The sequence below is a fragment of the Lepidochelys kempii genome, chromosome 24, assembly GCF_965140265.1.
Source record: "Lepidochelys kempii isolate rLepKem1 chromosome 24, rLepKem1.hap2, whole genome shotgun sequence".
Taxonomy (NCBI): Eukaryota; Metazoa; Chordata; order Testudines; family Cheloniidae; genus Lepidochelys; species Lepidochelys kempii.
In genome coordinates, this window is record NC_133279.1 from 14,374,370 (window position 1) to 14,444,620 (window position 70,251).

Sequence of the window (70,251 nt, forward strand, 5' to 3'; positions counted from 1 at the left end):
ACTCCCATGATGCTCCTCAAACCTTCATCAGAGAGGAGCATCATGGGACATGTATTCTAGCCAGGGAGCTCAGAAAAGGGAAACGTTTTGGCAAAATGCAAACTTTTGCTCCCGGGGAAATTTTCAGTTTTTGAAGGAACAGTGTTTCCACAGAGAAATCCTCTGAGTGGAAAATTCCCGACTGGTGGCAATCAGGATGTCACCCCTTTCTGGGGTGAGAGGCTGGGCGCGGCTGCCCCAATAACGGGAGGGAGTGGGGCTGGGTGGGGGCAAGGCTGGCAAGGGCGCCCCATGACGCGTCCCTTCCTCCCTGCAGGCAGACCAGATGAACAGGATTGTGGAGGTGCTGGGGCTGCCGCCCCCACACATGCTGGAGCAGGCGCCGAAGGCCCGGAAATATTTCGACAAGCTGCCCGAGGGGGGCTGGGCCCTCAAGAAGAACAAGGAGGTCAAAAAGGTAATGGGGGTCCTTGGGGTCCTCACCCCACGCTTCTGATTCCCTGCCCCCGGTCTCCCCCACAGGATCCCTGTTCTCCCCATGCACCTCTTCCCGGCATGCTGGCCCCGATGCCAAGCCCTCCCCCATGCTGCTGGGATCCCTGTGCCTCCCATGCTGCCCCCACCCCAGGGAGCCACCCTATATCCTGCACTGCTCCCTACCATCTGCTGCCAGGAACCCCGCTCCCCCCGTGGCACCAGCTACCTGTGCATTGCCCTCCATCTGCATTTCCCCCACTTCCCCTGCGCTGACGGGGCCATGACGTTGCCCCCCGACTGCTGAGATTCCCATGTCCCCACTGCTGCCCCTCACTGCCTGTCCCACTCCCCACCTTATCCCCGCCCTGCCGGGATCCCTGCGTCTCCTGCATGCTATGCCCGCCCCCCACCCCATCCCTGGTCTGCTGGGATCCCCTCAACCCCTCCCTGCCCTGCCAGGATCCCCATGTCATTCCCCACTCCCCCACCCCACTTGTCTTCTGTGCTCCCCACTGCCCTGCTGGGATCCCCACATCTTCTGCATGCCCCTCCGATCCCTGCCCTACCCTGCCGTCTGTCCCTCCCCCCCGCCACCCCCACACTGTATCTCCTGTAGTCCTCCCCACCCTGTCGGGATCCCGGTGCCTCCCGCCACCTGCCAGGATACCTACATCTCCACCCTGGCTGGATCCCTGCATCTCTCCTCTCCCCCTGCCTCGCAGGACCCCTGCCTCTCTTCCCCCACCATGATCCCGGCCGGGACGCCCTGCTGAACGTGTTTCCCTTGCAGGAATACAAGGTGCCGGGCACACGGCGGCTGCACGAGGTGCTGGGGGTGGAGAGCGGGGGACCCGGGGGGCGCCGGGCGGGCGAGCAAGGCCACTCGCCCTCCGACTACCTGAAGTTCAAGGACCTGGTGCTGCGCATGCTGGACTACGAGCCGCGCAGCCGCATCACGCCCTTCTACGCCCTGCAGCACAACTTCTTCAAGAAGACCAGCGATGAGGGCACCAACACCAGCAACAGCAACTCCACCAGCCCGGCCATGGAGCACAGCCACAGCACCAGTACCGCCAGCTCCGTCTCCAGCTCGGGTACGGCCCCGCTCCCCCGCCCCGGCCCCCGAGTCCCCAGCTCGGGTACGGCCCCGCTCCCCCGCCCCGGCCCCCGAGTCCCCAGCTCGGGTACGGCCCCGCTCCCCCGCCCCGGCCCCCGAGTCCCCAGCTCGGGTACGGCCCCGCTCCCCCGCCCCGGCCCCCGAGTCCCCAGCTCGGGTACGGCCCCGCTCCCCCGCCCCGGCCCCCGAGTCCCCAGCTCGGGTACGGCCCCGCTCCCCCGCCCCGGCCCCCGAGTCCCCAGCTCGGGTACGGCCCCGCTCCCCCGCCCCGGCCCCCGAGTCCCCAGCTCGGGTACGGCCCCGCTCCCCCGCCCCGGCCCCCGAGTCCCCAGCTCGGGTACGGCCCCGCTCCCCCGCCCCGGCCCCCGAGTCCCCAGCTCGGGTACGGCCCCGCTCCCCCGCCCCGGCCCCCGAGTCCCCAGCTCGGGTACGGCCCCGCTCCCCCGCCCCGGCCCCCGAGTCCCCAGCTCGGGTACGGCCCCGCTCCCCCGCCCCGGCCCCCGAGTCCCCAGCTCGGGTACGGCCCCGCTCCCCCGCCCCGGCCCCCGAGTCCCCAGCTCGGGTACGGCCCCGCTCCCCCGCCCCGGCCCCCGAGTCCCCAGCTCGGGTACGGCCCCGCTCCCCCGCCCCGGCCCCCGAGTCCCCAGCTCGGGTACGGCCCCGCTCCCCCGCCCCGGCCCCCGAGTCCCCAGCACCAGCTCCGTCTCCAGCTCGGGTACAGCCCCGCTCCCCCGTCCCGGCCCCCGAGTCCCCAGCTCGGGTACGGCCCCGCTCCCCCGCCCCGGCCCCCGAGTCCCCAGCTCGGGTACGGCCCCGCTCCCCCGCCCCGGCCCCCGAGTCCCCAGCACCAGCTCCGTCTCCAGCTCGGGTACAGCCCCGCTCCCCCGTCCCGGCCCCCGAGTCCCCAGCTCGGGTACGGCCCCGCTCCCCCGCCCCGGCCCCCGAGTCCCCAGCACCAGCTCCGTCCCCAGCTCGGGTACGGCCCCGCTCCCCCGCCCCGGCCCCCGAGTCCCCAGCTCGGGTACGGCCCCGCTCCCCCGCCCCGGCCCCCGAGTCCCCAGCTCGGGTACGGCCCCGCTCCCCCGCCCCGGCCCCCGAGTCCCCAGCACCAGCTCCGTCCCCAGCTCGGGTACGGCCCCGCTCCCCCGTCCCGGCCCCCGAGTCCCCAGCTCGGGTACGGCCCCGCTCCCCCGTCCCGGCCCCTGAGTCCCCAGCACCAGCTCCGTCCCCAGCTCGGGTACGGCCCCGCTCCCCCGTCCCGGCCCCTGAGTCCCCAGCTCGGGTACGGCCCCGCTCCCCCGTCCCGGCCCCCGAGTCCCCAGCACCAGCTCCGTCCCCAGCTCGGGTACGGCCCCGCTCCCCCGTCCCGGCCCCCGAGTCCCCAGCACCAGCTCCGTCTCCAGCTCGGGTATGGCCCCGCTCCCCCGTCCCGGCCCCCGAGTCCCCAGCACCAGCTCCGTCTCCAGCTTGCGTGCAACCCCTACGTCTGTCCTGTGTTCCCCCAGCACCAGTGTGACAGGATTCCCGGGGTGCAGACTGGACTGTGGGACCGCTGTGCCCCCTTAACTCTCTCGAGCCTGGGCTGTCTCTCACAAGCAGCAAACCCCTCCAGGCGCTGTGATCACTCAGTACAACAGCACGTGGAGCCCCACACCCAGCGAGCTTGCCTGAATGCTCCCAGAGCCACTCATGAATCACACAGAGAAAGGCACCCGCCAAATCCCCCCAGCTCCCAGTCTTGTACCTCAGGAATATACCGTCCTGCACTGCTCAAGACGAGCAGTGCAAATTTATTAATTGGTTCACCACTTCATCAGGGGAAAGTGGCTATACACCAGCCTTTGCACACCTGAGCAGATTCACCAAACGCTTCAGGCAAACTCAGTGGGAAAGATAAACAGTAAAACAAGATTATTGACTACAGAAGAGAGATTTTAAGTGATAAGTGAGAGGCAAAAAGTCAGAGTTAGTTACCAAGAGAACAAAATAAGCACACAATCTAATCTTAAACCTATAAGACACTAGGCAGTATTTAGATCAAGCAGTTTTCTCAACCCACTGGATGTTAGTTCATAATACACAGGTTTCACCCTTGAAACCTGGGCCAGTCTCCTTTGCTGGAGTCTTCATTCTTCTGAGCATCCTTGTTGCTTGCAGTGTAGGGGGGGCAGGAGAAAGGCCCAGCGTGGGGCCCCTGGGTTCTGTTTTATAGCCTCAGTCCCATGTGCTTGGAGCACACAAGTCCAGGCATGCCTGGGGGGCATTGCTGAGTCACCAGGCAAGGCTGAGCAATTCCCCTGGTGTGGCCACATGCAGGTGAGTCATTGCATCCTAGCTCCCTTGCTGGACAGTGGCTGTTAATGGTTGTGTGACACCTGCCTGGGTGTTGGTTGTGCCCCAGTTATTGTCTCTGGGGAGCTTGGGAGCTTCCCAAACCCACAGCATATTTGAGTGAGAATCCTACAACACAATTCTCAGAACTTCATAGGCATTAATGATAGAAGAGTGGGGTTTCAGCAAATCAGAGCCTGTCCCATGATGCCTCACAAAGCATGCTTCATATGCAATATCACGATTATAGACAAACGTTGACTAGGGGGGTCGCAGGGTCCACTCCGGGGCGTAGAGTGTCCCAACCAGAACCATCCGCTCCGTCTGCAGCTTGGGTATGGCCCCAACTCCCTGCCCCAGCCCTGGTACGGCTCCTGACCCCCCAACACGGCCCGCTTCGTCTCGTGCTCTGGTACGGCCTCCATATCCTCCAGCCCCGCTGTGGGGCTCAGCCATGGCACCAGCACCGCCCCATCTTCTCCGCCCCATCCCGACTGCCTCTCTCTTCCCCCCCAGGCGGCTCCAGCGGCTCTTCCAATGACAACCGCAACTACCGCTACAGCAACCGCTACTACGCCAGCACGGTCGCCGCCCACACCGACTGCGAGATGCAGAGCCCCCAGGTACGCCCGCCCCCCCCCGCCGCCGCCCACACCGACTGCGAGATGCAGAGCCCCCAGGTACGCCCGCGCCCCCCCCCCCGCCGCCCACACCGACTGCGAGATGCAGAGCCCCCAGGTACGCCCGCCCCCGCCGCCCACACCGACTGCGAGATGCAGAGCCCCCAGGTACGCCCGCTCCCCCGCCACCCACACTGACTGCGAGATGCAGAGCCCCCAGATACGCCCTGCCCCCCGCCACCCACACTGACTGTGAGATGCAGGGGCCCCAGGTATGCCCCGCCTCCCCCCGCCGCCCACACCGACTGCGAGATGCAGAGCCCCCAGGTACGCCCGCTCCCCCGCCACCCACACTGACTGCGAGATGCAGAGCCCCCAGATACGCCCTGCCCCCCGCCGCCCACACCGACTGCGAGATGCAGAACCCCCAGGTAACTCCCCCCGCCGCCCACACAGACTGCGAGATGCAGAGCCCCCAGGTAACCCCCCCTGCCGCCCACACCGACTGCGAGATGCAGAGCCCCCAGGTAACCCCCCCCGCCGCCCACACCGACTGCGAGATGCAGAGCCCCCAGGTACGCCCGCCGCCCACACCGACTGCGAGATGCAGAGCCCCCAGGTATGCCCGCTCCCCCCCGCCGCCCACACCGACTGCGAGATGCAGAGCCCCCAGGTATGCCCGCTCCCCCCCGCTGCCCACACCGACTGCGAGATGCAGAGCCCCCAGGTACGCCCGCTCCCCCCCGCCGCCCACACCGACTGTGAGATGCAGGGGCCCCAGGTATGCCCGGCCCCCCCCCGCCGCCCACGCTGACTGCGAGATGCAGAGCCCCCAGGTACGACCCCCGCCACCCACACTGACTGCGAGATGCAGAGCCCCCAGGTATGCCCCGCCCCTCCCCCCCCCCGCTGCCCACACTGACTGCGACATGTGGAGCCCCCATTAGGCTCCCTTGGGCGCTGCCCCACCCCCCCTGCCACCCACCCCAACTGCAAGATGCAGAGCCCCCAGGTACGCCCCCCCGCCGCCCACACTGACTGCGAGATGCAAAGCCCCCAGGTATGCCCCCCCCCGGCGCAGCCCACACCGACTGCGAGATGTGGAGCCCCCAGGTACGGCTCCCTTGGGCGCTGACCCCCCCTCCCCACTGACTGCGAGATGCAGAGCCCCCAGGTATGCCCGCCTCCCACACCAACTTCAAGATGCAGAGCCCCCACGTATGGTCCCCTTGCTCCCCGCTGCCCACACTGACCATGAGTTGCAGAGCCCCCAACATTGCTGACACCCCATGCTTTTCTTCTCCCAACCCCTTTAGCCCGTTCCCAGCCCTGCTCCCCTCACCGCTAGCATCTGTCTCTCTTTCCACAGGCTCCTCCCCAGCAGCAGCAGCCGCGCCTCTGGGCTGGGGGGGATGTCCCGGCGCCGCCCAGCGATGGCTACCCGCCGATCTTACCTCACAAGCCCACGCCCAGCCAGCCGGCGGCACCGCACTTCCATGGGGCGGGCCCGCACCCGCTCTTCCAGCCGGCCGGGCGCACCCACTACCATCGCCCGCCCGTCTCGCCCCACGGCCCCGAGTGCATGGAGCTGGGCCCGGGCCCCCGGCACCTGGACTGCGCCCCTTTTGGCTCGTCGGCGTTCCGGACTAGAGCGGCGGTGGGGGGGCGGGCGGGCGAGGGGGGGCTGCCGCTGGCCTACCCCCCCCACCTGCGCAGCCGGGCGGAGCCCGAGGACTCGGCGCCCATGCTGGGCGTGTGCGTCCCGCAGAGCACGGCAGCCAGCTCTTGATGACTCCTCAAGCCATAACGCTCTTAGGATGCGCCGCCCGGCGGGGGGCGGGCACAGTGCCCATGGATCTTCACAGCCCTGAAAGCTGGCGCTGCCCGCCAACCCCCCCTCCATCCCGGGAGCCGGCGCTGCCCGCGGCCCCCCTGCCTCGGAGCCAGTGCCGCGCCTCCTCTGGGAGCTGGCTCTGCCCGCCACAACCCCCAGGGGGTGGCAACACTCATGGCACCCTGTCCTGCCCCGGAGCCAGCGCTGCCCACGTTCCTCGCCCCGCCCACCTCCGAGCCACCGCGGCCTTTGCTCTCCCATAGAGCTAGCCCCACGCCCACTACCCCCCCATGCCAGTGCCACCCCTGCTGCCCCACTGCTTAGCCAGCAGAGCCATCGCCCCCTGGCACTGTCCCTACCCTGTGTCCGTGTGGTTCCTACTGTAAATGGTTCCTCGTTAACACTGGCTCCCTGGGCCGGGTGGGGCCGCCGGGAGGGGGCCACCGGCTGGACAGAGGGACCCTCTGCACTTCACGGACTGATGGCCGGGCTGCCCGCCCCACTGTCCAACTGGAATTGCTGCTAAAACTGCCCCCTGCCCCGGGCAGCAGGGCCCTAGCCAATATTTATAGACACCGGCCCCTCCCGCTGTGGAGAAGGAGTGCCCTGATCCCCCTTCCCCCCATGTCCTGGGAGAGCCCCGTGGCCCTCTTGCCCTGCCTCCCCCTCCTCCCCCTCCAGGATGGTGTGAGCCTCCTCCTCTTCTTGCCCTGCCCTCCCCTCCCCCACCCCCCGCGTGTGTGGGAACACCCCTGGGGATGAGCCCCGTGGTCTGACAACCCGGCACTGGCGTGGCAGTGAGCTGGGCTGGCCGTTTGGCCCCAGTGTGGCCATGGTGGCGCCTTGTCTGCCGGCTGCCCCCTCTCCGTGGCTCGTGCTGTACTGTTTGTCTTTAATTTATTGTACCAAAGACGGTGCGCGGCTTCCCCTGGAGAGGCCGGAGGGGCTGCCCCGTCGCGCCCTCCCGGCACGGCCCCTGCGCTCGCCGCTGGACCCGGGGCCTCTGCTTTGGAGGGGGTGGTGAATAAAATAGTGACAGCAGCTCCGCCGGCTCCCGGTCCCTCTGCTGGCGTCCTCCGCCCGCGGGCAGCCTGGAGACCTGCCTGCTGCTGCCGACACAGCTGCTGGCTCTGGGGGGGAACCGTGGGATTGCTAGACCGGGGATGGGGTGGGGGTGGGAGCAGTGGAAAGGGGAGAGGGTGACCTCCATTTATCTGCCTGGGCTGGTTAGACTGTGAGCTCCTTGGGGCAGGGCCTGGCCCAGTGGGGCCCTGATCTCAGCTGGGGCAGGGCCTGTCTCTCTCTGTATCTGGGCAGCGCCCAGCACAATGGGGCCCCAATCTCAGCTGAGGCATGGACTGTCTCTCACTGTTTGGGCAGCGCCTGGCACGACAGGGCCCTGAAGTTGGTGCCCTTTGTCCCCCTGTAACAGTCCATAATGCTAACAAGTCTGGGAGGAGAAAGGGCAGGACCGTGGGGTAATTTGGAGACATTGCTATTGGACAGTAGAAGCCAAATGTAAAACTGTCTCCCTGTGCCAGGGGTGCCTTTGGCAGTTCCTCCCCGCCCCCCACCAAACTGTGGGCAGCTGATGGCTTGGAGACCCTGATGTCAGACAGGGCACCAACTGTCTGCGCTTGCCAATGAGCTGGGGAAGCCCTGGAGCTTGGAGCCTGCTCTCAGGGAGGATCTATTTTGCCCCAAGGGGAGTCTTGTCCCTTGTGGGGCACAGTGTCCTGCTGGTGGCTGGGATCCACACTGTGGGGCAGGGGACTCAGGCCTGCGCTGGAAACTGGAGGCGATTCATGGTGACTGGTGGATCCCAAACTGCCCCCCCGCCCCATGTGGCAGGTGGACATGCATGCACATTGCCAGGGGCTTGCTCTGTGTGTGTCCTCCTGCGATGCCCATAGAGAGCAGCCAGCAAGCGCCAGAGCAGGTAGGTCCTTCTGGCCCGACCCTCCTGGAGCTGGGCAAGTTCAGGTCCCCGCTCCAGCCAGCCTGGGGTGCTGGACAAGGTGTCTGACATTTGGAGCCATGGGTCCCATGTCGCTAGAAGGGGCAGGGGCCAGCCCTCGGGGCTGCTCTGAAATTGGCCAGCCAAGGTGAGTCTGGCAGGAGAAGTGGGCTTGCCTCACCTGTGGAGATCTGGGCTGGTTTGGTGAAGTGCTGATACTGTGGTGCATCATGGGAGCTGTAGTTCATTCTGTTCTCTATGGGCTGGACTTCATCTTCCATGATGCACTGCAGTCATGCCTCTTGGTGAGTGCATTGTGGGAGATGTAGTTTGGCTGGCTCGTGCCCACTTTCTCTAATGGAATATACTCCACAGTGGTAGTATGTCAGACTACAACTCCCAAGATGCACTGTGGTGGCAGAGTGAGAGGGGTGCATCATGGGAAATATAGTGCAACAAAGCCCAGCTTGTGGTGGGGTGTGAGGCAGCTGAACTACAAGACCCACGATGCACTGGGGCTGAGCCAGAGAGGAGAGAGGTGCATCATGAGAGTTGTAGTTTGAATGGCTCATCCTCCATTTTCCTCCTAGGGGAAGTATTTCCAGTAAATAGTCTATTGCCCATGATGCACTCCAGCCTCTCCGCAAGAGGGGAGATAACTCCAGTGGCAGAGCCAGAGGAGAGACTGGTGCATCGTGGGAGATGTAGTCCAGCTAAAGTGCCCAGCCCAGAGAGGAGAATGGGAGTGTGATGCACCTGAACCAGATGTCTTATGTGGCACCATGATGTGCCATTTCTGAATCTTTTGGGTTTTTTGTTTGGCCAAAAATCAAGGAATTCTGTAGGGAACATGCACCCTGCCCTGCCCGCTGGGACAGCTCTGGTGCCAGAGTGGAGGCACTGTGGACCCAGTGGAGGCACTGCTGCAAGCTGGCGTCCCTGCTGTTTGTTCTTTGTCTGGAGAAAGGGCATGGGTGGTGTTTCCACTTGCGGGGGGGGGGAAGCCTTGGGGGACTTGAGCTTATGACTGAGCTGCAGCCATAAGAACAGCCAGACTGGGTCAGACCAAAGGTTCACTGAACCCAGTGTCCTGTCGTCCGACAATGGCCAGTGTTAGGTGCTCCAGAGGGAATGAACAGAACAGGGAATCATCAAGTGATCCATCCTGTCGCCCATTCCTAGCTTCTGGCAAACAGGCTAGGGACGCCATCCCTGCCCATCCTGGCTAATAGCCGTTGATGGACCTATCCTCCAGGAACTTGTCTAGTTCTTTTTTTTAACCCTGTTACTGTGTTGGCCTTCACAATATCCTCTGGCAAAGAGTTCCACAGGTTGACAGCCAGCCGAGAGAACTGGGAGCAGATGCCATAGGCAGCTGGTTGGAGTTTGCCAGCAGCTGAAGCCTTCCTAGCCAGCATGGAGTCAGTGGCTTCAACCTGCCAGGGGGGCAGGTTTCTCAGGGGGGGAAGGAGGGGGGCAGGTTTCTCTGGGGGCCAGGGGCTGCACACCAGGCTCGAACAAAGAGGCTAGGATTCTGGCAGGCTGCAACACCCCTGTTTCCAGCACCCATGTGGGGCTCCAGCCCAGCTAGCTTGAGACAGCACCTGCCCTAGTATGCTGCTGCTGGCTGAGCCAGTAGTCACTTTGTGCTGGGGTGAGTGCAGGCCGCAGTCCCTGAGGTTGGCAGTATTTGGTTCCCAGGCAAAGGTCAGGGCCCTGCCTAGCCGCTGCCTACTGCTTGGGCTCATGGGATCCTTAGCCGGAGGCAGCAGGCATGGGTTCAGATCTATGGCTGATCATCATCTGCCCCTTGATCACCCTGGTGCTGGAGCCCCGCCAGGCCAGGCCCTGTATAACTCCTGACCCAGAGACATGCCAGAGATCTGTGTAACCTCACCTGGCTCCCTGAGACATGCCAAGGCCCCTTACAAACCCCCAGCTCCCCCCACCCGCCAATGTATGTACACCAGAGGTAAACCAGGGCCCTGTATATCCCCTGTCCCCCTCCCAGACACTTCAGTCCCTGGGTAGCCTCTCTCCCTTTGCACATGCTTCAGGGCCCCATATAACCCCCATCACCCCAGAGATTCCCCATATAGCCCCTGCCCCCATGAGGTACATCAGGGACCCATAAATCCTCCTTTGCTCACATGCGAAGGAGAACATTAGCAAACAGACACAGATTTTCCCCAGTGCAGGTGAGTAACCATTGGAACAAACTCCCCCGGTCAGGGGTGGAGTCTCCAACCCTTGGTGTCTTCCAATCCAGACCAAGGGCCCTCCTGGAAGATGCTTCAATCAAACCTACAGGAGGCAATCCAGGGGTAACAAGGAGATTCTCCAGCCTGGGATACACACGAGGGCAGACTGGATGATCAAATGGCTCCTTCTGACCTTGGAACTCCTGGATCTATGGAAGCAGTTGTGTTTCCATCCCACTTGCACACGGGAGCCAGTGGGGCATTGAATTTAAAGTGAACTGGGGATGGAGCTGAACGAAGGCTAAGGTCAAGGGAACTGGGGATGGAGCTGAGCTTTGGCCAAGATCTGTCAACTCAACATCCCCATCCTGGCCATGTCTTGGCTCTAAACCTTCCTGATGAGGAATCTGCCAGAGGGGTTGTGGGTTGAGTCTGGAATGGCTACAGAGAAGGTGGAAGTGGGGTTTCCATCGGCAAGGCAGGGGTGCTTGAGGAAGGCATCTGTGGTTGACCTGGGTTCCTCCATGGATGAGCCCGGTTCCCCCAGGTGATGGTTCCAGCACAGGCAGGGCAGTTGGGGGGGGGTGGTTTAATCCCCCCACCCCATTCTGGTCCTTCCCAGATGTTCCCCCTGTCCAATATTCCCTGCAGGGGAAGCCCTGAATCATAGAATATCAGGGTTGGAAGGGACCTCAGGAGGTCATCTAGTTCAACCCCCTGGTCAAAGCAGGACCAATCCCCAACTAAATCATCCCAGCCAGGGCTTTGTCAAGCCTGACCTTAAAAAGTTCTAAGGAAGGAGATTCCAACACCCCGCTAGGTAACGCATTCCAGTGTTTCACCACCCTCCTAGTCAAAAAGTTTTTCCTAATATCCAACCTAAACCTCCCACACTGCAACTTGAGACCATTACTTCTCGTTCTGTCATCTGCCCCCACTGAGAACAGTCTAGATCCATCCTCTTTGGAGCCCCCTTTCAGGTAGTTGAAAGCTATCAAATCCCCCCTTGCTCTTCTCTTCCGTAGACTAAACAATCCCAGTTCCCTCAGCCTCTCCTCATAACTCGTGTTCCAGTCCCCTAACCATTTTTGTTGCCCTCCGCTGGACTCTTTCCAATTTTTCCACATCCTTCTTGTAGTGTGGGGTCCCAAACTGGACACAGTACTCCAGATGAGGCCTCACCAATGTCAAATAGAGGGGAACGATTACGGCCCTCCATCTGCTGGCAATGCCCCTTACTTAGACATCCCAAAATGCCATTGTCCTTCTTGGCAACAAGGGCACACTGTTGATTCATATCCAGCTTCTCATCCACTGTAACCCCGAGGTCCTTTTCTGCAGAATTGCTGCCGAGCCATTCGGTCACTAGTCTGTAGCGGTGCATGGGATTCTTCCGTCCTAAGTGCAGGACTCTGCACTTGTCCTTGATTAATCTCATCCGATTTCTTTTGGCCCAATCCTCTAATTTGTCTAGGTCTCTCTGTATCCTATCCCTACCCTCCAGCGTCTCTACCTCTCCTCCCAGTTTAGTGTCATCTGCAAACTAGCTGAGGGTGCAATCCACACCATCCTCCAGATCATTAATGAAGATATTGAACAAAACTGGCCCCAGGACCGACCCTTGGGGCACTCCGCTTGATACTGGCTGTCCACTAGACATGTAGCCATTAATCACTACCCGTTGAGCTTGACAATCTAGCCAGCTTTCTATCCACCTTATAGTCCATTCATCCAGCCCATACTTCTTTAACTTGCTGGCAAGAATACTGTGGGAGAAAGTGTCAAAAGCTTTGCTAAAGTCAAGGAACAACACGTCCACCGCTTTCCCCTCATCCACAGAGCCAGTTATCTTGTCATAGAAGGCAATTAGATTAGTCAGGCATGACTTGCCCTTGGTGAATCCATGCTGAGTGTTCCTGATCACTTTCCTCTCCTCTACGTGCTGCAGAATTGATTCCTTGAGGACCTGCTCCATGATTTTTCCAGGAACTGAGGTGAGGCTCACTGGCCTGTAGTTCCCCGGATCCTCCTCCTTTCCTTTTTTAAAGATGGGTACTACATTAGCCTTTTTCCAGTCGTCCGGGACTTCCCCCGATCGCCATGAGTTTTCAGAGATAATGGCCAATAGCTCTGCAATCACATCCGCCAACTCCTTTAGCACTCTTGGATGCAGCGCATCCGGCCCCATGGACTTGTGCTCGTCCAGCTTTTCTGAATAGTCCCAAACCACTTCTTTCTCCACAGAGGGCTGGTCACCTCCTCCCCATGCTGTGCTGCCCAGTGCAGCAGTCTGGTAGCTGACCTGGTTCGTGAAGACAGAGGCAAAAAAAGCATTGAGTACATTAGCTTTTTCCACATCCTCTGTCACTAGGTTGCCTCCCTCATTCAGTAAGGGGCCCAAACTTTCCTTGACTTTCTTCTTGTTGCTAACATACCTGAAGAAACCCTTCTTATTACTCTTAACATCTCTTGCTAGCTGCAACTCCAGGTGTGATTTGGCCCTCCTGATTTCACTCCTGCATGCCCGAGCAATATTTTTATACTCTTCCCTGGTCATTTGTCCAATCTTCCACTTCTTGTAAGCTTCTTTTTTGTGTTTAAGCTCAGCAAGGATTTCACTGTTAAGCCAAGCTGGTCGCCTGCCATATTTACTATTCTTTCTACACATCAGGATGGTTTGTCCCTCTAACCTCAATAAGGATTCTTTAAAATACAGCCAGCTCTCCTGGACTCCTTTCCCCTTCATGTTATTCTCCCAGGGGATCCTGCCCATCAGTTCCCTTAGGGAGTCAAAGTCTGCTTTTCTGAAGTCCAGGGTCCGTATTCTGCTGCTCTCCTTTCCTCCTTGTGTCAGGATCCTGAACTCGACCATCTCATGGTCACTGCCTCCCAGGTTCCCATCCACATTTGCTTCCCCAACTAATTCTTCCTGGTTTGTGAGCAGCAGGTCAAGAAGAGCTCTGCCCCTAGGTGGTTCCTCCAGCACTTGCACCAGGAAATTGTCTCCTACACTTTCCAAAAACTTCCTGGATTGTCTATGCACCGCTGTATTGCTCTCCCAGCAGATATCAGGGTGATTGAAGTCTCCCATGAGAACCAAGGCCTGCGATCTAGTAACTTCCATGAGTTGCCGGAAGAAAGCCTCGTCCACCTCATCCCCCTGGTCCGGTGGTCTATAGCAGACTCCCACCACGACATCACCCTTGTTGCTCACGTTTCTAAACTTAATCTAGAGACACTCAGGTTTTTCTGCAGTTTCATACCGGAGCTCTGAGCAGTCATACTGCTCCCTTACATACAATGCAACTCCCCCACCTTTTCTGCCCTGCCTGTCCTTCCTGAACAGCTTATATCCATCCATGACAGTACTCCAGTCATGTGAGTTATCCCACCAAGTCTCTGTTATTCCAAACACATCATAATTCCTTGACTTTGCCAGGACTTCCAGTTCTCCCTGCTTGTTTCCCAGGCTTCTTGCATTTGTGTATAACTTGCTGTAACTTGAGATAACTTGCTGTTTGTCCTGCTTTCTTAGTGTGAGGCAGGAGCCCTCCCCTCTCGCACTCTCCTGCTCGTGCTTCCTCCTGGTATCCCCACTTACCTCAGGGGTAGGTTCCCCGGTGAACCTAGTTTAAAGCCCTCCTCACTAGGTTAGCCAGCCTGCTTCCGAAGATGCTCTTCCCTCTCTTCGTTAGGTGGAGCCTGTTAGAGAGCTTATTCCTTCACTCTCCCACTTCCCTGGTCCTTCTCGCATGAACAGAGAGCAACAATACCCGAAGTCCAAAGGTGCAAACAATTCGATGTTTATTGGGGTGAACTTCCAGCAAGCTTAAATCCAAGTTCCTTTTTCCTTATTTTCAAATCCCAACTTCCTTTCTGTTTGCCCCTCATTTATGTAGTAATATTCTTAGCTATACCTTAACCAATCATTCTACTGAAATTTACCTAACCAATCCTAACGTATTGTAACGTGATTAGCTAACCAATTAAATCCTACCACCTTAATTAGTTTACACCCAGCAACATTAATTATACAGCAGACAGAAACAATCACAGAACCAGACAGAGACCATGCAAATAAACAATAACAAAGTGGGAACTATAATGACAAAACAATACAGAAGTGAGGATTTCACAACTACATCTATAAAGACATAAGGGTTTCCCAGATGTGTCTATTGATTAGTGAGTTCTTAGCAGACAGAAAAATATCAACCTAAATTTCCTTTTACATATTCTAGGCTCCTCCCTTTCTCTGGAGGTGATAGATCGGCTCACCTTCCTAACAGCCCCATATTGACTAGTTTGGGATGTGAGGATGTGACCAGTCGCTTCCCAGCTTATGGCTGCCTCTGCTGCTTAGCCAAAGGCTTTGGCCTAAGAACTGGGCCTCAGACTGTCACAGTGAGGGAAGGCCCTTACACAGATTCTTTCTTGTATACCTCTATAACTAGCTAAATGATAAACATATACCTACATTCTTAAAGTATAGGCCTTTACAGGCAGGCCTGAATATCTATATCATAACAGAGCCCGTCTCTGCCTAGCACTCCTCCTTCTTGGAACACCATCACATGGTCAAAGAATCCAAAGCCTTCTCTCCGACACCACCTGCGTAGCCATTTGTTGACTTCCACGATTCAACGGTCTCTATCCAGGCCTTTTCCTTCCACGGGGAGGATGGACGAGAAGACCACTTGCACCTCGAACTCCTTTATCCTTCTTCCCAGAGCCACGTAGTCCACAGTGATCCACTCAAGGTCGTTCTTGGCAGTATCATTGGTGCCCACGTGGAGAAGCAGGAAGGGGTAGCGATCCGAGGGCTTGATGAGTCTCGGCAGTCTCTCCGTCACATCGTGAATCTTAGCTCCTGGAAAGCAGCAGACTTCTCGGTTTTCCCGGTCGGGGCGGCAGATAGATGACTCAGTCCCCCTGAGGAGAGAGTCCCCGACCACCACCACCCGCCTCCTTCTCTTGGGAGCGGTGGTCATGGAACCCCCATCCCTAGGACAGGTTTCAGAGTAACAGCCGTGTTAGTCTGTATTCGCAAAAAGAAAAGGAGGACTTGTGGCACCTTAGAGACTAACCAATTTATTTGAGCATGAGCTTTCGTGAGCTACAGCTCACTTCATCGGATGCATGCCGTGGAAACTGCAGCAGACTTTATATACACACAGAGAATATGAAAAAATACCTCCTCCCACCCCACTGTCCTGCTGGTAATAGCTTATCTAAAGTGATCATCAGGTGGGCCATTTCCAGCACAAATCCAGGTTTTCTCACCCTCCACCCCGCCACACAAATTCACTCTCCTGCTGGTGATAGCCCATCCAAAGTGACAACTCTTTACACAATGTGCATGATAATCAAGTTGGGCCATTTCCTGCACAAATCCAGGTTCTCTCACCCCCTCACCCCCCTCCCAAAAACCACACACACAAACTCACTCTCCTGCTGGTAATAGCTCATCCAAAGTGACCACTCTCCCTACAATGTGCATAATTAAGGTGGGCCATTTCGAGCACAAATCCAGGTTTTCTCACATCCCCCCCACCCCCATACACACACAAACTCACTCTCCTGCTGGTAATACCTCATCCAAACTGACCACTCTCCAAGTTTAAATCCAAGTTAAACCAGAACATCGGGGGGGGGGGGGTAGGAAAAAACAAGAGGAAATAGGCTACCTTGCATAATGACTTAGCCACTCCCAGTCTCTATTTAAGCCTAAATTAATAGTATCCAATTTGCAAATGAATTCCAATTCAGCAGTTTCTCGCTGGAGTCTGGATTTGAAGTTTTTTTGTTTTAAGATAGCGACCTTCATGTCTGTGATTGCGTGACCAGAGAGATTGAAGTGTTCTCCGACTGGTTTATGAATGTTATAATTCTTGACATCTGATTTGTGTCCATTTATTCTTTTACGTAGAGACTGTCCAGTTTGACCAATGTACATGGCAGAGGGGCATTGCTGGCACATGATGGCATATATCACATTGGTGGATGTGCAGGTGAACGAGCCTCTGATAGTGTGGCTGATGTTATTAGGCCCTGTGATGGTGTCCCCTGAATAGATATGTGGGCACAATTGGCAACGGGCTTTGTTGCAAGGATAAGTTCCTGGGTTAGTGGTTCTGTTGTGTGGTATGTGGTTGTTGGTGAGTATTTGCTTCAGGTTGCGGGGCTGTCTGTAGGCAAGGACTGGCCTGTCTCCCAAGATTTGTGAGAGTGTTGGGTCATCCTTTAGGATAGGTTGTAGATCCTTAATAATGCGTTGGAGGGGTTTTAGTTGGGGGCTGAAGGTGACGGCTAGTGGCGTTCTGTTATTTTCTTTGTTAGGCCTGTCCTGTAGTAGGTAACTTCTGGGAACTCTTCTGGCTCTATCAATCTGTTTCTTTACTTCAGCAGGTGGGTATTGTAGTTGTAAGAAAGCTTGACAGAGATCTTGTAGGTGTTTGTCTCTGTCTGAGGGGTTGGAGCAAATGCGGTTGTATCGCAGAGCTTGGCTGTAGACGATGGATCGTGTGGTGTGGTCAGGGTGAAAGCTGGAGGCATGCAGGTAGGAATAGCGGTCAGTAGGTTTCCGGTATAGGGTGGTGTTTATGTGACCATTGTTTATTAGCACTGTAGTGTCCAGGAAGTGGATCTCTTGTGTGGACTGGACCAGGCTGAGGTTGGTGGTGGGATGGAAATTGTTGAAATCATGGTGGAATTCCTCAAGGGCTTCTTTTCCATGGGTCCAGATGATGAAGATGTCATCAATATAGCGCAAGTAGAGTAGGGGCTTTAGGGGACGAGAGCTGAGGAAGCGTTGTTCTAAATCAGCCATAAAAATGTTGGCATACTGTGGGGCCATGCGGGTACCCATAGCAGTGCCGCTGATCTGAAGGTATACATTGTCCCCAAATGTGAAATAGTTATGGGTAAGCACAAAGTCACAAAGTTCAGCCACCAGGTTAGCCGTGACATTATCGGGGATAGTGTTCCTGACGGCTTGTAGTCCATCTTTGTGTGGAATGTTGGTGTAGAGGGCTTCTACATCCATAGTGGCCAGGATGGTGTTATCAGGAAGATCACCGATGGATTGAAGTTTCCTTAGGAAGTCAGTGGTGTCTCGAAGGTAGCTGGGAGTGCTGGTAGTGTAGGGCCTGAGGAGGGAGTCTACTTAGCCAGACAATCCTGCTGTCAGGGTGCCAATGCCTGAGATGATGGGGCGCCCAGGATTTCCAGGTTTATGGATCTTGGGTAGTAGATAGAATATCCCAGGTCGGGGTTCCAGGGGTGTGTCTGTGTGGATTTGATCTTGTGCTTTTTCAGGAAGTTTCTTGAGCAAATGCTGTAGTTGCTTTTGGTAACTCTCAGAGGGTAATGGCTTGTAGAAACTCGTGTTGGAGAGCTGCCGAGCAGCCTCTTGTTCATATTCCGACCTATTCATGATGACAACAGTGCATCTCATGCCTTCCAATCGGTGGAGTCTCCTTCTGTTCCCTTCCCTCAGATGTATCATCTGGTCCACTCTCCGCCTTAGTACCTGTGGAGAGAACATGAAAACGGTTGCTTACCTGTATCTGTGCTGCTGGTACATGGACGCTCCCCTTTCTTCTTCTGGAGGTCACATGCTGCCAAATTTCTTCACCTTCCTCCTGTCCTTGCAGTGCAGCCTGCTCTGAATCTTCAGAACATTGTGCCCGTAGAAGCATATCCTGACGTCTGTCCAGGAAATCTTCAGTTTCTCTTATGCAACACGGGGTCGATACCTGTTTCTCCAGACCCTGAACCTTCTCTTCCAGTATGGAGACCAGCTTACACTTTGTACAGACAAAGTCGCTTCTGTCCTGTGGAAGGAAGACAAACATGGCACATCCAGTGCAGGTCACAACAGCTGAACGCTCCCCATCCATATTACCTTCCTTCTATGAGCTTCCTCAGGAGTTGTAGTAACTACTCAGAGAAGGCGGCAAGATGTAAGCATCAGTGGGCTCTCCCTCTGTTAGCCTCTCTGCTGTTCGCCGCTCCGCTGGTTCGCAGCTGACTGGCTTTTTATAACAGTCAGGCCCACTCAAGGCTCACCTGGAACAAAGCACTCCCAATTCACACTTTTCAAACAAACAACCAATCAAGCACGCGGTCAAACTGTCCCCACAACAGACACTCCGATACTCACCAACACAGCCTCCCTAATGCAGCCCTTAGCATACCTCCTCTCAGACAGATCCCAGGCAAACTCCCTCTGTTAGCCTCTCTGCTGTTCCCCGCTCACAGAGATGTCCAGTTGCATTGGGAGGAGTCAGTCCCGCATGATGCAAATCTCCAGGATTCAGTAGGGGATTGCTGATTGAACCCTGCCGTAAAGCCCCATGTAGATTCCAATCACCTCCACCCTGCTCCCATCATGCATTGGGTGAAGTTTGTTTCACTCCCATTGTACACTGATATTAGCTTATCTGCGTCACAACATGCATTGCAATGACTTTGTCCTGCTCCCATCATGCATTGTGATTAGCGTATTCAGCTCCCTTAATGCATTGCAATTAGTTTCTCCTGCTCCCCTCATGCACTTCAATCCTGATTCTCACAGGGATCAAGAAACTCGTCCCTGTCCCACAGGTGGAGGTAAACCCTGCCTCACTCTGGGCAGATTCTCACCCCTGGCTCACCTCAGGCTTCTCAGGCTCAGATTCTCACCTCAGGCTCTGCCCCTGGTTGGGGTTTGTCTGGGCTTCTCTCCCTGCAGCCCTGAGGGAGGTGCCCCCCATGGGTGGGTGCCATAGAGGATGCTCTAGGTACCCAGGGCTGGTGTGGGTACCCAGCAGAGATGGGGAAGGATTGGGGCTACCCCATGGCTGAGTCTCCTGGGAAAGCCCAAGTAGGTCAGCAGGCAACCCCTGGGCTAGGGATGGGGCCCCATGGGCTTGGGCATGAGTTGGCAGGATGTGTGTGTGTGTGTGTGTGTCTTGGTTTGCAAGGAGGGGATGCAGGAGTCAGATGGATGCCTCCACTTTATTTCCATGCCATCCCTCCCCCGTGGCGCCCCCTAGGGGCCGGGTAAATAGATTGTTTTCCTGTGGAAATCCAGACGCCGCCGCACGGTGACCATAACGGGGATGGCTTCCTTTGCACGAGGCACCGTGGCAAACTGCAACGGAGAGGAGATGGGTCAGGGGGGAGGGCACCCTGAGGTGCTGAGCCTGGGCACCCAGCTCCCCTCAGGACACCCAGCCCCCCCATCTCCTCATTGCACCCGGCTCCCCCATACCCCCAACCCCACATGCACCCAACCCCCACATCTCATTGCACTCGGCACTCATTGCACCCATTCACCCAAACCTGCCATTGTACCGAACTCCCCATGCACCCAGCCCCCCCATCTCTTCATTGCACCTGGTTCTCCACATGCACCCAGCCCTACCTCCCTCCAGTGCACCCAGCCCGTATCCCTCCATTGCACCTAACACTCCCATTGCACCCAGCTCCCCATGCATCGAGATTCTGATCCCTCCAGTGCACCCAGTCCCAATGCTCCCAGCCTCCCCGCTCCCAGCCCCCCCGTGCACCCAACCTCCAGTCCTGATGCCCCCCTACCCCCACTCACTATGTAGGGGGGGCTCCAGGGCCCAGGCCCCGCCGCGTTGAGGGCCCGCACGCGGATTCGATACTGGGTCCCAGGGCTCAGGTTCTGCAGCCGCTCGGGTGCCTGGGCACAGAACCACTGGCTGCGGGTCCCGCTGGGCTCCTGCAGACGCAGCTCATAGAGTGACACCCAGTCACTTCCGCGTCTGGTGACCCACCACAGCTGGGGGCAGAGGGCGGAGATGAGAACTAGGCACAGAGACCCCCTAATCCAGCCCCCCCTGACTGGGCACAGACCAGAGACCCCTGATCCCAGCCCCCCCTCGACCAAGCACAGACCAGAGACCCGCAACTTCAGCCCCCCCACCCCCAACTGGGCACAGACCAGAGACCCTTGACCCCAGCCTCCCTGACTGGGCAGACCAGAGACCCCCAACCTCAGCCCCAGCAACTGGGCACAGACCAGAGCCCCCTGATCCAAATTCCCCCCCACTGGGCACAGACCAGTGACCCCTGATCACAGCCTCCCACACTGTGCAGACCAGAGACTCCCAACCCAAACTCTGTTCAGCAAAGGTTTGATCAAACTTGTGTCCAAGCACCCAGCCCAAGTGATTTACACCAGAAACACGAAGGGTGGAGATGCACCTGCTCGCGGATGCTTAAAAACGTTTTCCAGCCACCTCTGCGATATTTCTTATGTAAATGTATACAATAAAATTGTTGAATTAAAAACAAAAACAAAAAACCCAGGCTCCCTGACCAGGCATGGACCAGAGACCCCTGACCCTAACCCCCCTGGATGGGGCACAGACCATAGACCCCTTTAAAGCCACCAAGCCCAGTGCCCCCTTTGAGCTCAGGGCTCCCAATCCCTGGAACCCCTTTGACCCCCCAGCACCCCTAATCCCAGCAGCCCCTTGGTCCCAGCACCCCCCAATCCCAGCCCCCCCACCTGCGCAGTGGCAGGGCCGGCGACATGCTGGCAGAGGACGGGCGCCCATGGGGGCTCCATGCAGACGGGTGACTCAGCCCCGCTGTCAGAGGTGTCACCTTCGCTGCCCTCCGGGCCCACGGGGGCGGGAGGGGGGCACCGGCAGGGGCGGCTGCCCCGGGGCTTGGCCTCCCGGCTCCCCCCCAACTCCCGGCAGGCCAGCAGCTCCTCCAGGCTGCAGTGCAGGCTGCTGGCCCCCACTGGCCCAGCCCTGGCCCCCCAGGCTCTGCTCCCCAGCGTGCTGGAGCTGGTGCTGTCCATGTCCCAGGGCAGAGAGGGGTCCTCGGTGGGATCCATGAGGCTGGGGGGAGCAAGGTCACAGTCAGGGCCCCCCCAGATCAATGGGGACCCCAGTGCCACTCCCACCCTCAGCCCCTTCTCACTGACCGAGACTGCCCCCCCAGTGCCAGCTGTGACCCAAAACCCCTACCCCCCAGACCTCCCAGCCATGCCCCAAATCCTGACCCCCTCCACAACCCTAACTGTGACCCCCTACACTGACCCCCACAACCTCAGTGGTGACCCCACACAACCCCACCCCAGCTTCCCCCCTCCAATACCCCAGCCCTCCACCCATGTCCCTCACCTGTGACCCCAAATCCTGAGCCCTCTGAACCCTCCACCAACCCCCCTTCCCAAACCTAAGCCGCCCATTGACCCCCAACCCCCACCAACTGTGATCCCAAATACACCCCAACCCCCAACACCTGACGCCACCCCACACCTGCCCCACTCCCATGCTACTGTGACCCCTCCCATTTAGCACCACCGTGACCCCTTATGCCGACTCAGGCCCTGCCGTCCCTCACTGCTCAACCCCTCTGAGCTCATATCTGCCCCACCCCAACCTGACTGGAACGACCCCAACCCCTGTCAACCCCTAACCGCCCCCCAGGAAGGGAGCCTGGCCAGCCCAGCTCTGTCACCACTGCAAGGGGGCAGTCAGTGTCAGCTACAATCGCAGCAGGGCAGGATCCAGTGGGGAGAGGGGAGTTTCTGCAGCTGAGGGCAGGGCGAGGCGGGTGCTGTTTTAGCCCCATTGTGACTCTTGTTGGCCTGGCCCTACTGTGACCTGCTGGGTGACCCTGGGCGAATCACCATCCCATTTGGGGCCTCAGTTTACCCACCACCATACCGTGTCTATTCAGACAAGCTGTGGGGCAGGGCAGCACCTGGTTCAACAGGGCCCTGATCTCAGCTGGGGCAGGGCCTGTCTCTGGCTGTGTCTGGGCAGCACCTGGTGCAACAGGGGCCTGATCTCAGCTGGGGCAGGGCCTGTCCCCTCATGGTGTTTCCGGACAGCAGCTGGCAGAATGGGGCCCTGATCTCAGCTGGGGTCTCCCGGCACTGCCCTAACCACGTAACAGCAGCAGTAATGACGGGTGCAGAGCAAATCTGTCAAATGCGGCCCAAGTGTAACCCGCGCAGTGAGGCCTGCCTGAGTCTGCAGAAAGCCTCCCCTCCTCCCACCCCAGACTTTCCCACAATTCCCTAGGGCTCCTGTCCATAGCTCCGGGAATAAACCCATTTGGTTTTCATTCCTCAGGGTCTAGGGCCCCCATGTGGCCTCCTACGTGCTCCATTCCCTTGTTCCCAAAAGACAGAAATGTTCCAGCTGACGTAGAGGCCAAGTTTGCCTTAAATTCACCTGCCTCTTCCCCCCCACCCCGAAATAAGACAGCAAGTCACCCCAGGGAAGATGTTGCAGAAACTCCTCCCAAAGCTGCAGCCCCCACCAAGGGTGCATCTCGATCCCAACCCACAGCCCCCCCATTTCAGACCAGGAACCTCAGCCCCCAAAGCTGCAGTCTCCCCCAGTGATGCACCTCAATCCCGACCCGCAGCCCGCCATTTCAGACCAGGAGCCTCAGCCTCCAAAGCCGCAGTCTCCCTCCATGATGCACCTCAATCCCGACCCGCAGCCCCCCATTTTAGACCAGGAACCTCAGCCCCCAAAGCCGCAGTCTCCCCCCGTGATACACCTCAATCCCAACCCGCAGCCCCCTGGTCCCATTTCTGATGATGGTTGAGTGTGGAGCTTTTTAAGGCACTTTTCTCATTGGGGCTGCGTGATAGGGCCCTGGCCTGCTGGTCCCTGGCTCCCCAGAGAGCTTTGTTCGAATCCTACTTCCATCCGCTCTGAGCTTTGTTTTCCTGAATCAATTTCCTCCCAGGCACTGCACACAAACCTCCAATGGCTTAGCCCAGTGCAGGTTTCTAACTAAGGCCTGTCAGGGCCCAGGGCTGGGGAACTGCCAGGAGTTAGGGGGCTTATTCCTTCACCCACTTACTTCCCTGGTCCTTCTCGCATGAACAGAGAGCAACAATACCCGAAGTCCAAAGGTGCAAACAATTCGATGTTTATTGGGGTGAACTTCCAGCAAGCATGATTCCAGTTTCCTTCCTTAGTGTCCCCCTTCCCAGCTCTGACACCACAGAGCCTTACACCTGTGTCCCTGTTCCCATTCCTACCCTGAGCCAAACATGATTCCAATTTCCTCACCCCCATTCCCTGTTCCCATTCCTACCCTGAGCCAAACATGATTCCAATTTCCTCACCCCCATTCCCTGTTCCCTTTCCCCCCGCCACTTCCTGACTGACTGCAGACTACATAGTAAAACTTGAGTTCCGCTTAGCTATACCTTAACCACTCATTTTCCTGAAATTTAACTAACCAATCCTAACATATTGTAACATGATTATGTAACCAATTATATCCCACCACCTTAATTAGTTTACACCCAGCAAAATTAATTATACAGCAGACAGAAACAATCACAGAACCAGACAGAGTTTATATAGACAAAGAATAGCAAAGTGGGAACTATAATGACAAGACAACACAGAAGCGAGGATTTCACATCCCAGCGATTGATAAGTGAGTTCTTGCCAGACAGGATGCTATCAAACTAAGTTTCCTTTTACATTTTCTAGGCACTTCCCTTTCTCGGGAGGCGATCAGCACTATCAGGACAGGATTGTATCCTAACAGCCCAATAGCACCTTCTTTCAATGTGACTAGTTTGGAATGTGAGGAGGTGACCGGTCGCTTCCCAGCTTATGGCTGCCTCTGCTGCTTAGCCAAAGGCCTTAGCCTAAGAACAGGGTCTCAGACTGTCACAGTGAGAAAAGGCCTTTACACTGGCAGACAGTGATTTTGATTCTTTCTTTTATACCTCTAGAACTAGCCAAGTGATAAGAATACACCTCAATTCTTCGAGTACAGGCCTTTACCGACAGGCCTGAATATCTATATCCTAACACCGGGTAGCTGGTGATCGGACAGTAAATGACGATGACGGGCCCCAGTCTGATTTCACCCCCCTCCGCCCCCCGCAATGCCTAGATTGCCTCCTCTGCAGCGTAGACAGCATCAGCACCTCCCACTGCCGGGCCTGCCACCGTCTCGGTGCCCGAGGAACCGGCTAGTCTGTGGAAGGGCAGAGTCAGGGAAGGGAAAATGTGATGGAATTCTGGGCGGTTCACCAGCGCTCAGGGAGATGAGGGGTGTGTCGGGGGATGGATGGAGGGTGGACAAATACAGGGTGTGTCTGGGGATGGACAAATACAGGGGATGGGGTGTATTATGGGAATAGATAGAAGTGTGTGTACCAAGATAGATCAATAAGGGGTGTATTATGGAGATAGATAGAGGGGGCGTATGGGGATAGCTAGATAGAGGGGGTGTATGGGGATAGATAGATAGTGGGGGCATACGGGGATTGATAGATAGAAGGGGGCATACGGGGATAGATAGATAGCGGGGGCATATGGGGATAGATAGATAGAGGGGGTGTATGGGGATAGATAGTGGGGGCATACTGGGATAGATAGATAGAGGGGGCGTACGGGGATAGCTAGATAGAGGGGGTGTATGAGGATAGATAGATAGTGGGGGCATATGGGAATAGATATATAGAGGGGGGCATACGGGGATAGATAGATAGAGGGGGTGTACGGGGATAGATAGATAACGTGGGCGTATGGGGATAGATAGATAGAGGGGGGCATATAGGGATAGATAGATAGAGGGGGCGTACGGGGACAGATAGATAGAGGGGGTGAATGGGGATAGATAGATAAAGTGGGCATATGGGGATAGATAGAGGGGGTATATGGGGATAGATAGAGGGGAAGAATTATGGAGACAGATAGGTGAGGGGTGTATAATGGGGATACCTAGCTAGCTAGATGCAGCATGTGTATGGAGAGAGACAGCCAGACACCTAGCCAGCTGGGGTGGGTGGGGGTCTGTATGCGAATGGGGCTGGCCGGTCTGTGGGTATGTCTACACTACATAAGGAATAAGGTCGAATTTATAGAAGTCGGTTTTTTAGAAATCGGTTTTATATATTCGAGTGTGTGTGTCCCCACAGAAAATGCTCTAAGTGCATTAAGTGCATTAACTCGGCGGAGCGCTTCCACAGTACCGAGGCTAGAGTCGACTTCCGGAGCGTTGCACTGTGGATAGCTATCCCACAGTTCCCGCAGTCTCCGCTGCCCATTGGAATTCTGGGTTGAGATCCCAATGCCTGATGGGGCTAAAACATTGTCGCGGGTGGTTCTGGGTACATATCGTCAGGCCCCCGTTCCCTCCCTCCCTCCGTGAAAGCAAGGGCAGACAATCATTTCGCGCCTTTTTTCCTGAGTTACCTGTGCAGACGCCATACCACGGCAAGCATGGAGCCCGCTCAGGTAACCGTCACCCTATGTCTCCTGGGTGCTGGCAGACGCGGTACGGCATTGCTACACAGTAGCAGCAACCCATTGCCTTGTGGCAGCAGACGGTACAGTATGACTGGTAGCCGTCATCGTCATGTCCGAGGTGCTCCTGGCCACGTCGGCTGGGAGCGCCTGGGCAGACATGGGCGCAGGGACTAAATTTGGAGTGACTTGAGCAGGTCATTCTCTTTAGTCCTGCAGTCAGTCCTATTGAACCATCTTATGGTGAGCGGGCAGGTGATACGGACTGCTAGCAGTCGTACTGTACCATCTTCTGCCAGGCAGGCAAGAGATGAGGATGGCTAGCAGTCGTACTGTACCATCTTCTGCCGAGCAGCCATGAGATGTGGATGGCATGCAGTCCTTCTGCACCGTCTGCTGCCAGCCAAAGATGTAAAAGATAGATGGAGTGGGTCAAAACAAGAAATAGACCAGATTTGTTTTGTACTCCTTTGCCTCCTCCCCTGTCTAGGGGACTCATTCCTCTAGGTCACACTGCAGTCACTCACAGAGAAGGTGCAGCGAGGTAAATCTAGCCATGTATCAATCAGAGGCCAGGCTAACCTCCTTGTTCCAATAAGAACGATAACTTAGGTGCACCATTTCTTATTGGAACCCTCCGTGAAGTCCTGCCTGAAATACTCCTTGATGTACAGGCACCCCCTTTGTTGATTTTAGCTCCCTGAAGCCAACCCTGTAAGCCGTGTCGTCAGTCGCCCCTCCCTCCGTCAGAGCAACGGCAGACAATCGTTCCGCGCCTTTTTTCTGTGCGGACGCCATACCAAGGCAAGCATGGAGGCCGCTCAGCTTACTTTGGCAATTAGGAGCACATTAAACACCACACGCATTATCCAGCAGTATATGCAGCACCAGAACCTGGCAGAGCGATACCGGGCGAGGAGGCGACGTCAGCGCGGTCACATGAGTGATCAGGACATGGACACAGATTTCTCTGAAAGCATGGGCCCTGCCAATGCATGCATCATGGTGCTAATGAGGCAGGTTCATGCTGTGGAACGCCGATTCTGGGCTCAGGAAACAAGCACAGACTGGTGGGACCGCATAGTGTTGCAGGTCTGGGACGATTCCCAGTGGCTGCGAAACTTTCGCGTGCGTAAGGGCACTTTCATGGAACTTTGTGACTTGCTTTCCCCTGCCCTGAGGCGCATGAATACCAAGATGAGAGCAGCCCTCACAGTTGAGAAGCGAGTGGCGATAGCCCTGTGGAAGCTTGCAACACCAGACAGCTACCGGTCAGTTGGGAATCAATTTGGAGTGGGCAAATCTACTGTGGGGGCTGCTGTGATGCAAGTAGCCCACGCAATCAAAGATCTGCTGATATCAAGGGTAGTGACCCTGGGAAATGTGCAGGTCATAGTGGATGGCTTTGCTGCAATGGGATTCCCTAACTCTGGTGGGGCCATAGACGGAACCCATATCCCTATCTTGGCACCGGAGCACCAAGCCACCGAGTACATAAACCGCAAGGGGTACTTTTCGATAGTGCTGCAAGCTCTGGTGGATCACAAGGGACGTTTCACCAACATCAACGTGGGATGGCCAGGAAAGGTGCATGACGCTCGCATCTTCAGGAACTCTGGTCTGTTTCAAAAGCTGCAGGAAGGGACTTTCTTCCCAGACCAGAAAATAACTGTTGGGGATGTTGAAATGCCTATATGTATCCTTGGGGACCCAGCCTACCCCTTAATGCCATGGCTCATGAAGCCGTACACAGGCAGCCTGGACAGTGGTCAGGAGCTGTTCAACTACAGGCTGAGCAAGTGCAGAATGGTGGTAGAATGTGCATTTGGACGTTTAAAGGCGCGCTGGAGCAGTTTACTGACTCGCTTAGACCTCAGCTAAACCAATATTCCCACTGTTATTACTGCTTGCTGTGTGCTCCACAATATCTGTGAGAGTAAGGGGGAGACGTTTATGGCGGGGTCGGAGGTTGAGGCAAATCGCCTGGCTGCTGGTTACGCGCAGCCAGACACCAGGGTGGTTAGAAGAGCACAGGAGGGCGCAGTACGCATCAGAGAAGCTTTGAAAACCAGTTTCATGACTGGCCAGGCTACGGTGTGAAAGTTCTGTTTGTTTCTCCTTGATGAAACCCCCCGCCCCTTGGTTCACTCTACTTCCCTGTAAGCCAACCACCCGCCCCTCCTCCCTTCAATCACCGCTTGCAGAGGCAATAAAGTCATTGTTGCTTCACATTCATGCATTCTTTATTCATTCATCACACAAATAGGGGGATGACTACCAAGGTAGCCCAGGAGGTATGGTGGAGGAGGGAAGGAAAATGCCACACAGCACTTTAAGCACAGCACTTTAAAAGTTTACAACTTTAAAATTTATTGAATGACAGCCTTCTTTTTTTTGGGCAATCCTCTGTGGTGGAGTGGCTGGTTGGCCGGAGGCCCCCCCACCGCGTTCTTGGGCGTCTGGGTGTGGAGGCTATGGAACTTGGGGAGGATGGCGGTTGGTTACAGAGGGGCTGCAGTGGCAGTCTGTGCTCCAGCTGCCTTTGCTGCAGCTCAACCATACACTGGAGCATACTGGTTTGGTCCTGCAGCAGCCTCAGCATTGAATCCTGCCTCCTCTCATCATGCTGCCGCCACATTTGAGCTTCAGCCCTGTCTTCAGCCCGCCACTTACTCTCTTCAGCCCGCCACCTCTCCTCCCGGTCATTTTGTGCTTTCCTGCATTCTGACACTATTGGCCTCCATGCATTCGTCTGTGCTCTGTCAGTGTGGGAGGACAGCATGAGCTCGGAGAACATTTCATCGCAAGTGCATTTTTTTTCTTTCTAAGCTTCACTAGCCTCTGGGAAGGAGAAGATCCTGTGATCATTGAAACACATGCAGCTGGTGGAGAAAGAAAAAGGGACAGCGGTATTTAAAAAGACACATTTTATAAAACAGTCGCTACACTCTTTCAGGGTAAACCTTGCTGTTAACATTACATACATAGCACATGTGCTTTCGTTACAAGGTCGCATTTTGCCTCCTCCCACCGCGTGACTACCCCCTCAACCTTCCCCCCTCCCTGTGGCTAACAGCGGGGAACATATCTGTTTAGCCACAGGCAAACAGCCCAGCAGGAATGGGCTCCTCTGAGTGTCCCCTGAAGAAAAGCACTCTATTTCAGCCAGGTGACCATGAATTATATCTCACTCTCCTGAGGATAACACAGAGAGATAAAGAACGGATGTTGTTTGAATGCCAGCAAACATACACTGCAATGCTTTGTTCTACAATGATTCCCGAGTACGTGTTACTGGCCTGGAGTGGTAAAATGTCCTACCATGAAGGACGCAATAAGGCTGCCCTCCCCAGAAACCTTTTGCAAAGGCTTTAGGACTACATCTAGGAGAACCGCAAATGCCAGGGCAAAGTAATCCTTTCACATGCTTGCTTTTAAACCATGTATAGCATTTTAAAAGGTACACTCACCAGAGGTCCCTTCTCCGCCTGCTGGGTCCAGGAGGCAGCCTTGGGTGGGTTCGGGGGGTACTGGCTCCAGGTCTAGGGTGAGAAACAGTTCCTGGCTGTCGGGAAAACCGGTTTCTCCGCTTGCTTGCTGTGAGCTATCTACAACCTCCTCCTCATCATCATCTTCTTCGTCCCCAAAACCTGCTTCCGTATTGCCTCCATCTCCATTGAAGGAGTCAAACAACACGGCTGGGGTAGTGGTGGCTGAACCCCCTAAAATGGCATGCAGCTCATCATAGAAGCGGCATGTTTGGGGCTCTGACCCAGAGCGGCTGTTCGCCTCTCTGGTTTTCTGGTAGGCTTGCCTCAGCTCCTTCAGTTTCACGTGGCACTGCTTCGGGTCCCTGTTATGGCCTCTGTCCTTCATGCCCTGGGAGATTTTCACAAAGGTTTTGGCATTTCGAAAACTGGAACGGAGTTCTGATAGCATGGATTCCTCTCCCCAAACAGCGATCAGATCCCGTACCTCCCGTTCGGTCCATGCTGGAGCTCTTTTGCGATTCTGGGACTCCATCATGGTCACCTGTGCTGATGAGCTCTGCATGGTCACCTGCAGCTTGCCACGCTGGCCAAACAGGAAATGAGATTCAAAAGTTCGCGGTTCTTTTCCTGTCTATCTGGCCAGTGCATCTGAGTTGAGAGTGCTGTCCAGAGCGGTCAGAATGGAGCACTCTGGGATAGCTCCCGGAGGCCAATACCATCGAATTGTGTCCACAGTACTCCAAATTCGAGCCGGGAACGTCGATTTAAGCGCTAATCCACTTGTCAGGGGTGGAGTAAGGAAATCGATTTTAAGAGCCCTTTAAGTCGAAATAAAGGGCTTCACTGTGTGGACAGGTGCAGGTTTACATCGATTTAACGCTGCTAAATTCGACCTAAAGTCCTAGTGTAAACCAGGGCTATATGTGCTGATAGGTCTGTACCACCTGTCAGGGGTGGGGGGAGGCAGCCAAGGTGGGGCTGGGTGGGAGAGGGCTGGGAGCTAGTTTAGGGGTCAGTGCCGATAATACAGGCTCTTCCTTGAACCCACTGAATTAAGCAGCTGCATTGCTCTAAGTCTGCTATGGGTCTGACTGGTGGATGAGAATTTAAGGCCAGAGGCGATGTGGACTCAGCAGTGAGGCCGCACCCAACCCTGACACAATACAAGAACTGGACCTGCCCCAGAAACACCCCAGGGCCCTGCCCCTCCATGCCAGGTGCACCAGGGGTGGGCAGGATCCACGTGTGAACAGGCTTAGTGTGGGGGGGATCCAGGTGTGGGTTGAGAGGCCTCTGTGTGGGGCAGTCTGGGTGTGGGTGGCTTAGTGGGGGATCCAGGTGTGTGGGGAGAGGATCTGGATGCACAAGGGCTTGTCGTGGGGGTCTGGGTGCAGTAGTAATGGGACTCTGCAGGGGGGTCCAGGTGCAAGTGGCTGGGGCTCAGCAGGGAAGGATCTGGGTGTGGGGGGCTCAGTGGAAGGTCCAGATGCTGGGGGAGTGGAGCTCAGTGGGGTGGGGATCCAGGTGCAGCTGGTTGGGGCTCAGTGGGGTGTGGATCTGGGTGTGGGTGGCTCATTGGGGGTGGTCCAGGAGCAGGGGGAATGGGGCTCATCAGGGGGGATTCTGGGTGTGTTTGCAGGGGGTGAGGCTCAATGGGCAGATCTGGGTGTGATGGGGTTTGGATGCACGGGGGATTGGGCAGATGGGGGAACAGCTCTCTGTACAGTGATCCCTCCCCCTGCAGTTGAGGAGCAATGGGCGGGCAGTTCACAGAGCTTCTTACAGCTGGGGGAGAAATCTGGGGGTGGGTCTGTTATGGCCCTGGATGCCGGTGCAGGGGAAGAGGAAGTCCCCTCCTCCCCAGCCCGGCCAGGACTAGCAGCTGAGTCCGGCGCAGGGTAGGAGCCACCAGCCAGGTCTTCCCCAGTCCTGCCCCCTGCCCCGCAGTGACTTACCTCTCTGCTGGCTGCCCTGGGCACCCCAAACTTCTGGGGAGGGTCGTATGACTGCTCTTGTGGCTTCCCTTTGCTTCCCCCTTCAGAAAGTCATTTTTCTGCAGGGAAGCAAAGAAATCTGTGGGGGACATAAATTATGTGCATGCAAAGTGGTGCAGAATTCCCCCAGGAGTAATATCTGGTGTGTGAGCTAGAGCGGGAGCTTTTAGAAAGAGATGCCCAATCTCAATGGAAAGTCGGAGTAATGGAGCTTCCACCTCATTCCTATGCAAAGAGATCTATCAGTTAGCCATTTTCAAATCGATTCCCCCTAACAGGGTCCCCTAGTCTGTGGCTGGAGTTTGCAGACCGTGCTGTAATACATAATAAGCTTGCTATTCATTTTGCACCAGGGGCTCAATTGTAAACTGGCATTTGCCACTGCAACTGGGTGAAAATTATCAGGTCAATTTTTTTTTTCTCACGAAAATCTTGCAGATTTGGGTTGATCAAAATATTTCAGAATTTGAGTTGAATTCACCAAATTGTGTCGGTCGGAAAAAAAAACACAGAAAAAAATCAAAATGTTTCATTTTGTCATTTCCTACATTTTGGAACATTTTTAGGGTTTCTTTTTGTTTCGAATTTTACTGCAATTTTAATTAGAAGACCTGAAAATGAAGCAAAATACTGAGAAATGTGAAAAGAATTCATTTTGTGTCGACCGGAATATATTTTTCTTCTTCTGGTTCAGCTATCCAATGGAAAAAGTGGTTATTCCCATAGCTGTGTGTGACATCAGATATTTTACAGAAATCAGTTACAGGTTCAGGTAACTGGGGATTTATCGACAAAATGATTATTCATCGAAAGTGCTGAATTGTTTAAAATGCAACTTTGTAAACAGGGCGGTTCTCATCAGGGCAGTCCAAAGGGTTTATGATGCCCTAGGTGGGATATCAAACTGGTGCCCCTATGCCTGACTTGCTCTTAGCAACACAAACATAAGCTTACAGTACAGGAAAACTTGCCACATGCACTTAATTAAAAACAGTTTTAACTTAATTAAGCACACTGAAATGCTGATGGACTAGCACTAAAGAAGTAGCACTATAGAAGAAATTCTGATTTATTGACAGAATGATGCAAATAATATAATTTTTTAAATTTGTCATTATTTTATTGGAAATTTCTATGAAGAGGTATTGAAACAAGGATTTGTTTTTAATTAAAAGCGATCTTTCTGGCTTTTCTGGCTGCAAAATCAGTAATAATGTCATTGAATGACAAAGACAAAGTGATGTCTTGTTCGATTGCAAGAATAGCAAGACCAGTCAAGCATTCCTGACTCATTGTAGAACGGAGACAGTTTTTAATGCGCTTTAGCCCTGGTCTACACTAGGACTTTAGGTCGAATTTAGCAGCGTTAAATCGATTTAAACCTGCACCCGTCCACACAGTGAAGCCCTTTATTTCGACTTAAAGGGCTCTTAAAATCGATTTCCTTACTCCACCCCTGACAAGTGGATTAGCGCTTAAATCGACGTTCCCGGCTCGAATTTGGGGTACTGTGGACACAATTCGATGGTATTGGCCTCCGGGAGCTATCCCAGAGTGCTCCATTCTGACCGCTCTGGACAGCACTCTCAACTCAGATGCACTGGCCAGGTAGACAGGAAAAGAACCGCAAACTTTTGAATCTCATTTCCTGTTTGGCCAGCGTGGCAAGCTGCAGGTGACCATGCAGAGCTCATCAGCACAGGTGACCATGATGGAGTCCCAGAATCGCAAAAGAGCTCCAGCATGGACCGAACGGGAGGTACGGGATCTGATCGCTGTTTGGGGAGAGGAATCCATGCTATCAGAACTCCGTTCCAGTTTTCGAAATGCCAAAACCTTTGTGAAAATCTCCCAGGGCATGAAGGACAGAGGCCATAACAGGGACCCGAAGCAGTGCCGCGTGAAACTGAAGGAGCTGAGGCAAGCCTACCAGAAAACCAGAGAGGCGAACAGCCGCTCTGGGTCAGAGCCCCAAACATGCCGCTTCTATGATGAGCTGCATGCCATTTTAGGGGGTTCAGCCACCACTACCCCAGCCGTGTTGTTTGACTCCTTCAATGGAGATGGAGGCAATACGGAAGCAGGTTTTGGGGACGAAGAAGATGATGATGAGGAGGAGGTTGTAGATAGCTCACAGCAAGCAAGCGGAGAAACCGGTTTTCCCGACAGCCAGGAACTGTTTCTCACCCTAGACCTGGAGCCAGTACCCCCCGAACCCACCCAAGGCTGCCTCCTGGACCCAGCAGGCGGAGAAGGGACCTCTGGTGAGTGTACCTTTTAAAATGCTATACATGGTTTAAAAGCAAGCATGTGAAAGGATTACTTTGCCCTGGCATTTGCGGTTCTCCTAGATGTAGTCCTAAAGCCTTTGCAAAAGGTTTCTGGGGAGGGCAGCCTTATTGTGTCCTTCATGGTAGGACACTTTACCACTCCAGGCCAGTAACACGTACTCGGGAATCACTGTAGAACAAAGCATTGCAGTGTATGTTTGCTGGCATTCAACCAAAATCCGTTCTTTATCTCTCTGTGTTATCCTCAGGAGAGTGAGATATAATTCATGGTCACCTGGTTGAAATAGAGTGCTTTTCTTCAGGGACACTCAGAGGTGCCCGTTCCTGCTGGGCTGTTTGCCTGTGGCTAAACAGAAATGTTCCCCGCTGTTAGCCACAGGGAGGGGGGAAGGTTGAGGGGGTAGTCACGCGGTGGGAGGAGGCAAAATGCGACCTTGTAACGAAAGCACATGTGCTATGTATGTAATGTTAACAGCAAGGTTTACCCTGAAAGAGTGTAGCGACTGTTTTATAAAATGTGTCTTTTTAAATACCGCTGTCCCTTTTTCTTTCTCCACCAGCTGCATGTGTTTCAATGGTCACAGGATCTTCTCCTTCCCAGAGGCTAGTGAAGCTTAGAAAGAAAAAAAAACGCACTCGCGATGAAATGTTCTCCGAGCTCATGCTGTCCTCCCACACTGACAGAGCACAGACGAATGCGTGGAGGCAAATAATGTCAGAGTGCAGGAAAGCACAAAATGACCGGGAGGAGTGGTGGCGGGCTGAAGAGAGTAAGTGGCGGGCTGAAGAGAGTAAGTGGCGGGCTGATGACAGGGCTGAAGCTCAAATGTGGCGGCAGCGTGATGAGAGGAGGCAGGATTCAATGCTGAGGCTGCTGCAGGACCAAACCAGTATGCTCCAGTGTATGGTTGAGCTGCAGCAAAGGCAGCTGGAGCACAGACTGCCACTGCTGCCCCTCTGTAACCAACCGCCCTCCTCCCCAAGTTCCATAGCCTCCACACCCAGACGCCCAAGAACGCGGTGGGGGGGCCTCCGGCCAACCAGCCACTCCACCACAGAGGATTGCCCAAAAAAAAGAAGGCTGTCATTCAATAAATTTTAAAGTTGTAAACTTTTAAAGTGCTGTGCTTAAAGTGCTGTGTGGCATTTTCCTTCCCTCCTCCACCACCCCTCCTGGGATACCTTGGTAGTCATCTCCCTATTTGTGTGATGAATGAATAAAGAATGCATGAATGTGAAGCAGCAATGACTTTATTGCCTCTGCAAGCGGTGATTAAAGGGAGGAGGGGAGGGTGGTTAGCTTACAGGGAAGTAGAGTGAACCAAGGGGCGGGGGGTTTCATCAAGGAGAAACAAACAGAACTTTCACACCGTAGCCTGGCCAGTCATGAAACTGGTTTTCAAAGCTTCTCTGATGCGTACCGCGCCCTCCTGTGCTCTTCTAACCGCCCTGGTGTCTGGCTGCGCGTAACCAGCAGCTAGGCGATTTGCCTCAGCCTCCCACCCCGCCATAAACGTCTCCCCCTTACTCTCACAGATATTGTGGAGCACACAGCAAGCAGTAATAACAGTGGGAATATTGGTTTCGCTGAGGTCTAAGCGAGTCAGTAAACTGCGCCAGCGCGCCTTTAAACGTCCAAATGCACATTCTACCACCATTCTGCACTTGCTCAGCCTGTAGTTGAACAGCTCCTGACTACTGTCCAGGCTGCCTGTGTACGGCTTCATGAGCCATGGCATTAAGGGGTAGGCTGGGTCCCCAAGGATACATATAGGCATTTCAACATCCCCAACAGTTATTTTCTGGTCTGGGAATAAAGTCCCTTCCTACAGCTTTTGAAACAGAGCAGAGTTCCTGAAGATGCGAGCATCATGCACCTTTCCCGGCCATCCCACGTTGATGTTGGTGAAACGTCCCTTGTGATCCACCAGAGCTTGCAGCACTATTGAAAAGTACCCCTTGCGGTTTATGTACTCGGTGGCTTGGTGCTCCGGTGCCAAGATAGGGATATGGGTTCCGTCTATAGCCCCACCACAGTTAGGGAATCCCATTGCAGCAAAGCCATCCACTATGACCTGCACATTTCCCAGGGTCACTACCCTTGATATCAGCAGATATTTGATTGCGTTAGCTACTTGCATCACAGCAGCCCCCACAGTAGATTTGCCCACTCCAAATTGATTCCCAACTGACCGGTAGCTGTCTGGCGTTGCAAGCTTCCACAGGGCTATCGCCACTCACTTCTCAACTGTGAGGGCTGCTCTCATCTTGGTATTCATGCGCTTCAGGGCAGGGGAAAGCAAGTCACAAAGTTCCATGAAAGTGCCCTTACGCATGCGAAAGTTTCGCAGCCACTGGGAATCGTCCCAGACCTGCAACACTATGCGGTCCCACCAGTCTGTGCTTGTTTCCCGAGCCCAGAATCGGCGTTCCACAGCATGAACCTGCCTCATTAGCACCATGATGCATGCATTGTCAGGGCCCATGCTTTCAGAGAAATCTGTGTCCATGTCTTGATCACTCACGGGACCGCGCTGACATCTCCTCCTCGCCCGGTATCGCGTTGCCATGTTCTGGTGCTGCATATACTGCTGGATAATGCGTGTGGTCGTTAATGTGCTTCTAATTGCCAAAATGAGCTCAGCGGCCTCCATGCTTGCCTTGGTATGGCGTCCGCACAGAAAAAAGGCGCGGAACGATTGTCTGCCGTTGCTCTGACGGAGGGAGGGGCGACTGACGACATGGCTTACAGGGTTGGCTTCAGGCAGCTAAAATCAACAAAGGGTGTGCCTGTACATCAAGGAGTATTTCAGGCAAGACTGCACGGAGGGTTCCAATAAGAAATGGTGCACCTAAGTTATCGTTGTTATTGGAACAAGGAGGTTAGCCTGGCCTCTGATTGATACATGGCTAGATTTACCTCGTTGCACCTTCTCTGTGAGTGACTGCAGTGTGATATAGACAGGGGAGGAGGAAAATGAGTACAAAACAAATCTGGTCTATTTCTTGTTCTGACCCACTCCATCTTTACATCTTTGGCTGGCAGCAGACGGTGCAGAAGCACTGCATGCCATCCACATCTCATGGCTGCTCGGCAGAAGATGGTACAGTACGACTGCTAGCCATCTTCATCTCTTGCCTGCCTGGCATAAGATGGTACAATACGACTGCTAGCAATCCTCATCTCTTGCCTGCCTGGCAGAAGATGGTACAGTATGACTGCTAGCAGTCTGTATCGCCTGCCCGCTCACCATAAGACGGTTCAATAGGGCTGCAGGACTAAAGAGAATGACCTGGTCAAGTCACTCCAAATTTAGTCCCTGCGCCCATGTCTGCCCAGGCGCTCCCAGCCGACGTGGCCAGGAGCACCTCGGACACGACAAGGACGACTACCAATCGTATTGCACCGTCTGCTGCCAGAAGGCAATGGGTTGCTGCTACTGTGCAGCAAAGCCGTACCGCGTCTGCCAGCACCCAGGAGACATAGGGTGACGGTTACCTGAGCTGTCTCCATGCTTGCCGTGGTATGGTGTCTGCACAGGTAACTCATGAAAAAAGGCGCGAAACGATTGTCTGCCCTTGCTTTCACGGAGGGAGGGAGGGAACGGGGGCCTGACGACACGTACCCACAACCACCCACGACAATGTTTTAGCCCCATCAGAGTGCTCCATTGTGAGTGCTCTGGACAGCACTCTCAGATGCCCAATTGTTTGCCATTGCTCTGACGCTGGGAGGGGCGCTTACAGGGTTGGCTTCAGGGAGCTAAAATCAACAAAGGGGGTGGCTTTACATCAAGGAGTATTTCAGGCAGGACTTCATGGAGGGTTCCAATAAGAAATGGTGCACCTAAGTTATTGTCCTTATTGGAACAAGAAGGTTAGCCTGGCCTCTGATTGATACATGGCTAGATTTACCTCGCTGCACCTTCTCTGTAAGTGACTGCAGTGTGATCTAGAAGAATGAGTCCCCTAGATAGGGGAGGGGGGGAAGCAAATGAGTACAAAACAAATCTGGTCTATTTCTTGTTTTGATCCACTCCATCTATCTTTTACATCTTTGGCTGGCAGCAGACGGTGCAGAAGGACTGCATGCCATCCACATCTCATGGCTGCTCGGCAGAAGATGGTACAGTACGACTGCTAGCAGTCCGTATCGCCTGCCCGCTCACCATAAGACGGTTCAATAGGACTGACTGCAGGACTAAAGAGAATGACCTGCTCAAGTCACTCCAAATTTAGTCCCTGCGCCCATGTCTGCCCAGGCGCTCCTGATCGACCTCACAGAGGCGACCAGGAGCACCTCAGACATGACGATGACGGCTACCAGTCGTACTGTACCGTCTGCTGCCACAAGGCAAGGGGTTGCTGCTACTGTGTAGCAATGCCGTACCGCGTCTGCCAGCACCCAGGAGACATAGGGTGACGGTTACCTGAGCGGGCTCCATGCTTGCCGTGGTATGGCGTCTGCACAGGTAACTCAGGAAAAAAGGCGCGAAATGATTGTCTGCCCTTGCTTTCACGGGGGGAGGGAGGGAACGGGGGCCTGACGATATGTACCCAGAACCACCCGCGACAATGTTTTAGCCCCATCAGGCATTGGGATATCAACCCAGAATTCCAATGGGCAGCGGAGACTGCGGGAACTGTGGGATAGCTACCCACAGTGCAACGCTCCGGAAGTCGACGCTTGCCTCGGTACTGTGGAAGCGCTCCACCGAGTTAATGCACTTAATGCACTTAGAGCATTTTCTGTGGGGACACACACACTCGAATATATAAAACCGATTTCTAAAAAACCGACTTCTATAAATTCGACCTAATTTCGTAGTGTAGACATACCCTAAGTTTTGAGAAACTCCGTTCTCCTGATGCTACTGTTACAGGAATTGTCAGTAGAATACGAGTGGCAATGTACACATTAGGATATATGTCAACAAGTTTGCTGGTATGAATAAACTGTACAATGTCCATCACCGATTTTGCATGTAGCAATATTGATGATAATGTACTTAATTCTTCGTACAGTTCAAGTCCATTTAAATCAAAACTATCACCATGCTTCAGGAAGCTCTCTAGGTTCTTGCACTTAGGGAAACAAGAGCAGCAAATGACTATTTCATTGAACTTAGTTATGTCCTACAAAAATCCAAACTGTTCATGGTGTGCTCGTAAGGTATCCATCACAACATTAAAAAATTCAACCTCAAATTTCTTTTCTGGATCGTCTGTGGGCTCATTTGCACCTTCATATTCCGCTTGCTGTTTTTTCCTTGAAACTCGGGTCACGTTCGGACATGGAAATATTGGTTCTACACCGAGTGCCTGTGCAAGTGAGCTGTAGCTCACGAAAGCTCATGCTCAAATAAATGTGTTAGTCTCTAAGGTGCCACAAGTCCTCCTGTTCTTTTTGCGAATACAGACTAACACGGCTGTTACTCTGTAACCTGTGCTTCTTTGAATCCATTTTCTCTGTATTTCACTAAAAATTCTCGTGTGTTGTTTAGTAAGATAAGTGTTGAATCAAGCTGCATCATTGGACTCTGCGTTATTTTGCTTACACTTGAGATTTTAACAAGAATGTCATACCAGATTATGACAGATGTTAGAAACTTGAAGCTGGATATTTCAGAGGCCAATGACTGTGCTTCACTTTTAGCTTCTTCCGAAATAGCAACCAGTGCTTCGTACACTTCCTCAGATTGATATCTCAAAGTTTTTGCACTTTCTGCTCTGCTTTCCCAGCGTGTCTCAGATAGAGGCTTAGCGGTAATACCATTGACATGTGTTTTGAATATTTGCCATCGTTGAGTGGAAGCTGAAAAGAGCACGTAAATGCGTTGCAGCAAACCAAAAAAAGAAATAGCTTCTACAGAAGACTTGGCCATATCACATAAAATCAAATTAAGGCTATGGCGTGCACACGGAACAAAAAAAACTCGTGGATTTTCTGCCAGCAATCTAGCTTGCACGCCAGAAATACAGCCTCTCATATTGGCACCATTATCATAGCCTTGTCCTCTAATGTTCATTACGGTTCAACAAGGACAAGTGCAGAGTCCTGCACTTAGGACGGAAGAATCCCATGCACTGCTACTGCCTGGGGACCGAATGGCTCGGCAGCAGTTCTGCAGAGAAGGACCTAGGGGTGACAGTGGACGAGAAGCTGGATATGAGACAACAGTGTGCCCTTGTTGCCAAGGCCAATGGCATTTTGGGACGTATAAGTAGGGGCATTGCCAGCAGATCGAGGGACGTGATCGTTCCCCTCTATTCGACATTGGTGAGGCCTCATCTGGAGTACTGTGTTCAGTTTTGGGCTCCACACTACAAGAAGGATGTGGAGAAATTGAGAGAGTCCAGCGGAGGGCAACAAAAATGATTAGGGGACTGGAACACATGACTTATGAGGAGAGGCTGAGGGAACTGGGATTGTTTAGTCTACGGAAGAGAAGAATGAGGGGGGATTTGATAGCTGCTTTTAACTTCCTGAAAGGTGGATCCAAAGAGGATGGATCTAGACTATTCTCAGTGATAGCAGATGACAGGACAAGGAGTAATGGTCTCAAGTTGCAGTGGGGGAGATTTAGGTTGGATATTCGGAAAAACTTTTTCACTAGGAGGGTGGTGAAATACTGGAATGCATTACCTAGGGAGGTGGTGGAATCCCCTTCCTTAGAAGTTTTTAAGGTCAGGCTTGACAAAGCCCTGGCTGGTATGATTTAGTTGGGATTGGTCCTGCTCTGGGCAGGGGGTTGGACTAGATGACCTCCAGAGGTCCCTTCCAACTCTGATATTCTATGATTCTATGATTCTATGTCCACAGTGCAATCTAGAATTATGGGAAAATATTTTGCCGAAGTAACCAGTGAAACAATTTTATCTCTCGCTTTATCACTCATTAGCACGATCAGTTCATTTTGAACTCTTGGTCCCAAGTAGTGGTCATGTATTTCATTTTCAGTTACTCTTCGGAGATGTTCACTCATCACCGTGTCAAATTTTCCCAGCAGTTGTACAAGGCCCAAAAAATTGCCATTTTTGGGCTGGAATAGTTTCTCAATGCTTCCTCTAAAACCAAGATTGTTTGTTGATAGATATTCAACAATAGATAATAGATGTTCAAGAACACGACACCAATGCTTCTTCTCTGACTCCAGCAATCTTTGATTTGGGGCATCAAGAGTTGTCTAAGTTTTCAACCTTACACTCAGCTCACACCATTTGTGCATACTTTCAATGTGGTGCTGTGCCTTTTCATGTTGCGGTAATATGTGACTAAGATTTTTCCAATCATTAATACCCATGGTTGTGATCTTAAAATTGCAACTATTGAAAAGCTTGCATGGGAAACAAAATAGAGCATCCTTGCGTTTAGAGTACACAAGCCACCGTCTGTTGACAATTTCACATGCATGGGAAACAAAATAGAGCATCCTTGCGTTTAGAGTACACAAGCCACCGTCTGTTGACAATTTCACCATTAGAAAGTCTTTTGTAGTAATTGTTTTCTGTGAATTTCCTACCTCTAATGTCTTTATGATATTCAAGAACTTTTATTCTCCTAGGGCCTTGCTCAAGTATAATGGCACGGAATTTGTTGTTTAAAGATTGCGGCCATGTGCCAATGTCATCTGTATCCCATGCTAGTATAGTTTCAGCTGTTGTAATTTCTTGTTTTGTGTCTGCATCTGTTCAAATGATTGTTCTGTGTGTTGTTGCGTTTCTTGAGCTGCGTCTGCATAAAAATTTTCTTCGGCAGTTACTTGATGATCTTGATCAACGTCGTTGTTTTCATGATGTACAAACTTAAGTATAGAACCCTTCTCTGCTTGTGCAGCTAATCCTATTTCATCTTTCCGTTTTCTTTTGTGAGACCCGGAAAGTGGTTTTTTGATACGGCATAATTTATAAGGGTGTTTTTAAAAGAAATAACTGTTTAAATTATTGTCAGATTATCAGAAATATTATTTAAAATAACGACTATAGGATGGTCATGAGTCTGTGACCATGAGTCTGTGACCTAGTGTGCAGACACCTCGCAGGGCGCTCCGCCACGACTGAGCGGCAGTAGAGCTGGAAACCCATGTCATTTTTACAAAGCCACTTTTTAGTTTTAAATGTAGAGTGGGCATCAATCTTAATGTTAGTTACAACCCTCTATCCACCTTACACTGTAACTAGATCAATGGCATTACCCAGGTTAATACGCTGGGTTTCCAAGCAGCGGGAAAATAGAACCCTAGTTTTACTCCTAGGTAAAGCACAAAGTGACCAAAATGAAGTCAGCACAGAACCATCTCATCTAGGTGAAGGAAGCACAGAAATGTTTCAGGCGTCCTATTGCACCTTGTCTTTGTTTGGAAAGACATTAGCTAGGCACCACCCTTTGGGCCCGGCCAGAAAGACATGATCCATCACCAACAAAAAAGTTGGACAAAACATTGTGAAAACATAAGACATTGGCTGCCCAACCTCTGGGCTGGCAAAAGCTATCCTGACTCACTGGGAAAAAAAGCAAGAGAATCTTGGTACAACGTATGGTCACTCTACACACGAGTAAGGAGATGAGCAGATTACACTTGTTGGAGGAGGGCTCTATTTCGCAGTAACAGGGCTATAGGAGAGCCAGTCAACATGCCAGTCTACTCAGAAGAATAAATGGACACAAATCTGACATCAGGAATCATAACATTCAAAAACCGGTAGGAGGACACTTCAACCTCTCTGGCCACTCAGTAATAGATTTAAAGGTGTCAATTTTGCAACAGAAAAGCTTCAAAACCAGACTCCAACGAGAAACTGCTGAGCTTGAATTAATATGCAAACTGGATACCATTAACTTGGGTTTGAATAGAGACTGGGAGTGGCTGGGTCATTCCACATATTGAATCTATTTCCTTAAGTTAAGTATCCTCACACCATCTTGTCAACTGTCTAAATGGGCCATCTTGATTCTTGATTGGCCATCTTGATTGGCCATCTTGATTGGCCATCTTGATTATCACTACAAAAGTTTCATAGAATCATAGAATCATAGAATATCAGGGTTGGAAGGGACCCCAGAAGGTCATCTAGTCCAACCCCCTGCTTGAAGCAGGACCAATTCCCAGTTAAATCATCCCAGCCAGGGCTTTGTCAAGCCTGACCTTAAAAACCTCTAAGGAAGGAGATTCTACCACCTCCCTAGGTAACGCATTCCAGTGTTTCACCACCCTCTTAGTGAAAAAGTTTTTCCTAATATCCAATCTAAACCTCCCCCACTGCACAGCAAATTAGCCTGGTAAAAAGAAAAGGAGTACTCGTGGCACCTTAGAGACTAACCAATTTATTTGAGCATAAGCTTTCGTGAGCTACAGCTCACTTCATCGGATGCATACTGTGGAAAGTGTAGAAGATCTTTTTATATACACACAAAGCATGAAAAAATACCTCCTCCCACCCCACTCTCCTGCTGGTAATAGCTTATCTAAAGTGACCACTCTCCTTACAATGTGTATGATAATCAAGGTGGGCCATTTCCAGCACAAATCCAGGGTTTAACAAGAATGTCGGGGGGGGGGAGGGGAGGGGTAGGAAAAAACAAGGGGAAATAGGTTACCTTGCATAATGACTTAGCCACTCCCAGTCTCTATTCAAGCCTAAGTTAATCGTATCAAATTTGCAAATGAATTCCAATTCAACAGTTTCTCACTGGAGTCTGGATTTGAAGTTTTTTTGTTGTAATATAGCAACTTTCATGTCATGTCAGCGAGAAACTGCTTTTCTTTTTGCGAATACAGACTAACACGGCTGCTACTCTGTAGCCTGGTAAAAAGGTTAAAGAACAGAGAGCCCCGAAGTGAAACAAACCCTTTTGAAATGATCCAAACAGACCGTGTCTGTGGGCCCAAGCCGCAAACAATGTTGGGTTTTCTCGGCTGGTGAAAATTTTTGAGATTTTGGCTTTTTAATCTCACTTTGGGATAAACATTTTTGAATTTGTGAAAATATTGCGAATTCAGGTCCCAGCGCAGATCCGCAACGGTCCACTAGGTGGCAGCACTTGACTGTGTGATGGCGTGGGGGTGAAACAAAGTGGCTTTATGCAAGTGTGCTGCAACCGTTCCCCAGTGTAACCCCCTTGAGATGGGGCAGGGCCATCACCCCCATTTTACAGAGTGGGTCTGAGCCTGGAGATTTAGGTCTGGGGTACTAAGAGTTGCCTAGGGGAATTAGACACCATGGCGTGAAATCCTGGTTCTCCTTGACAAATCTAGTGACGTCAGTAGGGTCAGGCTGTCGCCCCATGAAATGTGGCTCATAAATCCTTCGGCTGCTTTGGAAAACCCAGCCCTGTGCTGGACATGGTCCTGACACAGCGAGAGACAGGCCCTGCCCCAGCTGGGATCAGGGTCCCATAGCAGACTAGGAACTACACCCAGCTGCATTCCCCCAGCCACTCTTGAATTCGCTTCCAATTATTCCTCCCCTCCTTTGAATCCAGATCAAGAGAGTGGCCCTGCCGCTCATGGAAAGCCCTTGAGCAAGCGTATCCTTGGTTCTATATCTCTCACGCCCAGGCAAAGCCGGGGACAGGTGGCTGTTGAACACACCCACACCTGTGACTACGGCGGAAGCTAGGCTTTCTGCAGATCCAGGCAGCGTCACTGTGTTGGTCACACTCGGGCAGCTTCCCCATCTCCCAGTGATGGGCTCAGGCTCTCGGCAGACCCAGGCAGAGTTTCTGCATCGGTCACTCTCGCTTTCCCTTTTCAAGGTCGTCTTCCCATCCCTACCCCTAGAGCCAGGGGCTGTTTTGAAAATGAAAACAGAAATCCCCTCCAGGAGAACAGCTGCTTTGCCAAACCACTGCATCCCAGCCAGAGCCCTGCAGCTCCTGCAGTGAATTCAAAGCCAGAACTCTGCACTCCCTAACTTTGCCAGACCGCAGCCAGGTCCCAGAAATGCATGGCATGTTTCTGGGCATCACCATGGCTGGTAAACACGGCACCAGCTGGTATGGGCTCATTCCTCTGGTCATGTGAGCGATGCCCTTGATGAGGCTGGGGCGAAGTCCTTTGAAGCCTTGTTATTAGGATTAGCAGCGGTGCTAATTAGAGAGAGCCAGCCCCTCATTAGGTGCGGGTGGGGAGGCCAGCTGGCGTCAGGCGTCCTGTAAATGCTGCCCTGGCTCAAGGGGTGGCTGGGCGGGTGGTTAAAAGCAGGGCGGCTGGAGGTGGGAGAGGGCTGGCGTTGGCTAGTGTCCTTCAGAGCCGAGTGTCTGGTGCTGATCCCTGGCCAGGTAAGGGATCCGAGTCTCCGCTGCTGAGGAGTGAGGGGGAATGGGGGTGTCTCCAGGGGTGGATGCGGGGGAGCGGGAATTCACTTGCTCCGTCCTCACTCGGCCCACAGGGGAACTGGGCGTGGGTTGGCAGGGCTGGCGATGGAATCCCTGGGGTCTGAGCTGGCGGCAGGGAGCGGGGGATCGTTGTGACTGGGCTTTTGGGGGCGGGGGCGGTCCCAGATCTGACACTTCTGGTGCCCCAGGTGGTAGGTGCGTGTGGGGGTGGGGGTGGGGGGGGTTGGGAAATCTCATTCATCATTTCTAGACAGCTCTCAGCTCATTGGAGAAATGTGTGCAGGGATACAAAGCTATTTGTCTATACACCCTATCTATCTATCTATCTATCTATCTATCTATCTATCTATCTATCTATCTATCTATCTATCTATCTATCTATCTATCTATCTATCTGTTGGGATGGAATGATGGATGGGGAGGGATGGAGGAATGGGGACAGGCGTATATGGGACAGATGGATGGATGGATGGGGGAAGAATGGAAGGAGGGGTGTATATGGGATGGAGGGATAGGCAGGTACGTCTCTGCCCAGTTCCCAGTGCCCACGTGGCCCGTGCCAGATGTGCTGAGGATGGGCCAAGCTGTGGGCACTGGACTCCGCTCCCTGGATTAGTGCGGCGGCCCCCGAGCTGGTTGCCAGGAGGTCCAATAGAGTCGGGCATCAAACCCAGAGCAGATGGCAGTGGGCGGGGCCCGTGGGCGGGGCCAGTTCCCCAGGAGTGATGCCCCTTTTCCCCTCTGCCCTCCAGAGCCTGCAGCCCGTAGCTCTGCCCATCACCGCCACTGAGCCGCATGACGCTGCTGAGCATCGCGCTGCTCCTGGGGACTGCAGGTTAGTGTGTGTGTGTCCACACCCGCGTGTTTGTTAGTGTACGCACCCACACTCACGTTAGTGTGTGCGCACGTTTTAGTGTGTTACTGTGTGTGTTTGTGGGTGTGCATGTATATGAGTATGTGAATGCACCAGTGTGTGTGTGTGGGCAGAGGTGGGGTTGTGTAGGGGGTGTGTGCATGTAGGGGGTGTGTGAGTGTGTCCCCCCCTGAGGCTGGGATTGTGGGCGGGTTTTAGTGTGTGTGGCGGTTAGATTGGGTGGGTGGGTGTGGTTCTGAGAAGTGTGATCATGTGAGTGTTCAAGTGTGTGTGTGGGAGAGGGGGTACGCGGTATTGTGTGTGTAACCCAGCGCTGTGTACACACCCCATCGCACACATGGCCGGGACCCAGCGCTGTGTACACACCTCATCGCACACATGGCCGGGACCCAGCACAATGTACACACCCCATCGCACACATGGCCGTGACCCAGCGCTGTGTACACGCCCCATCGCACACATGGCCGTGACCCAGCGCTGTGTACACAACCCAACACGCACATGGCCGTGATCCAGTGCTGTGTACACACCCCATCGCACACATGGCCGTGACTCAGCGCTGTGTACACGCCCCATCGCACACATGGCCATGACCCAGCGCTGTGTACACACCTGTGATGGGATCCCCGGGGTGCAGCCTGGGATTGTGGGACCGCGGTGTCCCCTTAACTCTCTCCAGCCTGGGCTGTTTCTCACAGTGCCCTGCTAGTGACCAGCAGCAAACCCCTCCAGGCGCTGTGATCACTCAGCACAACCGCATGGGGAGCCCCCACACCCAGCTAACTTGCCTGAATGCTCCCAGAGCCACTCATGAATCACACAGAGAAAGGCACCCGCCAAATCCCCCCAGCTCCCAGCCTTGTACCTCAGGAATAAACTGTCTTGCACTGCTCTAGACGAGTAATGCACATTTATTAATTGGTTCACCACTTCATCAATGGAAAGTGGCTATACACCAGCCTTTGCACACCTGAGCAGATTCACCAAACGCTTCAGGCAAACTCACTGGTAAAGATAAACAGTTAAAGAAGTTTTTTTGACCACAAAAGCTAGATTTTAAGTGATATTAAGTGATAGGCAAAAAGTCAGAGTTAGTTACCAAAAGAAAAGAAAATATCAGCCCACAGTCTAAACTCTCAACCCTATTAGGCTGGGCAACATCTAGATTAAGCAGTTTTTCTCACCCCACTGGATATTGCAGTTCATAGTACACAGCTTTCACCCTTGAAACCTGGGCCAGTCTGCTTTGTTGGATTCTTCTGTCTTCTCTGTGTCCTAGTTGCTTGCAGCATGGGCAAGGGCAGGAGAAAGGCCCAACATGGGGCCCCTGGGTTCTGTTTTATAGCCTCAGTCCCATGTGCTTGGAGCACACAAGTCCAGGCATGTCTGGGGGGCATTGCTGAGTTCCCAGGCAAGGCTGAGCAATTCCCCTGGTGTGGCCTCATGCAGGTGAGTCATTGAATTTTAAGTCCTTGGCTGGACAATAGAGCTGTTTGACACCTGCCCGGGCGTTGGTTACTTTCCTTGCTGTTGCCTCTGGGGAGCTAATGTCGGGCTGATTCCCCAAATTACAGCATGTTTCAGTGACAACCGTACAACACAGTTCTCATAACTTCATAGGCATTAATGTTACACATATATGGATAGAGAAATGACTTCCAGCAGATCATAATCTTTCCCCTGATACCTCACACAGCCTGATTTATATGCAAGATCACAATTAGATATAAATGAGGAATATGGGGGTTACAGGGCTTTCCCCCAAGGTACAGAATGTCACACAGCCCGACACACACATGGCCGTGACCCAGTGCTATGTACACATCCCATCACATGTCTAGCTGTAATGCCCATGGCTCAGTTTGCATCTACCAAAGGACAAACTGTATTTAGTTTGCTCTTTCGTGATTTAATCCCCTGCCGTCAAGCTCGGGCATCTCCATCTAACAGCTCCCCTCTAGCTCAGTCATCAGATATGGGCTTGAAATCTACAAAGGGGCAGAGTTAAGGGTACACAGGCAGGGGGGAAGAGTTAAGGATACTCTGTCTCGACCCTTGGAGCTGGGCTGGATGCAGGGCTCCCTAGAGGAGCGTCTCTGGCCTGGGCTCTGCAGGAGGGGCAGGCTGGGGGTGGGGGGTCAGGACCAGATGGGGACTCTGGGTGCCTGGCTTTTCTACTCCTGGCTGTGGCGCTGACCTGCACTGATCTCAGCGTAGACCGAGACTGCCTCTGGCTGTGTATCTGGGCACGCCCGGTGCCATGAGGCTCTGATCTCAGCTGGGCCCTGTACCCCTGCTCAACCATCGCCCCCTGCATTGCTTGCCCAGCTCAGCCCCTGCTCTCCAGTACCCCAGCAGGGGTCCTGGGGTCTAGATGGAGATCTGCCACTACGTCTGCATCTTATCTTTCCAGGTGCAGCCTGGGGCAGTTTAAAGCTCAGGGGGAACCCATGCCACCCCCACTCACAGCCCTGGCAGGCAGCCATCTTCGAACACTCCACGTACAAGTGCGGTGCCACCCTCCTCAGCAGCAGATGGGTCCTGACTGCAGCCCACTGCCTGACTGGGTAGGTGGGGCTGAGTGTGCGGTGGGGGGGGCCTGGGATAAGAACGGCCAGACTGGGTCAGACCAAAGGTCCATCGAGCCCAGTATCCTGTCTCCCGACACTGGCCAGTGCCAGGTGCCCCAGAGGGAATGAGCAGAACAGGGGATCATCCAGTGATCCATCCCCTGTCGCCCATTCCCAGCTTCTGGCAAACAGAGGCCAGGGACACCATCCCCGCCCATCCTGGCTAGTAGCCACTGATGGACCCGTCCTCCAGGAATTTATCTAGTTCTTTTTTGAACCATTATAGTTTTGGCTTTCACAACATCCTCTGGCAAGGAGTTCCCAGGTTGACTGTGCGTTGTTTGAAGAAATACTTCCTTTTGTTTGTTCTAAACCTGCTGCGTTACAGACCCAGGCAAGCGTAGCTCCCCGCTTTCCCAGTGATGGCTCAGGCTTTTGCAGACCCAGGCAGCGTCACTGTGTAAGTGACACTCAGGGCAGTTCCCCCTTCTTCCAGTGATGGGCTCAGGCTCTCTGCAGACCCAGCCCTCGTTGCTGGGTTGGTCAAACCTGGGCTAGCTCCCCCTTCTTCCAGTGATGGGCTCAGGCTCTCTGCAGACCCTGGCAGGGTCACTGTCTCAGTTCTTTTCCCACCTTTTCTCCAAAACCACAAGGGCTAGAAAGGCAATTTTTGTTTTGACAGAAAGCTGAGACCCTGCCAGATTCAGGCCTCTCAGTCCTGGGGTCAGTGTCCTGACGGGTGAATCCAGCTCTTTGCTTCCCCTGCAGCCCCATCCATGTGCGCCTGGGGGATTACAACCTGTATGCCCGCGAGGGGTCCGAGCAGTACAAAGCTGTGGCCAAAAGCATCATCCACCCCGGCTACAACTGCACGGACCACGACAATGACATCATGCTGCTCAAGCTGCAGACCCCGGCCACGCTCAACCGCTACATCCAGCCGCTGGGCCTGGCTTACCAGTGTGCGGAGCCGGACGAGCAGTGCTCGGTGTCGGGGTGGGGCACCACCCTCAACGCCCCTGGTAGGGGGGCCAGGATTGGGGCAGGGAGGGTGGCTGTCCCAGAGCCATAGGCATGGGGTGAGGGAAGGGGAATCAGTGGGCATGCTGCTGTGGGAGAGGGTGCCTAAGGTAGGGGGGTCAGAGGGACTGGAGACATTCGAGTGATGTTCGCAGGCCCCCACCCCCACACTGGCCACCTCCAGGGAGCCTTGGCTAGTGTGTGAAACAGAGATAACTAGTGACAGGGGAGACTGACTATCTGTCCATCCCCATCCACCCTCTCTATGTCTCTATCCCCATCCACCCTCTCTCTCTCTCTATCCGCATTCACCCCATTTCTATCTATCTATCTATCTATCTATCTATCTATCTATCTATCTATCTATCTATCTATCTATCTATCTATCTAGCTCCAGATACCTCTATCTCTATCCATCCATCCCCACACACACCCATCTCCCCAGATTGTGGGATTCCAGGAGGAACTGTAACTGGAGGCGTGGCAGGGCAGATCATCCCCCGTCTCTTGTGGGCTGGTTCTAACGCCATCCGTCTCGGAGATGGGATACCGGGCTAGATGGGCCCAAAGCTGATCCATCCATCCCGGAGCGCCTGCGCTAACCGTGGCCAATGCGTCTCTTCCAGAAAACATCACCATCATCCTCTACTGCACCATGGTCCACATCGTCTCCAATGAGCAGTGCAAGGCCAGCTTCCCCGGGCACATCAACAGGAACATGCTCTGTGCAGGCTTGAAGGGTGGGGGCACAAACTCCTGCGAGGTGAGGGTGGAAGTGATGGGGCAAAGCAGGGGGCTGGTCTGTGGGGCGAGGGGGTGTCTCTGGGAGGGTCAATGACGGGGTGCGATGGGGTGGCGCAGGGAGCTGGTCTGTTGGGTGAGGGGGCATCTCTTGGGACCCCACATGTCCTGTCCTCATTTTCTGACACTTTCCCTGTGGGTTCCTCAGGGTGACTCCGGTGGCCCGCTGGTGTGTAATGGGAAGCTGCAGGGTGTCGTGTCTTGGGGCGATGTGCCCTGTGCCTCCACCCCGAAACCCAGCGTCTACGTGAACGTCTGTAAATACCACCACTGGCTGCTGGCCACCATGTGGGCAAACTGAGCCCCCAACTGCTTGGGGCTGGGACCCCAGAATAAACCAGGTGCTACTTCCTTGGGTCTCAGCATCTGTTTTTCCTCCCTTGGCCTGCACATCCCACGCTTCCGCTCCCGAGTGGTTTTTTTCCATCCATCAATAACTTTGATAGTGAATTGCTTATTTTAAAAATTCCGCGCGACATTTTTTTTCACTTCAGTTCCCCATTCCTTGATGAAAATGCTCCAAACCGACCTCTTTCCCAGCGTTCCTTTTGCATTTTCATTTCATGGTTTTCAATTTTCAAGTCAACCCCCTCCCCAAAAGTCTAAAACGTGAGAGCAAATGGGCGTGGGGTGTTTCTCCTTCACTTTCGCTCCCTTTTTAAAAGGTTTCCACCGGGGGGGAAACGGTAGGAAGGAGCAATAAACGGAAGGAGTAATTGCCACACAAAAAACCATTTTTTAAAAACCATTTTGCTGGGGTTACGTTGTTGTTGAAAAGCAGGAAGAAAAGTGAAAGATTTGGAATGCAAGATAGAGTATTTTCCCCTGGAAAAAGCAGGGTGTGTGTGGGGGAAATTAACGTAACTTTTTTTACTGGAAAAATGGGGTAAAAAAGTGGGGAAAGTGTAACTCAACAAAACCATTTTTTTCCTGAAAAACAGAATAAAAAAATGTAACAAACCCTTTTTTCCCTGGGGAAATGGAAAAGAGTGAAAGGCTTTGATCTCAACAAACACCTTTTTTCACTGGGAAAGAGCGTGTGTGTGTGTACGCGTGTGCGTGCCTGTGGGGAGAATTGAAAAGTCGGGAACGCAACATCTTTTTCCCAGCAGAGAAACAGGAATTGAAGGCGGTTTAAGCCACTTTTCTCACTCTTTTACGTCTCTCCCGGTGGGAAAATATAAAGAAGTTCAAGGCAAGGGGGCTTTTTTTCTCACCTTTTAAAAAATCTTTGCCTCTTTTTTTTTTCCAGTAAGGGAAGAAATGAGAGAAAATTGGCATTTCATAGATTCATAGATATTTAGGTCAGAAGGGACCATTATGATCATCTAGTCCGACCTCCTGCACAACGCAGGCCACAGAATCTCACCCATCCACTCCTGCGAAAAACCTCTCACCTATGTCTGAGCTACAGAAGTCCTCAACTTGTGGTCTAAAGACTTCAAGGAGCAGAGAATCCTCCAGCAAGTGACCCGTGCCCCATGCTGCAGAGGAAGGCGAAAAAACCTCCAGGGCCTCTTCCAATCTGCCCTGGAGGAAAATTCCTTCCCGACCCCAAATATGGCGATCAGCTAAACCCTGAGCGTGTGGGCAAGATTCACTAGCCAGACACTACAGAAAAGTCTTTCCTGGGTAATTCATTTCCTTTGCTCGTAGCAAATGAAAAGAATGGATTTTGTCTTCTGCAAAATGTTTCATTTTGGAATGTGTTGGGGGGAGGGATGGGAAGTGAAAAGTGGAACAAAAATAAGGGTTTTTGTGCAAAATGTTGTTGTTTAGCACTTCAGAGGCTCTGAGGCCTGACCTCAGGTGTCACAAATGCCCCCAGATACTGCTCAGAGTCGATCTTTTGGAGAAACATCCAGCCGTGATTCAAACATTGTCCAAGATCGAGCCCCATGGGAAATCGCTCCCAGGGTTCTGGACTCTCACTGACAGACAGTTGAACCTTCTGTCCGGTCTGAATTTGTCTGGCTTCAACTCCCAGCCGCTAGATTGGGTTAGACCCTCCGCTGCGAGCTCAAAGAGCCCATTGTGAAATATTGGGTTCCTCGGTAGATATTGATAGACGGGGAGCACGTCACCCCTGAACCTGCTCTGTCTGGAGCGGAACAGACCAAGCCTCTCACTGGGCGGCAGGTTGTCTAACCTTGAATTGTCCGCATGGCTCTTCAAGGGGTGGAAGGATTAGTGGGTTAGCTTGCAACTGTCCCTCCTCTGCTACAGAATTCCCATCTGACCGTGGGCAAATGGCTTCCTCTCCATGATGGGCTCCTCCTTGCGGCTGGATCTGGGGATATCCAAGTAGCTCGGCCTGATTGGGCTTCCCGCTCCACCTTGGGTCCGTGCCGCGGCCCCTCACGTTCCAGGACTCGGGCGAGGGAGGGGCTCTCTTTGTTTGTGCTGCTATACGGCTTGGCCCTCCAGCCAGGTCGCTGGCATTTTGCCCCTCCTGGGGTCTCAAAGGTCTCTGTACAAACTCCCAGTTCACTGCCTGGACTGTGCCACACCCCCAACGGCTGGTAGAGGAACCAGGGCCCACCTGTAACTCTGGGTTGCAGCTCAGGGACCCTCGAATTAGCAGCCTGGGTCTGCACTGTCCCAAACTTTGCTTCTCTTTCCGGATCCTTTTCCGTCTCCAGCGCCGATCTGGGTGCACCTTTCCCTCCGGGCTTCTCCTTGCCCCCTGGGTTGTCTCCTTTCCCCTCCCAGAGCCCAGAGACTGCCTGCCCAGCTTCTACACTGCAGCCTTGTTATGCCAGCCCTGCCTGCTCCTGTCCAGCCGTGCTCCATTCTCCAGCGATGGTGGCTCATCAAACCTACTCCTCCAGGGGCATTGGAAGCTCCCTAAAAGTGTGGGTTGGGGGGCCACTGGCCCCCGCACTGTGGCCCCACCCCTGCACCGCTCCTTTCCCCCGAGCCCCCGCCCTCACACTGCCCCCTCCCCTGAGACCCTGCCCCCCCAGTCACTCCTCTCTGCCCCTCCCCCACCGTCGCTCGCCTTTATGACCAGTAAAAAGTAATGCATCCATGGACCCCCTGTTCCAGTGCCCCCATCCCTCAGGTTAATCGGTCCCTTCTGTGCCTCAGAAACACTTTCCAGGCTAGCGTGGGGGGAAGCCCGTCACCCTGTGCCTCGGTTTCCCCATATGAACAATGGTGATACTAGCTCTGCCCTACCTCGCAGGTTGTGAGGATACAGACCTTAAAGACTGAGGCAGCAGATGCCCCAGCCATGGGGATCAGGCAGGTACCTTTACTAGGCAGTGCCTCCCAGTTCCACCCCACATCATTGCTCGGCTCATCCCAGAGCACATCGGTCTGGCTAGAGCTGGAGCACGAAGACGCTGATTTCACAAAGACAAGTGGCATCGAGAAACAGCAAGTAGAATGAGTGGAGACAAAGGCTGGCAGATAAAATAGAACCATCACGCGCTTAACCAACAACAGGACAGTCCCCCAGCTCGTCCAGGTCAGCTCACCCGATGTGTCTCTCCCAGCATCAGACTGGGACTGGCCGCACCGCTCCGTTCCTAAGACAAGCCAGCTGGCCACTTGTCTCCTGGGTGAAGGATAATGAATGGGGTGTACCCCTGCCATCCCCGATATACCAGCCCTATTCACTGATTTTAGGCATAAACCATCCCCCAGCCTGCTGTGCAAAACGTAGTAGGTCCGTAGGTTTTGCGATCTCTTGTCCACTTTTCAGAGTCGATTACTGGCGACTTCATGTGCTGATGGCCATACTTTGGAAGACACACAATGCACAGCCAGTGCAAGAGCCTCCTCCCACCTCCCCCAAGTGAACAGAACATGTGGATCACCCGTCTGAACTTACCAACCTTCCAGCCATCACTTTCAGGGGCTGATGATAATGCTGCACCTACGCACCTTGCACAAGTGTTGCAGTGATCATGAAAACCAGCTTTCAGCAGAGATCACGCATGACCCTCTTTGGGGCACTGGTGGGTGGATACCAGACCCAGCTGGCCCCAAGCAACCTCTGGCCATGTTACCCCAAGGAGTTTGAAAGCAGAATGCAAGAATGGAGACAATGGGTGGACTCAAACTGGGGAGCTGTGATGTTCCCCTCTCTGGTGTTATCCGGACCAGTGATCTGCTAGGTCACTCCAATCCTTGACTCTGGGAGCCAGCCTTACCCTGCTCTGCTGTGAGAACTCCTGGGTTGTTCACGCACAGCCTCTGGCATGTGAGCTGCTCCTTGGATTGTGCAACCAAATGACACTAGCCAATATCTCCAGTCCCACACACAACCCTAGGAACCTCCATCTTCCAGTGTCCAGTTATGCCCACTGGACATTGCAAGCTTATATGAGTTCGTCAATTTAACAAAGAAATTGATATGTACCAGGCTTGTTATCCCAAGGGGAGTCTCTAACATGCTTCAAACCAAACACACTGCTTCAGATAGAATAAACTGATTTATTAACTGTGAAAGATAGATTTTAAGTGATTATAAGTCAAAACGTAACAAGTCAGAGTGGTTATAAAATATAAGCACGTAGTCTAAACTCTCAACCCCATTAGACTGGGCAGCAACTAAATTAAGCAGCTTTTCTCACCCCACTGGTATTGCAGTCCTTAGTATACAGGTTTGTTCCTTAAACCTGGGCCAATCTCCTCTGTTGGAGTCTTGTCTTCTTCTCAGTGTCTTGGTTGCTTGCAGCATAGGTGGGGGCAGCAGAAGGGCCCAGCGTCTTTCCATTTTGTCTGTTTTATACCCTCAGTCCATGTGCTTGGGGGGCACAAGTCCAGGCATGTCTGGGGGGGCATTGCTGAGTCTCTCCAAGCAAGGTTGAGCAATTATTCTGGTGGGGCCTCATGCAGGTGAGTCATTGCATTGTAGCTCCCGTGTTGGACAATGGCTGTTGATGGGTTGTTTGACACCCCGCCCGGGCGTTGGTTACTTTCCTGGCTGTTGTCTCTGGAGAGCTAATATCTGGCTGATTCCCCAATTTACAGCATGCTTTAGGGACCACCATACAACACAATTCTCATAACTTCATATGCATTAATGATAGACATATATGGACAGAGAAATGACTTTCAGCAGATCATAGCCTTTCCCCTGATACCTTACAAGGCGTGCTTTATATGTAAGATCATGATTATATGAAAATGAGGAATATGGGGGTTACAGTACACTCCCCCAAGGTGTAGAACGTCACAGGAGCACAACGAAACAATAGTTTCCCTGGCTCCAATTTGCTCTGTTTCCCCGGATTGGCCTCAACGCGGCCTGGGAGATTGGCAGAGGCGCCTGCCTGAGGCAGGCACTTCCAGCAGGCAGCCCAAGACCTGGCTCAGGGACTTAAGAGAACAAATGGGAGAAGAAATCGTTCACGCGGCTCTTCCAAGCTCCGCCCACTAAATAAGCCCCACCCATACAGTGGGCAGATTATCAGTTCTGTCTGCCCCCTCCCCCACCAGTGACAAGCCCCTCACTTGTACTGTGACCCCTGGCACAGCATACCCATGGTCATCCCCACAAGGCATCTTTGAACATCCCAACCATTGATGTCTTCCACAACCCACTGTGAGCTGGCTCTCCTTTTGTTGGCCTGTGGGTGGCTCTAGGGAATGTCCCAGCCAATGGGTACCATCCACAATCTGTGGTGGGTGGGTGGGGGGGTCTCTTGATGTCATGAGTGGGTGGAGCCGGGTGATGGGCGGAGCTTGGGATAATTCCCTCCCATCTTGATGCATCCCAAAGGACTTTCCTGGCTGTCGCGGAGGACAGCATTCAAGGAATGGCCTGAATCCATCCACCACCTCCGAGGGAGACCTAGGGTGGGGACTGCCTGTGCCTCCCCACCCTGACCTGTGCAAATGTCCTTGCAGCTCACGAGTGACAGCCCAGCTCTGTCCAACGGCAACCACCCGCTCCCCACCAGATCTTCCTGCGGCCTCTCCATCTAGCTGTCATGTCCTGTCTGCACTGAACTTTGGGCACTCATAGATCCATAGATCTAAGGCCAGCGAGGTCCATGCTGTCCATCCAGCCTGACCCACCTGTGTAGCACAGGCTGGAGAACCTCCACTATGGATCTCTGCCCACAGCCCATATCTGGGGGGGTCGAGCTAAAGTGGAGATTTTGGAGGGAATCTCCCAATCTCAATCCAAAGTCTCCTGTTGGTAGAGAATCTGCTTCATTTCCCTTGTTCTCTGAGCTGCCACATTCATGCCTCCCTGATAAGGACTAACACAGGGGGACAGGACGGCCTTGTGTTTAAGGACCTGCATTGATACCGAAAAGTTCTGGGTTCAATTCCTCCCTCTGTCCCAAACTCCCCACTTCTATATGTGCTTCAGTTCCCACTTCAATCATCCTTTCTTTGTCTGTCTTATCTCTTGGGCCTGTAAATGCATCCAGGGCCTATCTCTTGCTGCGTGTCTGTGCAGTGTCTGTCATGACGGGGCCTTGATCTCAGCTGGGGCAAGGACTGCCTGTGTGTCTGGGTAGCAGCCGGCATGACGGGGCCCTGATTTCGGCTCACAGACACTTGTGCAATCAAATGCAGGCAACCCTTCTGCCAGGTGAAGCCAGCAGCAACCAGGGCCGGGTTCAATATCGAGGGGTTTGATGGAATAACGTTTGCTGCGCCCTTTGAAAGCTCCGTTTCTGAGAGCCGGCTCGGAGACAAAGCAAGCTGTTACTGTGGAATAATGTGTGGGAGAGAGAGAGATGGTGGGGGCGAGAAGGGGGGGTCTGCTGCTGTCTGAACTTACAAGACAGCGTGCTGACAAACTCCCAGCCCCCCCAAAACCCACTCTCTCTCTCCCCACATACACACAACACACTCCCTATCACACTCCACACCCCCATTTGAAAAGCACGTTGCAGTCAATTGCATGCTGGGATAGCTGCCCATAATGCACCGCTCCCAATGCCGCTGCAAGTGCTGCAAATGTGGCCACGCCAGTGTGCTTATTCCTGTCAGTGTGGACAGACTGCAGCGCTTTCCCTACTGCGCTCTCCGAAGGCGGGTTTAACTCAAAGCGCTCTACAGTTGCAAGTGTAGCCATGCCCTGAGTGTGGAAAAGAAACTTTTAATGAAAGGAGGGGAGTCACCTGAGATTAATTAGGGAGAATGCCACAAGCAGGATTCATAACCATAAAACTGTGAGCAGGATCATAGAATTATAGAATATCAGGGTTGGAAGGGACCTCAGGAAGTCATCTAGTCCAACCCCCTGCTCAAAGCAGGACCAACACCAACTAAATCATCCCAGCCAGGGCTTTGTCAAGCCTGACCTTAAAAACTTCTAAGGAAGGAGATTCTACCACCTCCCTAGGTAACGCATTCCAGTGTTTCACCACCCTCTTAGTGAAAAAGGTTTTCCTAATATCCAACCTAAACCTCCCCCACTGCAACTTGAGACCATTATTCCTTGTTCTGTCATCTGGTACCATTGAGAACAGTCTAAAGCCATCCTCTTTGGAACCCCCCTTCCAGGTAGTGGAAAGCAGCTATCAAATCCCCCCTCACTCTTTTCTACAGACTAAGTAATCCCAGTTCCCTGAGCCTCCCCTCATAAGTCATGTGCTCCAGCCCCCTAATAATTTTTGTTGCCCTCCGCTGGACTCTCTCCAATTTTTCGATATCCTTCTTGTAGTGTGGGGCCCCAAACTGGACACCGTACTCCAGATGGGGCCTCACCAATCAGTGCCGCCCAGAGGATACAGGGGGCCTGGGGCAAAGCAATTTCGGGGGGCCCCTTCCACGAAAAAAAGTTAGTTTTGCCGCCCCAAGTGGCGAAGAAGAAAAAAAAAAAAGGAAAACCCAAGTCGTGCCGCCGAAGACAGAAGAGGGCAGGAGGACCCTGCTTCGAGCAGGGCGTTGGACTAGATGACCTTCTGGGGTCCCTTCCAACCCTGATATTCTATGATTCTATGACTCTATGACCCGCCGCCAAATTGCTGCAGAAGACTGAAGTGGAGCGATTGAGCCGCCGCTGAGGAAGAGAGGGACTGAAAGACCAGCTGCTGAATTGCCGCCGAAATTGCCCCTGCCCTGTTTGCGGGGCCTGGGGCCTGGGGCAAATTGCCCCACTTGCCCCCCCCACCCCCCTGGCGGCCCTGTCACCAATGCCAAATAGAGGGGAATGATCACGTTCCTCGATCTGCTGGCAATGCCCCTACATATACAGCCGCAAATGCCATTGGCCTTCTTGGCAACAAGGGCACACTGCTGACTCATATCCAGCTTCTCGTCCACTGTAACCCCTAGGTCCTTTTCTGCAGAACTGCTGCCGAGCCATTCGGTCACTAGTCTGTAGCGGTGCATGGGATTCTTCTGTCCTAAGTGCAGGACTCTGCACTTGTCCTTGTTGAACCTCATCAGATTTCTTTTGGCCCAATCCTCCAATTTGTCTAGGGCCCTCTGTATCCTATCCCTACCCTCCAGCGTATCTACCTCTCCTCCCAGTTTAGTGTCATCTGCAAACTTGCTGAGGGTGCAATCAACGCCAATCTCCAGATCATTTATGAAGATATTGAACAAAACTGGCCCCAGTACTGACCCTTGGGGCACTCTGCTTGATACCAGACTAGACATGCCAACTAGACATGGAGCCATTGATCACTACGCATTGAGCCCAATGATCTAGCCAGCTTTCTAGCCATCTTATAGTCCATTCATCTAGCCCATACTTCTTTAACTTGCTGGCAAGAATACTGTGGGAGACCATATCAAAAGCTTTGCTAAAGTCAAGGAATAACACGTCCACTGCTTTCCCCTCATCCACAGAGCCATCTTGTCATAGAAGACAATTAGGTTAATCAGGCATGACTTGCCTTTGGTGAATCCATGCTGACTGTTCCTGATCACTTTCCTCTCCTCTAAGTGCTTCAGAATTGATTCATTGAGGCCCTGCTCCATGATTTTCCCAGGGACTGAGGTGAGGCTGACTGGCCTGAAGATCCTTCATCTTCCCTTTTTTAAAGATGGGCACTACATTAGCCTTTTTCAGTCATCCGGGACCTCCCCCGATTGCCATGAGTTTTCAAAGATAATGGCCAATGGCTCTGCAATCACATCCACCAACTCCTTTAGCACGCTCAGATGCAGCACATCCGGCCCCATGGACTTGTGCTCGTCCAGCTTTTCTAAATAGTCCCTAACCACTTCTTTCTCCACAGAGGGCTGGTCACCTCCTCCCCATGCTGTGCTGACCAGTGCAGTAGTCTGGGAGCTGACCTTGTTTGTGAAGACAGAGGCAAAAAAAGCATTGAGTACATTAGTTTTTTCCACATCCTCTGTCACGAGGTTGCCTCCCTCTTTCAGTAAGGGGCCCACACTTTCCTTCACTTTCTTCTTGTTGCTAACATACCTGAAGAAACCCTTCTTGTTACTCTTAACATCTCTTGCTAGCTGCAACTCCAGGTGTGATTTGGCCTTCCTGATTTCACTCCCGCATGCCCGAGCAATATTTTTATACTCTTCCCTGGTCATTTGTCCAATCTTCCACTTCTTGTAAGCTTCTTTTTTGTGTTTAAGCTCAGCAAGGATTTCACTGTTAAGCCAAGCTGGTCGCCTGCCATATTTACTATTCTTTCTACACATCAGGATGGTTTGTTCCTGCAGCCTCAAGAAGGATTCTTTAAAATACAGCCAGCTCTCCTGGACTCCTTTCCCCTTCATGTTATTTTCCCAGGAGATCCTGCCCATCAGTTCTCTGAGGTTGTCAAAGTCTGCTTTTCTGAAGTCCAGGGTCCATATTCTGCTGCTCTCCTTTCCTCCTTGTGTCAGGATTCTGAACTCGACCATCTCATGGTTACTGCCTCCCAGATTCCCATCCACTTTTGCTTCCCCGACTAATTCTTCCCAGTTTGTGAGCAGCAGGTCAAGAAGAGCTCTGCCCCTAGGTGGTTCCTCCAGCACTTGCACCAGGAAATTGTCCCCTACACTTTCCAAAAGCTTCCTGGATTGTCAGTGCACCGCTGTATTGCTCTCCCAGCAGATATCAGAATGATTGAAGTCTCCCATGAGAACCAGGGCCTGCAATCTAGTAACTTCCGTGAGTTGCTGGAAGAAAGCCTCATCCACCTCATCCCCCTGGTCCGGTGGTCTATAGCAGGCTCCCACCATGGTATCACCCTTGTTGCTCACACTTCTAAACTTAATCCAGAGACTCTCAGGTTTTTCTGCAGTTTCATACCAGAGCTCTGAGCAGTCATACTGCTCCCTTACATAGAATGCAACTCCCCCACCTTTTCTGCCCTGCCTGTCCTTCCTGAACAGTTTATATCCATCCATGACAGTGCTCCAGTCATGTGAGTTATCCCACCAAGTCTCTGTTATTCCAAACACATCATAATTCCTTGACTGTGCCAGGAATTCCAGTTCTTCCTGCTTGTTTCCCAGGCTTCGTGCATTTGTGTACAGGCACTTGAGATAACTCGCTGATCATCCTGCTTTCTTAGTGTGAGGCAGGAGCCCTCCCCTCCTGCGCTCTCCTGCTCATGCTTCCTCCTGGTATCCCACTTCCCCACTTACCTCAGGGCTTTGGTCTCCTTCCCCTGGGGAACCTAGGATGCCCACCCCAGGGTGTGTGGGGCAGTGTCTTTCTCCTCATGTTCTTGAGTTCTACAGCCAAAAATTCCTTTACTGTGCCCCCCTCTGCTCCCTCACCAGACCCCACTCACAGTGGTTGTCCTTGGCCAGTGAGGCCCCTCGGTTCAGAGGTGCATCTGTGAGAGTTCACCGCCCAGCTGGGGAAGAAGGCACCTTTCTCGCTCCAGCAGCTGAGCACTTGCTCTGGCTGGCCGTCCTGCCAGCTGCAGTTCCTCTCCGCCCCGCCAGCCCCTCGTTTCTCTCCACTGGCAGCCTCACCTGCTGCTCATTCACCGGCTGACTGTCAGTCACCTTCTGGTGCCATCTGGCTCTCTGTTGTGACCTCTGCAGGTCAGTTTCTTAGTGATTTTCAGCTCTTTTCAGGCTGGGCAGAAACACTGCCCCTGTCAAGTGATTTCAGCTCTGACTGAGCACTTTAAAATAATAAAGGCTCCTTATGGACCCTATTTAGCTCTGTTTTTGAACAGTGGGGAGGAATAGGTTAAATGAAACCAGAGAACCAAGAGTCCCACATCCTGGCAAAGACACCTGTCCCCAACCCCCTCTTACTTTCTGGCATTCGAGCCCCTGGCTTAACGAGGTCCTTTCAGCTGAGGGTGACCCCCTCATTTGGGACAGGTTAAGCACAGTTCTGCTCCCCTTTATTCATATGATAAAAACAACAACATTGATAACAGCATGTCACTGCCCTGCATTCAGTACTGAAGTGATTTGTAACCGAACACCAGCCAACACTGATCACTTGGAGCTACACAACTCCTGTCTGCTGGATACCTAGGAAGAATAGGTGTGTTCATGTAAATACAGTTTGCTCCTGAAGTCTCTTCCTCTTCCAGACTAGCTGCCAGTGGAGAGCTCATTCAGACCCTGCTTACATCTGTAACCTACTGATCAGTGTGTTTTATGGGTTTCCGTCTGTGCCAATGCACAAAAGACATGCAGCTGTTACGGCCCCCACTGACAAAGTGCTGATTTTGTAGTCCAGACTGTGGCACCTCCTGCTTTTAGCTTTGAAGGCCCCGGCTTCTGTCCCCAGTGCATCAGCCAGGTTTACCCAGGCAGCCAATGGCAGTTGCGTAGGGTATGTCTACCCTCCACAGGCACTGTCTTTATTTTCCCAGTGTGTGCTCCACCCCCGCCTCTTCCCCAAGACCCTGCCCTTACTCTGCCTTTTCCTGCCCTGCCTCCTCCCCTGAGGCTCTCCCCACCCACCTGCCACTCCCTCCGCTCTTTCCCCTCCTCTGAGCACCTCCCGTGGGGCTCCGCCCAACAGCTGATCCGTGACCAGCTCCGGGGCAGAACCACCATGGCTGGTGGGTGCTCAGCATCCCCTATTTTTTTATGTGGGTGCTTGAGCCCTGAAGCGCCCACCGAGCTGGCACCTAAGTTACTCTTAAAACTGGAGTGTTTCAGCATAGATGCTACCTATGCTGACAGGAGGGGTTCTCTTGTTGGCGTAGTAATCCACTGGCCCGAGAGGCGGTTACTAAGTTGATGGAAGAATTCTTCCGTTGACCTAGCGCTGTCTACACCGGGGCTTAGGGCAGTTTAACTATGTTGCTGAGGGGTGTGGATTTTTCACCCTGCCCCAAGTGATGTACCCCTGGCCAGATGTAAGGTCCTGACATAGCCCAGCACTCAGAAAAGTTTCGCTCGTCCATTCAGTACCTGGAAATAGTGTCGGGCGACAGCAGGAGACTGATGACTGCTCAGGGCAAACAGGTGCAGCTCAATTCCCAGCCTGAAGTGTGTCCCTAAATTATTCCAGGGGTGAGAGAGAAGAGCAGAGAGTTCGGAGTTCTCGGCAGCTGAGCTGGGGGAACTGGCTGAATGAATCATCTTTTGCTATGTTTGCAGAGTGGAGCCCCAGCTAGAACGGTGCAAACAATCTATTTTCTTGGTTCGCGGGCCAGGCAAAACCAATCAACCAATCAACCAAAAAAAAAAAACCAACTGGAGGGGAAAATTAATTTGGGGTCAAAAATAATTTAAAAAAAAATGTCTAAAATTGAAAAAGAAATGCCCTTTGGCTCAAAAGTAACATTTCACTTCATAGATTGCAAGGCCAGAAGATCCCTTGTGATTGTGATCACACAGGCCAGAGAACTGCCCCAAAACAATTCCCAGAGCAGATCTGTTAGAAAAAAAAACTCAGCCCAGCTTGACTTAAAAGTTACCAGTGGTGGACAATCCACCCCGCTCCTTGATCAATTGTTCCAGTGGTTCATTTCCCACCTGTCAAACATTTATGCCTCATGCCAGCAGTTGTCTGGTTTCAAGACTCACCTTGATAAGTTTATGAAGGGGTTGCACGGGTGGTGGGTGAACACCAGGATCTAGGAGGCTAGCCCCTGGTCTGCCCCTTCTGTCCGAGGCCCCGCCCCTCCTGCTGGGTCTCCAAGGTGCCATCCCCTGCCCGAGCACCCCCAGATCCCGAGCGCCAAGTGCGTGGGCAGTCGTCATGCCCCTCAACACTCCTTCAGCCCCAGATCGCTGGGCGGAGTCCCTGGCTGCAGGCTGGCCCCCACTAGCCCCAGCCAGGGCCCTGGCCATGCGGGAAGAGCTGCCTGTAGCATGGGAAGCAGGAGGGAACCTGGGGGTGGTGCATGGGTGGGGCCATGCAGGCTCCGCCTCCCCTGGCCTTTGATACCCGCTGCCCATGCGGGGATGGTATGATGAGCTCGCCTATGGTGGCATGTTGCCGATCTGTGACTTCGCAGCAAATATGTCGGATGGCCAGGGATGGGACACTGCATGGGGAAGGCTCTGAGTTATTCTTTCCCAGGGGTCTGGCTGGTGGGTCTCGCCCACATGCTCAGGGTCTTACTGATCGCCAGAAGGAATTTCCCCCCAGGTCAGATTGGCAGAGACCCTGGGGGCAGAGGGTGGGGGGTGGTTCATCTTCCCCTGCAGCGTGGGGCATGAGTCACCTGCAGGTTTACACAAGTGTAAATGGCGGATTCTCTGGGACTTGCAGCCTTTAAACATGAGTTGAGGTCGTCAGTGATTCAGCCAGAGCTTAGGGGTCTATTGCAGGAGTGGGCGGGTGAGATTCTGTGGGCTGTGAAGTGCGGGAGGTCAGACTAGATGAACACAATGGTCCCTTCTGGCCTTAAAGTCTACGTGTCTGAGCATCAGCATCCAGCCGTTTGACATGTTCTTCAGTGCTGCGCAATTTCAAAATCCTTTTAAAATCCTTTTGGAGCAGCCCATTCCAAGAAGGGAGACGTTGTTTCGAGCCCAAACAGCCCAAGGTGGAGAAAAAGTTGAAATTTTGATTACGTGTTGCCAGGGTTCCCTCCTCACTCTGAACTCGAGGGTACAGATGTGGGGACCCACAGGAAAGACCCCCTAAGCTTATTCTTACCAGCTTAGGTTAAAAACTCCCTAGGCACAAATTCTCCCTTGTACCTTGGGTTTAAGTAACGCTGCCACCACCAAGTGATTTAACAAAGAACCAGGGAAAAGGACCACTTGGAGTTCCTCTTCCCCCAGCAATTCCCCCAAGCCCTTACACCCCCTTTCCTGGGGAGGCTTGAGAATAATATCCAATTGGTTACAAAATGATCAAAGACCCAAACCCTGGGTCTTGGAACAATGGAAAAATCAGTCAGGTTCTTAAAAGAAGGATTTTATTAATAAAAAAAAATGGTAAAAATCATCTCTGTAAAATCAGGATGGAAAATACTTTACAGCGTATTCAGATTCAAAACATGGAGGATCCCCCTCTGGGCAAAACCTTAAAGTTACAGAAAACAGGAATAAACCTCCCTCTTAACACAGGGAAAATTCAATTTACAGAAAACAGGAATAAACCTCCCTGTTAGCACAGGGAAAATTCACAAGAAAACAAAAGATAAACTAATCCACCTTGCCTGGCTTCCCTATACTCGTTGCAATATTGGACACTTGGATTGGGATGGGCTGGAGAAGATGGATTTCTGTCCGGCCCCTTTCAGTCCCAAGAGAGAACCCCCACACAAAACAAAGAGCACAAACAAAACCTTCCCCTCCTCCCAAGAGCTGAAAGTATCTTCTTTCCCCATTGGTCCTATTGGTCAGCTGCCAACCAGGTTATTTGAGCTTCTTAACCCCTTACAGGTCAGGAGGAATTCTAGGCTACCCTTAGCTGTATGGTTATGAGACGTGGAGATTTTTTTTAGGTGTTTTCCAACCGAAAGAAAGTGGACACAAATGGACATGGACACAAATAATTTCCGTGGTGCTGAATCTGCAAAAATTTTTCGGGGATGCGGGGGGAAAGTGTCGATTAAACCAGCAGTTCTCAAGCAGGGCCCCAGGGCGGGGTGGGGGCACGAGCAGGTTTTGAGGGGGCCGCCAAGCAGGGCTGGCATTAGACTCACTGGGGCCCAGGGCAGAAAGCCGAAGTCCCGCGGCCCTGAGCCTCACCACCTGGGGCTGAAGTTGAAGACTGAGCAAATTAGCTTTGTGGGGCCCTTTTTGGTGTGGGGCCCTGGGAGACTGCCCTGCTTGCTACCCCCTAACACCAGCCCTGGCTTTTATAGGCAGTAAACCAGTTGTCATGGCACAGGTGGGCCATGCGGTTTTCACAGCCCATTGGGGGGGCCTCAGAAAGAAAAAGATTGAGAAACCCTGGATTGAACAGTGTGACCTCACTCTGATCCTGGCCTCCAGATTCTACTGCAGGGGTGGGCAAAATACGGCCCGCGGGCCGGATCCGGCCCATCTAACATTTCTGTCTGGCTTCCTCTGCCCCCTTGCGATCTCCGAGTGTGGGCTGCCTGCATGCCATGGCCCCACGATGCTCCCAGAAGCTGCCAGCTGCTGGCACGTCTCTGCGCACCCTGGGCAGGGCGGTGGGAGGCGGCTCTGCGCGCTTCCCCCACCCCCAGCAGCATCCTCACAGCTCCCATTGGCTGGAAACTGACCAATGGGAGCTGCGGAGGTGGTGCTTGTGGGCACAAGCAGTGCATGGAGACCTGCTGCTCCCTCCCCGCAAGGGGCTCACAGAGACATGCCAGCAGCAGCTGGCTGCAACTGCTTCAGGGAGTGGCGTGGGGTTATGGCAGGCAGACAGCCTGCCTGAGCTTTGCTGCGCCACCGGCCGGGAGCTACCTGTGGTAAGCGCCTCCCGGCCAGAGCCTGCACCTCACACCCCCTCCCGCACCCCAACCCCCTGCCCCAGGTCAGAACCCCCTCCTGCACCCAAACTCCCTCCCAGACCCTGCACCCCCTCCTGCACCCCAATCCTCTGCTCCCTCCTGCACCAAACTCCCTCCCAGAGCCCACACCCCTCACCCTCTCCTGCACCCTGACACTCTGCACCAGCCCGGAGCTTCCTCCTGCACCCAAACTCCCTCCCAGAGCCTGCATGCCCTCCTGAACCCCAATCCCTTCCCCTCCTGCACCCAAACTCCCTCCCAGACCCTGCACCCCCTCCTGCACCAAACTCCCTCCCAGACCCTGCACCCCTCACCCTCTCCTGTCCCCCAATCCCCTGCCCCAGCCCCGAGCCCCCTCCTGCACCGAAAGTCTATCCTAGGCCCTGCATCCCCTCCATTAATATAATAGAAATGTGTGGGCCGTGATGACTTACCAAAATTCGTGGAGTGGCTCCCCTGTGAAAATTATTGCCCCGATCCCCTGTTCTACCGAACAGGCACATTAATTAAGCGTGTTCCTTGGAAATCATTTACTCTGGCAGCAAGTGAACGAACGTGGTTTTATGGCCTACTGCGGGCAAGGCATTTGGTCTTCTCCATCATTCCCTTGGAAGTTGGAGTTGGAACAGAAATACTGCGTCATAATTAAAGTCGTAAGGATCCAAGCCACTTATGAAGCACTTAGCGACTTCAAAGCCCGGTGCAACCTCCAGGAATCCAGGAACAGCTGCCTTGGGAGGATTTCAACCAACGGGCTGCACTGCGTTCTGGGAGATTCAGGCAGTTCTCCCATAAGCCGCAGCAGCTGAGTTCCCGTCCCCTGCTTTATAGCCTGTGAAAGCGAAAGGCCGTTTCTAACGCGGGGCAGGGGCAACCCGTTCCCATGGCGCTGGACAATTCTGGGGTGTCAGGTGACCACACAAGCCCGAATACAGCCTGAGATGGTGCCCTGGGCAACTGTAAGGGGCTAAAGGGATGGGGACAGACCAGTGTCAGAATAAAAAAGAATGAGTGTTTGCCTTCATATGGAGGTTGGCTTGGGGGTTAAGACACTGGCCTGGGCCTAACAAGATCTGGCTTCAACTCTTTCCCCTTTCACACAGTCCCTGTGTAAACTCAGGCAATTCATGTCATCACTCTGTGCCTCGGTTTACCCATCGGCGAAATGGGGATACTGATACTCACTTCCACACAGGAGCTGTGTGGGTGTTGTGGGGTGGGGGAAGGGTGCACAAGCCCCTCAGTGCCATGGTGTGTTGATGCTACACTTGCATCTGAGTAACAGGCCATGGATCTGTAGGCCAGAAGGGACCATTCTGCCCTGCATCCTCACCCAGGCTGCAGAACCTTTCCCACGGATCGCTGCCTCAGGCCCAGGTCTCGGGGTCGAGCCAGCACACCCTTAACTCTGCCCCCTTGCGTGTGTGCCTTAACTCTGCCCCTTCATAGATTTCAAGCCCATATCTGCTGGGTGAGCTAGATCTCTATGGAGCTCTCAGTGGATCTCTATGGAAAGACTCCAAGGGAGGGAGAATCTGCCCCGTCCCTGGGGCACATGTTCCAAGGATCAGTTCCCCTCACTGGGGGAAATCTACCCCTTGTTTCCAGTCTGGGGTTGTCTGTCAGCTGTCAGATCTTTGTCTGCCCTCTGCTCCCCAAAATCTCCTCCACCAGGTGCTGCCAATAGACCAGGAACTTCTCTGGGAGAAACCCACTGGATCGGACTCTTTCAGTGTCTGGCTCTCAGGCAGGGTTTCTAGCCCTTGGACCATTCCTGCTCTTTGCTGAACCCCAAATTCACTCATGCTCTTCTTGACGCTGTACCAGAGGGGACCCTGTAGCCTGGCTTCTACTCACTAGCCCCCTGCTTCTCCAGCCAGAGCATCACCTCAGAAGTGCATGGGCTGTTGGTTCCACCAGAACTCCTGGGTCCGTCCCAGAGTAGCGGTTTTCCAGGGCACCACCCCTCAGCTTATGAGTGTGACCCACATTCTTGGTAGCTTGGTGTTTCTGCACCCTAGAACGGATATTTCACCCGAGGGGTCTGTCTATCTTAGGTGCTTATTTGGTCCCTCTCCTCTTAGTATCTGAGCACCTTGCAATCTTTAATGTATTTATTCTCACAACACCCCTGGGCAGCAGGGCAGTGTGCCGATCCCCAGCTTACAGATGGGAAACCGAGGCACCAAGCTACTTGCCCACGGTCACATGTGGAGCGTCTGTGTCAGGGTAGGGAATTGATCTCCGCTCTCCGGAGCCCCCTGCTGGCCTTGGAAGTTATGAATAGTGTATTACCAGCAATTAAAAAAAACCACAACATTTGGGGGACCATTTCCTTGCGCAGGAAATTCCAGTATTTCGACTTTTCCTTCAGATTCAAGCCTGATTCCGAATCAACAGAAATTCCATTTCTCCGGCCAGCTCCACCCAAGAGCTAGATGCACTCAGCTGCCAGCCCCATCAGTGCTGCATCCGCTGTTGCCCCGGAAACCCGGGGCTCTGAGGATGGAAGAAGGCGTGGAGGCATGGGTATGTCTCTCATGTTTTATTGAGGTTCCCGGGGCAACTCACCCGCCCCGTACGGTTTGCTGGATCCAGTTGATGTATTTGCTGACCTTGGTGTAGACACCCGGTTTGTTACGTTGGGCGCACTCCTCCAACCCCCACGACACAATGCCTTGGAGGATCCCGCCGCATACCAGGGGACCCCCGGAGTCACCCTGTGGAGATAGAACTGTGTGTCACCAGCCGTGTACCCCTCCCCGACATGCCCATGTGGGGTGGGGGGGGGGTCAATGGCTCAGTGGGGAGGAAGGAGGCCAAGCATGAGTTTGGAGAGGGGAGAGGCAAATATGCAAATCAACTGCAGAAATAATTTGCATAAAGCATCACGTGGAACGGAACTGGGCAGAACCCAGGCTGTCCCCGCCCCGGTGTCACTTGCAGTTGCAGAAGCCTCACCCGTAGTGCTGAAACCCTGCCCCTAATATTCCTGGCTGACCCCGCTTTGTAGCCCTCTGCTCGCATCTACATTCAGCCTCCTTCCTTGTTGTTCGGCCTCCTTGAAGGCCCAACAGTGGCAGGTTCGATCCCCGATGCCCCAGGCATGGGGAATTTTCTACAACACCCGTTCCCCACGTCCTGCCACAACATGGTGAGGGGCTGAGAAGGGGTTGGCGTAGACCCACTATACCCATTCTCTGCCAGCTGCCGTTCCTGATTCTCTTTCTGCCACTAGAGATCAAACTTAGAGCTCACTGGGAATGTTTGGACAAAACATTTTTCCATTGAAAAATGGTGATTCGTCAGCACTGAAATTTTTCACAGGAAAGGGTCGGTTTTGGCAAATTTTTCAGAAAAAAGTTCCGGAAATGATCCTAATGGCCCGTTTTGACAATTTCAGGTCAGACCCTTTCCGGTCTCCTGGTTCAAAATGACTTTTTGTTTCGACGTTTAAGCTCACCGGCGTATAGCTATATATAGATAGATAGATAGCTATTTTAAATGGCCGATGTGGAACTGCAATGCAAAGAAATGATCACCAAACTGTTGCAAAATCAAATCGTTTGCCTGTTGGTTCGTGAACATTTTCGAGATGCCGACTTTTCACTCTGATTCAGGATGGGAAAAGTTTTCACGCATTTTTTCCCGTGCCAGGAAACCCATTTCCCAGGCATCTACCCAAGGTATCCACCACAACGCCCCAGACCTGGCAGGAATCGATGCCTCCTTGTCTGGCGCCGGCACAGAGCATGTTGTCAGTGACCAGGCTGGAATAGGCTTGTCGACATTCCGACGCTGAGAGGATCCTGAGGTCAGCGCATTGCAGCAAAGCCGGGAATGACGCTGTTGGACATGGGAGACAAAGAACAATCAGCGACAAATGGCTCTGAATTCTCATTTCACATCCTGGCGACGAAAAGGGAAAACTAGCGCAGGCGGGGAATTGCTCAATAAACAGTTCTTGCACCGAAACGTGCTGGTTTGTTGAACAGGGGAGTTTTCAGCCACTCTTCCAACTCGAACCTCTTTTGGATGAACAGAGTTTCGAAATTGTCAAGAGTTTTTCAACATTTTCAAACTGGAGATTGTTGGGGGTGGGGGTGAGTGGAAACAACGTTTTATTTTGAAATTTTAGGGGGAAAAAAAAAAAGAGGGGAAAGTCTGAAAGTGAAAGGAAACTTTCCGAAATGATCAAAACAAAAGGCTACGCTGGACCCCGAATTGAATTTTTTTTAATAACAAAAATATAATTTTTCCTCCTGGTTCAGGATGGGACATTTGCTCAATATCTGGAAAAAAATTATGGGACAGGAATTTTCC

The 70,251-nt window shown here is 53.3% G+C and overlaps 3 protein-coding genes and 1 long non-coding RNA gene across 4 annotated transcripts in view; 2 read left to right on the plus strand and 2 right to left on the minus strand.

The window, feature by feature from the left end:
- Window positions 1-7,420, plus strand: part of LOC140902571 (dual specificity tyrosine-phosphorylation-regulated kinase 1B-like) — a 31,350-nt gene extending 23,930 nt beyond the window's left edge. Inside the window, exons 8-11 of the mRNA XM_073322786.1 lie at window positions 317-457; window positions 1,268-1,571; window positions 4,442-4,548; window positions 5,915-7,420. Of these exons, the coding sequence (XP_073178887.1) occupies window positions 317-457; window positions 1,268-1,571; window positions 4,442-4,548; window positions 5,915-6,334 (972 nt within the window). The 3' untranslated portion in view covers window positions 6,335-7,420. The remainder of the gene's footprint in view (window positions 1-316; window positions 458-1,267; window positions 1,572-4,441; window positions 4,549-5,914) is intronic.
- Window positions 7,421-17,430: 10,010 nt separating this feature from the next.
- LOC140902592 (uncharacterized) lies at window positions 17,431-47,118 on the minus strand. Its single transcript, XR_012156091.1, has 4 exons — window positions 46,979-47,118; window positions 20,130-20,330; window positions 18,174-19,673; window positions 17,431-18,068 (listed from the first exon to the last, which is right to left on the minus strand). It is a non-coding gene; the product is annotated as an uncharacterized lncRNA (long non-coding RNA).
- An 824-nt stretch (window positions 47,119-47,942) lies between these two features.
- LOC140902940 (kallikrein-15-like) lies at window positions 47,943-50,486 on the plus strand. Its single transcript, XM_073323522.1, has 5 exons — window positions 47,943-47,955; window positions 48,208-48,361; window positions 49,133-49,386; window positions 50,011-50,147; window positions 50,334-50,486. Exons 1-5 carry the CDS (start codon window positions 47,943-47,945, stop codon window positions 50,484-50,486), a joined length of 711 nt encoding a protein of 236 aa, XP_073179623.1.
- An 18,009-nt stretch (window positions 50,487-68,495) lies between these two features.
- The window catches only part of LOC140902584 (trypsin-like), a 3,985-nt gene continuing 2,229 nt past the window's right edge, over window positions 68,496-70,251 (minus strand). The window contains exons 4-5 of the mRNA XM_073322822.1: window positions 69,638-69,774; window positions 68,496-68,648 (exon numbers count right to left, since the gene is read on the minus strand). Of these exons, the coding sequence (XP_073178923.1) occupies window positions 68,496-68,648; window positions 69,638-69,774 (290 nt within the window). The remainder of the gene's footprint in view (window positions 68,649-69,637; window positions 69,775-70,251) is intronic.

Excerpts from the sequence above, each read along its gene's own strand:
- LOC140902940 (XM_073323522.1), top strand. Across the intron at positions 49,387-50,010 it reads CACCACCCTCAACGCCCCTG|AAAACATCACCATCATCCTC; the intron begins GTAGGGGGGCCA and ends CGTCTCTTCCAG. Across the intron at positions 50,148-50,333 it reads GGGGCACAAACTCCTGCGAG|GGTGACTCCGGTGGCCCGCT; the intron begins GTGAGGGTGGAA and ends TGGGTTCCTCAG.